Below are 72,089 nucleotides of genomic sequence, written 5' to 3'. Positions count from 1 at the left end.
CAAATTTTGGAGTAACTGAGGAAGAAGCAGAGGAAGATTACTGCGAGACTAAGCAATTCATTAACCCCCATGATGAAGTCATTGTGTGAAACTTGTGTTTTTAATTTCAGAAAGCTTGAAACTAACATTCTTTTATGTGTAGGCCTATGTCCAAATTCTGGAGTAACTAAGGAAGAATCAGAGGAAGATTACTGCGAGACTGAGCAATTCATTAACGTTCATGATAAAGGTGTTGTGTAAAAAACTGTTTTTAATTCAATAAACATAGAAAAAAAGCTTATTCATGTTAACGGAAAAATTATTAGTTATTTAACACATGTTCTTATCGGTGATATATCAAAATCAACCATATCCATTATAAACTGTCAAAAATATAATTATTTAGGGGAGCACGATTTTCTGAATCTTATTATTTTAGTAGATTTCCACGAACCCCAATCATCTGCTAAAGAAGAGCCACATACATCTTATATTAAAGTAACTGCACGTTTTTCTCATTTTTCTCGAAATATAGCAAAGTGGATGTGGTAGGTTTTGATACTAGACCCCTCATATAGCCTTTGTGGATTATGAAAAAGCTTTCGATTCGATAGAACATATTAGTGTTTTAAAAGCACTCAAGAATCAGGGTGTTCCAATCAAATATATTAGACTGTTTGGCGTGCTATACCAAAGAAACACAACAAAAGTGAAACTGGATACAGAAGGAACACCATTCAACATCCAGCGAGAGGTAAGACAAGGAGATCCCTTGTCACTGAAGATCTTCAATTGTGTATTGGAGGAAGTCTTTCGCAAGTTACCTTGAGGTCGTAAGCATGGCATATCTATCGACGGAAGAAAACTGACCAATCTACGCTTCGCTGATGATGTGGTTCTGTTTGCCAGATCCAGGAAACGATTGGAAGAGATGCTGAACGAATTGTGCGAAGAAAGCATGGCGGTAGGCCTAAAAATCAACACCAGCAAAACCAAAGTACTGACAAATGACGCAGAAGGGTAGATGATCGTCAACAATGCGAACATCGAATTTGTCACGCAATACATTTACCTTGGCCAGACCATATAATTTCAGAACAGCATGGATAAAAAAATTGATAGACGAATAGCATCGGCATGGAGAAAGTTTTGGAGTCTGTCCTTCATCCTAATGGACAAGAGCCAGAAACTGCAGAACAAGAGGCAGATCTTCAACAGCTGCATTGCACCTGTACTTCTGTATGGGGCGCAATCCTGGTCCCTCACAAAGAAACAGGCATTAAAATTAGGAAGATGCCAAACAAGAATGGAAAGGAAAATACTCGGAATAAGCCTGAAGGACAGAATCAGAAACGAAGAAGTACGGCGACGAAGCGGCATAGAGGACGTGGTCACACTCGCTAATAGGATGAAATGGCGCTGGGGAGGAGACGTGGTACGAATGCATCCTACCAGATGGGCACACACGGCGACACTGTGGGATCCAAGAATTGGCTGGAGAAACCGTGGACGACCGAGAACCAGATGGGGAGACGAGTTCAAGTTGCAGCTAGGAGGACTGTGGACCAGAATAGGACGCCAAAGAACACGGTGGAAGGACGCAGTCAATCAACTTTGAACGGCAGCAACAACCAGTGCTAGTGAAATTGTGGACAAAGAACTAGTTATACAGACCAACAGGTCGGCTCTTCTGATGGTCAAGACTCGAGCCACCCCTGCCCAAGCAGGAGGCCTTGCCCCACTGGGGTTTTATGTCTTTCATTATTATTATTATTATTATTATTATTATTATTATTATTATTATTATTATTATTATACTAGGAGAAAAAAGGGATACGTAGAGAACAGGGATATAATACAAGGAAAACAAGGGGAATACTTGGAGATTAGGGGAGGATAAGAGGAGAACAACGGAGATACATGGAGAACAAGGGGAATAACTAAAGAACAAGGCAATAGCTGCTGGACAAGTGTAATACCAGAAGAACAAGGGTAATATCCTGGAAAATAAGGGTAACACCTGGAGAACAAGGAGGATTACCTGGAAAAGATCGCGAATACCCGGAGAACAGTCGAAATATCTGGATAACAAAGGAAATGCAAAACCAAACAAAGGAAATATAAGGAAAAATGCAAGGAGAACAAAAGGAATACATGGAGAAGAATTGGAATACAAGGCAATCATTTTAATAAAGGTAAAACAGAGGGAGTATAAGGAAAATAAGGGTACTGCAAGGAGAACAAGGAGTATACAATTAAAACAAAGAGAATGGGACAAGAACAAGAGAAATTCAATGAAAACAAGGAAAATGCAAGGTAGACAACGGGAATGAAATGGAAACAATGAGAATGCAAGGAGGAATGCTGAAAAAGGGCAATATATTGAGAAAACGGGCTATACAAAGAGAACAAGGGGAATTCAAAGAAGGCATCCGACATTCAAAGAGAAAAAAATGGGATGGAAGAAGGGAAATAAAATGAGAAAAACGGAATATGTGAAGAATAAGGGGATTAGAATGAGATCAAAGGCAATGCAAGGAGAACATGAGAGTTGTAAGGAAAGATAGGTGAAAAAAGGAGAACAAGGGAACTACAAGGATAATACTGGGATTACAAGGAGAACAAGGGAAATAAAAGAACAACATGGGCAATGCAAGTAGAACCAGGGTAATAAAAGAAGAAGAGAAATACAAGGACAACAAGAGGAAAGCAAATAGAACCAGGGGAATAGAAGTGGAACAAGGAAAGTAAAAGGAGGACATAGGAAATACAAGGAGAGCATGGGGAATTCGAAGAGAACAAGAGGATTACGAGGCGAAGAAGGAGATAACGGGAAGCATAGGGCGAATTCGAGAAGAATATGGTAAATACGAGAGAATACGGGGGATACGAGGAGAACAAGGGAAATACTAGGAGAACATGTGGAATTTCAAGAGAAGGTGATTACGGGAAGAATAGAGGGAATGCGGGAATGCGAGGAAAATTGGAAAAATACAAGGAGAACAGGGGAGATATAAGGAGAATAGGAGGAAGCAAGGAGAACAAGACTAATACCAGGAGAAAGGGGAAACACAAGGAGAATTTGGGGAATTCGTTGCTCGAATTTACTGTAACGTTATCCATGATCGCGGCACTATGATGAAACTGCGTGCTCTTCAACCAAGGCTCAAAAGCAAACTAAAGCAGACAGAACCAGTGTTGCCAACTCGATTCTTAAAAACCCGCTAAGATACAGTACAGAAACCGATAAATTGCTTTACTATCAGTGTAAAAATAATATTATTTTACGGCTGTGAGTGTTAAAATAAACGCTAAATCCCTATATGAGCAATACAAATTTCATAAATTTTAACCGCTACGCTAACACTTAAAAACACTAGATCGAGCGGAAAAAACGTTGAATTGGCAATACACAAAAGAACGAAACGAAAATGGTTGCTCTGAAAGGATCGTGGTCAACTACGTTCCTTACCAACCTCCTCCCATATGGCTGCGCGATAGGAGATGCGAGTATCGTCATTTAAGGGGAGGCAGAGGTGAAATTTTCGAACAAAACTGAAGAAAAAATTAAAATTTGGTTTTTTCCGTTTTTATTATCTTTATTTTCATATTCCGATGTTAGTTTTTGATTTTGTGCCCTTAAAAGTATGAAATTAAAACCAAGTTAACTGTATTACTATATTATTCCCATAATAAACTAATACTTATCATTATTTATATACCTTCTCTGAACATATAAATAAAAAGGATATATTAAAAATTTCTTACAATATGGTGCATGGAGCATTTTATATCAAACGATATAAAGTTTTATAAAATTATTAATATTTACAGAACAATTGTACTTAGAAAGTTGAAACTTGGTATGTCCATTACTAATAACTAGACTTCGTTGAATTGCCACACGCAGCATGCAATCAGGTTGCCGATGTACGGTAGTATAGAGGAGGTGAGCGACCCCCCGGTCTCGTAGTATAAGCAGTTCATGTTAAGAGTTGTGACCGGTCCAAATAGATAGAGCAGCTACAGCTAATGTATACCTATGTAAGCACTTGTTTTTGCATTACTGTGGTTGGAATAGTTAAAGCTTAACATTTGTTCAGTGCAGACAAGAATTCAAACATACTACAATGAGAGTGTTGCTGTTCCAAATAATTGCCCCTGGAATACCCTTACCCTCGCAACCAGTCTTGACCCGTTGGGGAACGTGGTTGGATGCTGTTAATTATTATGCAGAACATTACGGCAAAATAATGGAGGTAATTGATGCACTGGATAGCACAGACAGTTTCGCTGTTACAGCTGTAAAATTATTACCTTCTGAACAGCTATTGGAAGATATTCTGTTCATTGATTCTAATTTTAAAATCGTGTCCAAAAGCATCATCCTGTTAGAATCGTCTAAACTACAACTCTCAGAAGCCCTTAATATAGTGAATAAAGTATCACAAACCGTTATCCAAAATAACAATTCACTAATTTCAGAAAAAGTGAAATGTAAGTTGAGTAACATTATTGCTAAAAATTCTGCCTATTCACAACTTCGTATTATAAATTATGTATCATCAGGTCACGACAAGACACCTGAAGTTGGTGTACTAAAAAGTAGTGACTTTCCGTTCTTCAAATATGTACGTATTACATCGTGTGATGTCGAACGTACATTTTCCCAAAATAAAAACTGTTTAAGTGACCATCGGGGGAGGTTACTTTGCAGTCGTTCGAAATGTACGTAACTCTTCACTGCAATGCACATATTCAAGGATGATGTGAGTATATTACATTACATTTTAAGAGTTAATATATCTCACTATAAAATAATTGTGTATTTACATGTTTAAACATTTCCTACTTCAATGATCATTAAATATATTTCTTGAATGCAGGATACAGGTTTTATTGTAAACGCAGTATACTGCTCAGTGTTTACATCAGAGGCATACTCCATCCTTTGCACGTCCCCTTCTCATACAATCTATACTGCGTGCGCAGTAAACTTCGCGATTCTCGTGGCAATTCCACGAAGTCTACTAATAACATACTTAGTATCCATGATCAATTTCAAACAAATCGGATAAATTTTGTGGATTTTGAAATATTCACCTCTGCCTTCCCTTAATTGCCACACCTCGTACACTTAAAAATCACTACTTCTACGTCTCAAACACAAACAACAACAAAATAGTTTAAAGAAAATACCACACTTTTTCTTCTTCTTCTTCTCCTCCTTCTTCTCCTCCTTCTCAACTCTGGTTTCCTCTTCTGCTTCATAGTCCACAGACTGTGTTTCTGCAAAGAGCAAAATGAACTTGATCGTGAAGCATGCATTCACTGGCTTTCACTGAATGTCATATTAATAGGGAGAGAATTCGTAAGCTAGTCATGCAAAAACATTTTATACATGTTTGAACGTCTGCAAATACGAATAAAAGTTACTCGTACATATGTTTGCACATTTCAGGCGTTTTTCTATATAAACTGGATTCCTATGCAATAGTTTCTTCAGTTTTAAAATCACGGCTTCATCCACGGTACTGATCCCGAGCCAGGTCGATGGCATTTAATTGTGCTTAAATGCGACAGGCTCATGTCAGTAGATTTACTGACTTCTGCAGTTGCGAGCTTCGTTAAATAAAACATAACCTTTCCATGATACTTGTTCATGTAGAAGCGGGTCAGTGACACCAATTGCAACTTTCAGTAGTAGCGACGAAGATTCCAAGTACTCAGTATATTTTGGAAGGTCAATGAAATGTGTCTTGAGGAAAGAAAGGGAGCCATAGACGTTGTCGCTGCTAAGTACAGATTTTGCCTTAGGGATTGAGACAGCCTCCTCCATGTCGAGGGTGTTCTCTCTCTCTCTCGCTCTCTCTCCCTCCCTCCCTCCCTCTCTCTCTCTCTCTCTCAATGTATTGATATTTCTCTCAAAATAAAAAAAATGAATATATAACGCAATAAATGCAAGATAATGCTTATCAACAATGATTTAGTTTTTTTTAGGTGCTAAGGTCCGATTGAGGTATTTTTTAGGTTCAATAGATTTCACATATACGACTCCTACGATCATGTTTCGGAAAAGTATTGAAGAAATTAGAAGTTCAGAAGTAAGGAAAAAACAAGGTAAAAACCTATAAATCCGTGCTCTATAAAGTGCTCAATAGTCCATTTTGTAGTTGGAAGCCCATTTATTATTTTTAATTATGTTTTTGAGTGACTTACTACGTTTCATTGTTGTGGATGCGGTATTATCATTGAAAGTATAGGGGTAGACGACAGCCAAAATAAGCACAAGTGTGTTTCAAGGCTACATGCATAACAGGCTATCATATTCCTGTCCTCACTGCCTCAACACTTGAATAGGAAATGTAATAATAAATATCATTCGTTTCGAGATGCATTTTGTCGTTTATTTTAGCATTATGTTTACTACCATATTAAAAGCTAGAGTATAATGTTTTAAATTAATGTTCTTCCTTTCTGTAAAGAACTTAATTCAAATATTTAACAGCAGGTTCTACGAACTGCGACAAATTTAACAAACAGTTTGGACCAACTGGCTAAGTGGCACTACTCGATAAATCTTCTCTTCGCAACCAGCAATCGAACTTGTGTGCTGCTGAAAGCGCCACCACTTCAGGATGTAAACAATAAAATTACTGTAGCCTACCTTCTTCACTGGTCAAAGTCATCGTGCTTGCTTTTCTCTCCAGATGGTGACCGCTGGACGTCGCGTTGACTTCGTACATCATCACCTTGTGAATCCGTTTGGACACATCTGAAATGCAACATAATTCTCATTTTAAATCGTCGTAATAAATTGATTGTTAGATAATGTAATGAACAGGATAAATAAGTAGCATATTAAGTAGACAGTATGTACGTTAACAACTATTAACATTAAGTAAATCATAAAAGTGAAGCTTGAAAAGGAATCAAAAGTTGAAGCGGGTATTAAAGTTACTCCTAACGCAAATCTAGCCTTAAAGAAAATAAATTGAATGAAATGAACTAAAAGTACGTGTAATCTTTTTTTAATTTCGTTTAAAGAATGAGAGTAATTTATCCATATTCTTTTATTTACAGTAAAAATCGAACTTGTTCGTAGATGATAGTGCCAACACTTCATGATGTGAACAATTACTGTACCTTCATAGCTACTGGTGTTGCTCCACGATGTGATTATGCTTCGTTTTCTCTAGTGCTTGTCGTCACAGCTTGGCATCTCGCTGTCTTCGTGTCCACCTAAAATGCAATATAATTCTGAGTTTAAATCGCCCTAATAAACTGATTGTTAGTTAATGTAAGTAGACAATATGTACGTCATCAAATTATTAACAATAAGTAAATTATAGAAGTAAAGTTTGAAAAGGAATCGAAAAGTAAGGGTGTAGAAAAGTTATTTCTAACGCACATCTAGCCTTAACTCACTACAATATACAATCATATTATTCCGAACATTCAGGTTCCCGAATAATAAACGAGTCATTACGAAGCTAACAGACCAGAGTGATCATTAAAAATGTTTTCCATTTTCATTTTACTTTTAAACAAACTTTAAAAATGCATGAGCCTAGCTTGCAGTAAGTCTGTTGCCATTCACACATTAATTTCAATGCACTCTAGTGCCAGATAGAGGGGAAGAGATTTCTCGGGACGGAAGTGTGGAAAAAATACGAACCAAGAAAAAATGTACCGGTACACTCCTTTCCTGTTCCACAGCCATAAAAATGATTAATTCATAATATTACAACTCCAAACTTTTCTAAGCGTGATGTGCCTATCGGGATACAAAAGAATTAAATGGAAAATGCAACCACACGCGCTTAATTATCGCCACATTGAGTGGAGCCAAGGAACGGAGCGTGAGATTCAGATAAATTTTAGCACATAAAGAAAAAGGCCGCCAAATAAAACGAAAGTTTTAATGGTTGGTAACATTAAGGAGAGCACATTATGTACTATTACTACAACGGAATTGCTTAAGTGGGGAAGGAAACACACAAACACGTGAGGGCGATCTATCTGAAACTGGCTCTTAGACTTACGATTTGTAAACACTTACGTTTAAAAAGACGACGAAACCTACGAAATACGTTTCTCAAACAGGGACAGCAGACACCCTTCGCACTTTCCTTATCTTCTTCTTTGACGAATGACAGTCCAAACATGGAATCTTCCTCGTTTTCTTGTTCTTCTTTTCCGAATGATGTTACTGGCGTGGGAGCCGGTATGGGACCCATGGACGCCGTCATGGAAGGGCGAAAGGCCGCTGGGTTGTAGGCTGCAAGAAGCAAAACAAATTTGATCGTTAAGCATGTGTCATTGCATTCACTGGCTTTCAGTGAATGGCATATTAATAGGGGAAGGATTCGTATGCAACTGTATATGTTTTGCTGTCCATTTGCAAGACATACAAAATCTTTTATTTATTTATTTATTTATTTTTTTTTGAACGACTGTAACGAAGAATAGTCAAAATTAATTGTATGTATTTTTGCATATTTCAGGCTTTCCTGTATATAATAGACTATTGAGCTTCCAAAGTAGCATATTTTCAGTGTTTGTGTCATAAAGCCCCAAATTAGCATATCGATGGCATTACATCTAGTATCACGTATCTGATATTTCCAAAATGTTCAGGAGAGACACAAAACTATTATTATGTATTCTGTATCTATTTGAACCACTGAAAATCACAATAATCAGTAAGAATAAATAATATGTACACCTGTAATTCAAAGCTGTGCTGTGAAAATTCCAATTAACATATGCTAATGTGAAACTTACGGCATATATAATACATGATTTAAATTTGGATTTAGTTCAGTGATCCTTTGAATCTTCACAGCTACATAAACCTTCAAAATGCAGGTTTCTCAAAACTTTAAATTTTGAGTTGTTTCACTTTGGAACTCGGCCGTCTATATTGTATTCCTGTTCTGACTGTCTGCACACTTGGATAAGAAACAACTATTTAATAATATGATATTATTATGTTTACTGTCATATTAAAATACTAGAGAATTTCGTGTTAAAATGTTAAATTAATGTTCTTCGCTTCTGTCAAGAACCTAAGTTGTTTAACTTCAAACGATTAAGAATAGATTCTACAAATTAAATATAAAACTATACTAAGTTATGAATAGATCAAATGTAAAACTGAAAAAAAAAAAATAACGCATTCTACATCAAGTCATAAGTGGCATTTGTGTCGGCAGTAGACCCATGTTCATATTATGATAGTAACTGTAAACTTTAATTGCTACTTATCAAAGTGCTTTCTAATGTTGGGCCAGTAAGTGTTCCTAACGTATGCATTATCTTTGTTCTGAGGTATCAGTTCCACAGCCTCACGCATTACAAATTCTGACAAGCAAACGTTCTGATGGAGGCAGATAAAAAAGTTAATTTTTTTTCTTCCACCATGTTAATAGTGCCAGAAGAAGTGCTTATACAAATTTTGGCCACTCGACCGCAATTACGAGACCGTCCAGAAAGTGATTTTCCCTGGGGCTGTTTAAGGAAAAAAGCACAATTGCATGGAAATATTTATTGAAACAGATACAGCAATTGTTGCGCTATTTGTCAACATATCCCCCACTGGAATTGAGACATTTGTCACACCATGGGATCAAATTTTGTGTCGTAGAAGTCAGCCGTCTCAGATCGTAACCAGTGTTTGACTGCGTTTGCACCGCTCTGTCGATCCCATGATATGAGAAATGTCTCAATTCCGATGGAAAATATGTTGAAAAATAGCTCAACAATTGCTGTGTCCGTTCCAACAAATTTGTTCAATGAAATCGTTTTTTTTTTCCTGTTAGCGGCTCCTGACGAACTTGTTTTTCACGCCCCTCGTAATTGCGGTCGAGTGGCCAAAATTTGTATACGCACTTCTTTTGACATTATTAACATGGTGGAAGAAAAAAATTTAAGTTTTTTATCTGCCCCCATCAGAACGTTTGCTTGTGAGTTGAAATCTTCGTAATGCATAGGATAAATAGGTACTGCTCCGCCGAATGGTTATGTCGCATCCCACTCTGTCCCACTGCCCTGTAAGGGCTAGTGCAGTGGTCGTCAGCACTGGCTGAAATGTGCAAAGGGTACGCGGTGCCATCCCGTGTGCACCGTCGTGCAGCGGGAAGAGGTAGAGAGCATACCCGCTAGCAGCTACGAGTGCATCATGGTGCACTGTGTTTTCCGCGGGTAGCTAAGAGACGCTAGCCCCAGGGTGCTCTGCGCTGAGAACCGCTGGACTAGTGAATGAACAGCTAGGCTCTTCTCTGCTAATATTTGCTGTACAGAATTGGAAGTTTGCATAGTATTATACAACTGTTTAAAATAATTTAAAGATAATGGTCGCGTTAAGTAAGTAACTGCCATGTAATTTCTCTGCAACATAACCACTTGGACGGACAGTAGCATGACAACATGTACGTCACCAAACTATTAACAATAACTGAATCGTAAAAGTAAAGTCTGAAAATCAATCAAAAGATGAAGCACGTAGTAACGGTTACTTCGAATATAGATACAACCCCAATCATTTGTCCTCTGTGGGTTGTATTTAGTTACTGCTTACCTACTTTGAAATATTACCGATGTAAACAATTGCTGTACCTTCAGATTCCAATGTTTGTGTGGATGCCTACAATAACTACAGGCTCCAGTACAAGTTCTGGCAGCTGGTCTGAGTGGCTGCTTCTGTCATTTTCTCTGCTGGTCTAGCTGAAGAGCCTCCATCTTCTTCATCTAAGCTGGTACCGATGCCAGTACTTACCGGCGGTAAGTTGCTGGTCGCTTTCTCTAGAGCCGTCCGGATGGTAATCAGGCTCTTGGTCTCCATCGAATCTGTTAAGTAAGGCAAAATCAACATAACATTGAACAACATAACTAAATTGGAAAATTTGAAGTTTACTTTCCTCAAATATTTTACTTTGTTCGCATTACTGTGTTCTAATTTAACATTGTAAAATCCAGGAGTACAAGGGGAACAAGTTCAAAGCAAAGGAAACTTGTTGAATACAAGGAGAACAGCGTGAATACAAACAGAAAAAGTGCAATACATGGAGAAAACGGGGTATACAAAGAGAACAAGGGGAATTCAAGAAAAACATAGGACATTGATACAGAAAAAGTGGACTGGAAGAATAGTATTATATATCATATATATCGTGTCATGTCATGTATCATATATGAATAGTACAGGGGAAGAACCTGATAAGTCACGTTTTACTGTTTTTACAGCACAGCAAGTTAAAAGTTTCAAGATCCATTATATTCTATTATCTTTGGGTGCGTGAGTGAGTTGTTGAAATTTATTAAGGAAAATAAACTCTGCAGTTGTCAAAGTTTGTGAACTTACACTAACAATTCTACCACCACTTCCTCCCTATTCTCAACAGGGAAAAGACATTTGTGAGAAACTCCATAGGTCAAGAGCGAATGTCAGAGTCGACAGTTTTGAAATCGAAAAATCCTTCATTAAGGAACTGTCACAATAATTTCGATTTTACAATGTCGTCATAGACGAGTTTGACAAACAAAACGGGAGAATCGTTCTGCAGTTTAAATGACAGATGGGTAGGTAATTTATTTTCTAAATATTTATTGTATTTAGTTACTGCTTCCCTACTTTGAAATAATGCTACAGCCATTGATGTAAACCATTACTGTACCTTCAGAAATGCTGGATTCTCCTGTCTGTGTGGCTGTGTGTGTCGTCTGGATCACTTCGGGAGCTTGTGTGGCTGCGTCCGTCGATCTTCTTTCTTCCTGTACGTTGGCTTGGGCGATGACATGTCCTTCCCCAGCATCCCCCTCCCGGACATCGAATGGGGGAATAGTTTACGTCCGGAATCTTTTACCGGGGAAAGACTCATCATGCCATTAATATGCAAATATTCTTGGGATATATAAATGCGGTAGCTTCCCATTGCTTTCCGCACACCACTCTCTCTTTCGCATCTTACAAGATCCCAGGGGGCACCAGCGTGGAGGTGAGGAGAGTGGATTTGACTAATTAGGCCCTCAGGACTTCACCGAAATTTACCGTAAGGGTTAAATATCAGTTCCATCAGGGTTTTTGACCCGATCAGAGACCGGGAAATCCCAATTAGCCTTTGCCCCCCTTTTTGAGTCTAAAGCATTATAAAGGTCATAAATGTGAAAAGACCAACTAAAATCCTTATCGAACATGACACCAAGAAATTTAGTCTTCCAGGATGACTTAAGCCATGTATTGTGGGTCCCTATCACCATGGCATGGCGCGTCCTCAGGTTGCGGATAGAGGAGACTGCCTTCAGATATGGAGGGTAGCTGTGAATATATGGAATAAGCAATGTCCACGACTGGTCGTGGACAGCCGGTAAGGGGTGTCCTCCAGATTGGGGTTAGACGAAGGGCTAACAAACCATCACCGTAAAGAAAAAAAACAGCTTCTTACGAATCCACACAATAAGCCTTGGAATGGGACTGATTCTCTGGCACGATCACAGCAAAGTCTTGCACAGGACAGAGACCGATGGCAGGCTTATGTGAGGGCGGCAATGAACCTGCGCGTTCCTTAAAAGCCATTTGTAAGTAAGAGAGTAAGGATGAATTAAAATTAAAGTCATGTCATTGAAAAACTCGATATGTAAAATTAACATTGTTACTAAAGAATAAACTCGATGTTCTGTCTACATTAATAATAAGATTGGCAGAACGACATCATATTTTAATTCATAAATACCATTAATCAATATTCAGTTTACGCAATATCTAGATGCGAAACAAGAACAAGACGAAATTAAACTTCTATAAAGATTAACCTAACTAACACTTCAATATTATTAATTTATGCAGTGATGAAAAATTTGTGAAACAATACAAATGAAAAATCGTGACCTGAACATAATTTATTAAAGTAATAATTATATGATTCATATAATTTTGAAAAAAAAAAGTTTTAACTTCAATTTTTATATTCATGTGGAGTGGGGGGCACACAGGTAGGCATGGGGTAATTTTGATTGTGCTATGAAAGCCCCTTGGGTCTTGGTGTCCCTCAGTGAAAATATGTCCAGCAGAGCTCACATTTGACGGAAACGCCATTTCGTGGCACTCCGTTTTCTTAACCATTAGGATAACATAGAGCAGCGGTCATCAGCAAAGTGCACCCTCGGTCTAGCGTCACTTACTCGCGGATAAGAGACTGCACTATGGTGCATCTGTGCCTGCTCGCAGGTATGCTCTCTTCCTCTTCCTGCTGCACGACGGGGCATATTACGATACACTGCATACCCGTTATCCATTTCAGCAAGTGCTGACGACCACTGACCCACAGTGTGCAGAAACGCAAATCTAGATGGACTAAACTAATAACTTTTATGCATTTTAACTGATTGTTATGAAACTTTGTACAGACCTTATCGGTAGCACATATTTTTTGTGTACAAACTCTGATTACGGATGTGTAAGAGGAACTACCCCTTTATAAGGGGTAATTTTAGACAAAATTAAGAACTTCTCTCCTACATAATAGATTTTTATGAGATTTGTACAGGAATAATTACAAATAACATACGTGTTTTGTGTACAAACTCTGGTTACATCTGTATGTTACATAGAGGCTAATATGTTATATAGAAGAGGAGTTATTAATTTTGTCTAAATGTACCATTCCTAAATGGGCAATTTTTCTCATAAAAACATAATCAAACTTTGTAGACAAAAATATATTCTACCTCTAACTTCCGTATATTTAATAAAAATATTATTTAATAACTAATACACGTAAATACAATAAAATATAGTATTTAATAGTTCTGTTGAGATAGGTGATGTCTCATGTTTTTACTGATTCGTATTTTCGTGAAATTGTACACATTTACAGTATTCTCTAAATTTAAAATACTATTTAAACACAATTTACGATTCACAGAATTCCGAACTAATATGCCTGTCCAATCGAGGCTTAATTATCAGCCCCCCAATATACACATTTAATCTTAGAATTACCATTGACACCACAAAACGTAAATGTTTTTATTCTCTACTTATTGTTGCAATTTTCAAGCATAATTCGTAATATAAATTAGAAAGCTTACCTCAGTGGGAAGAGGTTTATCCTAGTTGTCCTATGAGAATCGAACCGAGCTCCTCAATGCACGTTCTCTCCATAAGGCGCTATCTTTGCTTGCTTTAACTGAAATCGAAACTCATAATGGCGGTCCAATATGTAATTTGCATTGTTGAAGATGGCGTTGTTACGCGTTGAGAAATGAACGTGAATTCCATAGAGAATGGAAAAAATGGAACTAGCGTCAATGAGTAGAAGCTGTACATAAGAAAATTGATAATAATAATAATAATAATAATAATAATAATAATATTTATTTGTCAGAAACCAGTGTACAAGGCCTGGATATGACATCGTCAGGTTCGATAATACACACACACGCACACATACACTCACACATGCATAAACAAACTTAGCACAAATAAATATAGACAAATAATTATAAGCAAATAAACATACATAGTCAAATAAACAAACACTGAGAGATAAACAGAGTATGCTGTAGGTCAACACATTTATATAAGGACAAAAGGTATAATTAAAATACAAAGAGACAAATTAAAATATAAAGAAAGAGTTACATTTCTAAAATACAATATTTACATCACACTCCATGAATTCATTCACTGAATAAAAAGGTCTGTTCAGCAACCATCTATGTATGCAGGACTTAAACCTATTTATTGGTAACTTTTTCGCTTCCAATGGTAACTTATTAAATATATTTATGCTTTTAAAAAAGCAGGTATTTGAGCTTACACTCAATCTGCACCTTGTGTAATCTAATTTATCTTTATTTCTAGTGTTGAAGCAATGTATATCTGATCTAGTCTGATAAAGATCTATGTTGGATCTGAGGAATATCAAGGTTCTGTAAATGAATAGATTGTAAACTGTCATTACCTTTAACTCTGGAAATACTTGGGTTGAGAACTTTCGATCTGATTTTAAATGTAGTCAACCGGCGCTTGAGAATTTAAATATTGTCGTTTTCATTTGTTATATATATATATATATTTTAATGCCGTGATGTGACTATTTTTCATTAATTTTTTTAATAATGTTTTTTAAGTTTTCTGAAGAAATTTATGTAACGTACATTTTTATCAAAATATAAAAATCATAAATCTATACGTTTTTAGTGAATAGGCCTATTAATTTCAAAACTCTTTGGCTTAGAGATCTTCTTTTTCTTCTTCTTTTATTAATTTTGTAACTGAAACTTCATTCTATACTATGTTGGCTGCGTTTTCGTAATAGGAGATGAACCTCAATGTTGCGACTGTGCAGTTAACCCTGGAGCGGGCGCGTGATCTTTTATTAAACGAGCTGGCGTGCTGTGTATTTAGTACACATCTAGGAAAAATTGTGTTCCGTTAATAGAAATCTCTCTTTCTTGGAATATAGTTTTCAATTTATTTAACAGCTACTAAAACTAATTAAATAATCTTGCGTTACATGTCACATAGACTATTGTTACTACATTTAGTTGCAAAAAGCGTAGAATCACAGAAAAATAAGTGACTGTTTCTTCGAAGACATTACCCAGTTTAATTACTAAAATAAAGTCTAGAAACTTGTATGATACTATACATTACACTTTTTTTACTACATTTGATTACGCACACAATTATTATTGAACTGCAATGAAGCATGTTGTCCATTTGCTCATAACTTTCAACAGATCACAACATCTCTTCTGCATCTTCGAGAGGTAGTAAACACTTCTCATATGTGCGTATTATTTTCACATGATCCTTGCAAACGAAACAATGACAGGTGTCACATCTTATCGTGGTTGAGCTATTTTTAGCAGGACCACAGGTTGTACAAGTGCTCTCTTCTTTGTAACGGGCTCTGCAACGATCTCAGCTTGGGGTTCTTTGTATTTCCGAAGAAATGCTGTGAAATCGGCAGGCAGTGAACAGATTCCAGCTCTATCTACGAACTGATGCTTCATAAGACAAAATGCCAAATTTTTCAGGAATATTCTTCTCTTACATTTTTCATTGTTTTCATTTTCACAAAAGATTACTTGGGCATTGATACCTGCTACATCCATAAGGGGAAAAAAAAATATTACCAGTGTCACACGTGCAACAGAATACACACCACACATTTGATCGACTGTGTTGTGGCGTTGTAGTCCAAAATAATGTCTGGTTTTTTGGTATGTTCATTTATTGTACAAAATCGTGCACAGTCGATAAATGGATAACAGCTTTGGAATATATGACACCAAAGTCATATCCTTTTGAAATCCAAACACGAACGTATCAACACTTCGATTCTTATGTGGCAAAAATTCTGGTGGAATTTGTCGTTTTGTTCTTTCTCATAGTGCCAATGCAAATGAGTCCTTTTTTCAACAAAGAGGCTGCTAGGTCATAACTGGTGTACCAATTGTCCGTAGTAACATTTCTGTTGGTGCCTTCAATGTGTGTAACAAGCCTTTCGACATCACTCGGAGAATTGGAAACATGGTATGGCCCTGGGGGCTGTTTTCCACAATAAACTTCGATGTTGCTTGTGAAGAATGTTTAGCATTGGCTAAAACAAAAATTTTTATCTCGTATTTAGCTGGCTTGTTCGGGATATAGTATTGAACGAAAGAGTAACGTCCCCAGAAAGCTTGGAATTTTTCGTCCACTGTTAGAAATTCACTTACGCTGTAACTGTTCTTACAATTTACCACAAAACTCGTCTAAAATTGTAGGCTACGTTTGGGTGCAAGTTTATCACTCACCCTTCTTTCTTGTCTGGTGATTTTGTTACCGAAACGGATGCAGCGTAAAAGAAATAGAAACCTCTTCTAGCTCATGACAGCTCTCGTTATTTGTATTCCAGAAGCATCTGTTGCCCAATGTTCAGTCACATTTGTGTGGTTTGCTTTCTTGATTCCAATGAGATAGAGCAATCCCAGTAATGCCATTATCTCACATCGTGTTGTATGTTTTGCGTCCCTATCTCTGGAATACTCTATGCTGTCCTTCTTACAGTGAATGTATAGATTTGTACACCTTACAATTTCATCGATCATTTCAGTAATAATAATTTTAGTGGGAGCCTCAATTTCACTTGTAACATCTCTAGTAGAAGACTTCACTCCAGGAAACATTTTTACAATGTTTTTTCTTTTAGCTTTAGTTGTTCCTGTGCAACAAGTTTTATTCCATTTGCAATTTCTGTCTTTTCCGATAAAATAATCGCTATCAGTAGAAGATCCCCTGCAGTCATCACGTGTAAAAAAAAAAGTGGCCACGTTCAATTAGTAGGCTAGCGGTGTCAAAGAGGGCGGAAGCTTTGTAGTTTCAATAATTTTAATTATGTCGCGCTGTCCATTGTCGTCAAGTCTTTTGAAGGCCGCTCCAATACTCCATGTTATATTAATATATAGCAGCAACAAACAAGACGTGACAACGTCGCATTTTCATTTTATTATCGGTGCATGCAATAAAGACCTACAAATCTTAAAAGGAATGCCGCTGCCTAATAATTAAACGAGGCTACTATATCAGGCTCATATTCTTGTTCAGATTGTGAATCGTGATCACTTCCAATAATGACCTCATTTTCCTCTTCCGATTCATCATCATTTTTGTTGTCGGGCTCTTCCTCGAACTCTGGATCCTTGTTGAGTAGCCAGTAAATTTGACGTCTAATAGATGTACTGCCCTATAGTATACCATTCATTGGTATCAAATTCGAAGTCAAAACTAGGAATATGTTGGTACATTTCACTAAATCGCAATGCATGACAAATAACAAGAAAATTACATATTACTTACATGACCTGGCGCACTGTGTACTTTTTACGCGACAGTGACAATGCTGCAGTTCCATTTCAATATTCACTTCTTCGCTTGCAGACAGAATAACACAACTTCTCACTACGTAAGCTGAAGGAATACTGAAGGCATAGCTAGAAGATCGCAACAGTCAGAAGTAAAGGAAGGCAGTTAAACGACTTTAATTCAAAGTTCTACTTTTTAAACAGGGCGCCCGCTCAAGGGTTAAGAAAACGTAGTTCTTCCCACGTTCATGTGTGTATTTGGTTTTTAACTTGCATGTGTCTCCATTTTCTCTGCAATAAGTGAAAGTAGACAATTGAAATTTTACTGTTTCTTTAAAGTGCTTTAACTTACTACATTTTGTCAGTCATGTGGTAATGAACGTACAGTACTGATTGAAAATATAAATTAGAAACTTCTGTAGAAATCAGGACGTTTTCAAATATTAATGCAATACAAATAGATTAATTCGGTATTGGATAATTCGAATGGATGTTTATTACTACAACTGCAACTGCATTACTACAAAAATATAGATTTTCAGTTTGACTAAACTGTATATTTTTGCATAGGCCTATTTGACAGAAAGTAGTGGTTTTTGAACGCACAATATCTCTGTCTTTCTTTCTGTGTTCCTCTTTGTGAATAGGCAATTCTTACATGTTATTGAACGAATACCGTTACTCAGTAATCTACAGTTTATATACCAGGCCACCTTGAACAGTGCATTATACTATTTACAGATGAACACAGATTGAATTTTTTCGAATGCTGACCAAAATGTAAAACACGTCTTTTCGAAGGTTAGATCTGCCTTGCTTCCTGCGATGGCTGCGTAATATAGACCATCAGTCTGTCGTGCAGGCGGTCTTGGTTTGAGTCTCGGTAATTTGAGATTTTTCATTCAAAAATGCGTAGTGACACTTGAGGCGGGCAAGGTCGCAATTAGGGTTCTTCTCGATATTCTTCCGCTCCCCTGTGTTAGGCATTAATATTTTTCTGGCCGCCCTCTATTCCGTTATCATATTCATCACACTTCTCTGATCACTGACATATAGAGAAGGCCGGCTGGACTGCGGACGTGAAACCAGTATGTCTATATGCAGCTAACCTTAGCGTAGTCAGCTGGTGTTGGTAAAAATGCGCCTCGCCAGGGACTGGTGTAATAATTCACTATGACGTAGATTTAGGTATTCACCCTTCCCCTTCAAGGTGTTTGCAAGTGAATTATGTTAGGAGAAAAAGTAGAGTAGATACATGGATTTATTCAGCAATACAGGGTGATTCAAATGTCACGCGACATAGACAAACGCCGTTTTTAGTGCAGATAGTGAAAAATGAACAGAAGGGAAACTTGTTAGTCCAGTCTAATGTGCTTGAATTTTGAACGTAGAATACACTGTTCAGGCTGTGCACTAGTACGACACACCCAGCAGTCCAAATGTTGCGAAATTAGTGGATTTTCCGCTATTTTTACAGGGTTTTAGATACGTAGCGTATCGGGTAAATTACGAAATTATGACGATGATTGACAATATTACCAATACACGTTGAGGGAAAACCGCCAGGCAAAAATGAAATTTTTTCTGAATTCTTATCCTATCAATGTAAAGAAATCACAGTCTAGTATATACAGTCACGAAGTTTGAGGTGAAGAGAGTACTAGGAACAATATACTGTGCCTGTGCCTGTGCCGGTGCTATCGCCTCGCCTCATCGCAGACAATGCGATAGTAGCGATCCTAGTGATTAGCAACTATCTATGGATGCATATTCCCTTCGTATTGAGCTTTGTTACTGTATATACTAGACTGTGAAGATGTGATTCTTTGCACTGTGAGAAGTTAAATAACTGCTAAATTATGCATGTCAACTATTCTTCTCCGTTAAATAATACATGCAATATCTAAAATCGCGTAGAACTAGCCGAAAAGTGACTAATAATGCAGCATTGGAACTGGCAGGTGTGTCATACTAATGTACAGCCTCAACGGTGCATTCTGCGCTGAAAATTCAAGCATGTCAGATTCAAAAACTACTTCTTATTTCCAACAAGTTTCTCTAGGGAATCGTCTAGGACCATTTAAAAAAAACTACAAATAATGCCCATGGCTTGTTAGTATATTATTTCATTAATAATCTTCCTCATATGTAATCTTGAAAACTTAGTAAATAATTCAACAGTTCATAGCATAAATACACGTCAAAGAATTACTTTCATACTCCCTCGGCAAGTCTATCGTACTATCAAAGAGGAGTGTGTTATATGGCAGTAAAAATTTTTAATATTCTCCCTATGGATATAAAAAATGAAACTCAAAACATTAGATTATTTAGGGTCAAATTAAAGAAGTACCGGTATGCACCTAATTTCTCACTCCTTCTATTCTGTAGGTGAATTCATGACATTCAACAATGTATCATGAATATATTTTCTGTCTTGTATTAAGTATTGATACTAAAACTTTGTGTTGTACTAGTAGACTGTATTGTAAAACTCTTCTGTGTATATATATATATATATATATATATATATATATATATATATATATATATATATATATATATATATCAACTAGACTGTGACTGTAATTAAGACTACAGTATAGTAGGTACTATTAAGATTTTTTTTTTTTCGTTTGATATGTTCCATATTCTAGCTGTGAAGCAATGTACGAATACCATGGAATGTAAATAAATACAGTACAATTAGACTACACATAAATGACGTAACAAAGGTCTTCAATATTCTAAACACTACCTATATGCTGATGACTTACAACTTTACATTCACTCTGGAACTTGTACAATTAATGAGACTGTGACTAGAATTAATAAAGATCTAGCATCTGTAGCTGAATGGTTGGACTCGGGCTAAATTCCAGACAAAGTACAAGACACTGTAATGGAACACCAATGAGCATTAAATCTGTGGCCGGGAGGAAAGAGGTCTTAAGTAAAAATTTTATACTTTTCAGGAGAGCAGTAGAAAGATTGAAATTGGCGTCGGTTATAGAGTTCTTTTAATTAAGAGGTTTTTTCCTGGATATTATTTGTTTATATTTCTTCTAAAATAGTTACAGTAATGTTGCTCATGTAACAATTTTCTTAATTATTTCCAAAAATAGCCGCACTTAAGCCCTTTTAAGACCTTTTTCATGTCAAAATAAATGGGAAATGTAAATTGTTAGGAATGCAAAATAGGTTTTAAACAATATAGGACTGTTTACCTGATGCTTAAAGTTTTAAAAGGAAAAGGCATCACTATGTGATAAAATAGCTAAAATACAAGTTAGATCTTTTTAATAGGGAAGTATGGAAAGTAAACAAATGTGATGGTTTGTAAGGAATAAAGTATTAAATATTCTTAAGTCCTTTATTCTGTGTTTGCTCGATTCAAAAAGTAGGTACTTAAGCATTTGGTAACACTCTATAAATCCAGTCAGGAGTCTTATTTGACTTTAACCGTTTTACCAAATTGTAGAGAATTGTTTCCGCTTTCAGAATAGGCTATATAAAAATCTGGATAAGACAATCAGCAGAAAAAGTCAAATTCGAAGTACTACAAACCTGCGTCTACCCAACACTACTTTATGGATGCCAAACATGGTCGACAACAAACAGACAGATGAATGCGCTAGAAATATGCCAAAGGAAAATGGAACGAAAGATATTGGGAATAACTATGAGAGACAGAATTTCCAATGATTCGCTGTCCCAAATGGCATCAACAACAAACGTCACACAAAGAGCAAACAAATTGAAGTGGAAGTGGGGAAGCCACATCGCGCGGATGAAAGACGAAAGATGGACATACAGAGCCACCATGTGGGACCAGCGCACAGGAGACCGGCACAGAGGCAGACCAAGGAAGAGGTGGGCAGACTTCTACACAACACAAGCAGGCCAGCAATGGTCCAGAATAGCAAGAAGCAGGGGAACATGGAGAACAATTGGAAGTCGACTACAAACGAAGACAGTGCCAGCCACAAACAACATCCCAAGCTGACTCAGTGAAAGTGCATTCAATATAATAAAAGTGTTAGTGAAATCAAATTAATCAAAGTGACAGCGAAATCAACTCCAACCAGACAAAGAAACACTAGACACAACCTAACGCGGAGTAGCTCACCGCGTTAGTGAAACAGAGCTACCCTCTAGCAGGAGGCCTTTGCCCTTCAAGGGACACATTAGGCTACTATTATTATTATTATTATTATTATTATTATTATTATTATTATTATTATTATTATATAAAAATCTCATTTTCACAAAAAATTGACTTAAGACCTTTTTCCTCCCGGCCACAGAAATATAAAAAAAAGTCGGCACAGCATATCTTGAGGTACTAAGATGCAACTTCAACATTTTTCCCCCCATTACATGATCACCAGCTGAAATCTAGTGCTTTTCCAGCCCCCAGGTTCACTTCACTACTGGCAACACTTACTTCAACACCCACATGTTCTAGATATCGTGGTAGTTGGTCATTTTATAGTTCTTAGGTTGGTACACTTGGAATTATTACTCAGACCGGCCTGCTACTCGATTTAAAATTCACTAGTTTTATTCAAACGTAATATTGTGCGTGTACTTTATATCGTGATTATAATATATTCCGGGAATTGCGAGTTGTATGCGAAGTTACTATTTCCTTCACATCACATAATACAACTCTGTGGTGTAATTTATTATCAGAACTACCGGTATTGTATGTTTCTATGTAAGTATCTGTTAAGGTTGCTACAGGTTAACTGCAGAAGTGTAGTAAATAAAATAACTGAATTTTGGAATTTAGTTGATATCTATAATCCGGAGATAATTATAGGTATGGAGTCATGGCTTCACAGTAACATATATGATGCGGAAATATGCAGGAATGATTATAGGATTTATAGAAGAGATAGAGATGCCAGGTGGGGGAGGAGTATTTGTATTAAAACAGGTATAGACAGCAGCTTGCTATGGTCACATGCAGAAACAGAAATTATAGCAGTACAAATCAATAATAAATACAATGGTGAAAAGTGGGATATAATAGCATGCTATAGGCCTCCGAATGAAACAAACTTATTTACTTTGAGTAAGTTACAAGAAAAGATGTCCTCAATATCGTTAGAAAGGAAGGTCATATTAGCAGGGGATTTAAATCTACCCGCAGCGAACTGGAATGGTCAGGTAGTGACAAACACCCTTCACAAACCTTTGTTAATTACCTAGTATGGGAACAAGGATTTACACAAGTCACAAATAAACCTACAAGGAACAATAACCTTTTAGATGTCTTCTTGACATTTAGGCCTAGATAGTTTTCATTCTTCACAAGTATTATCTGGAATCAGTGATCATAATTTTGTTCAACTTGAGATAAACTGGCTTCAGGCAAATGTCCGAATAAATATCACTAGGAAAATATGGCAGTATAACAAAGCAGACATAAACGGTTTGCAAGGTTACCTTACAGATCAATATAACAAATTCTTAGACGAGGGCAAAAACATGGTTCAAGTATGGGAAAATTTTAAAAGAATAATAACCGAGGCCACCTCCAAATACGTGCCATACAAAATAGTAAAAAGTATTTCAGGCCCGGAATATTATACAAAATATGTCAGACAACTTAAGAAAAAGGCTAGGCGAGCATACAACAAAAGAAATGTGAGCTCCAAAAATTACCAGAAATTCAAGGACCTTACGAAAGAATTAGAAAGGGAAAAGAAAAAGGCATAAGAGAACTACCTGCAAAATTTATTGAAAGAGGGCGAAAATAACTGGGGTAGGCTAGGTTTTATAATTACATGCGCAGACAAAGGGGAAAACGGGAATCAATACCAGTTTTGAGAGACACTAATGACCAAATAATTACAGAGGACAAACAAAATGCAGATTTACGAAACACAAAATTTATTTCTATTTTCAATAAAAAGGAAAGAGAGATTACAATCGATGAAAGTGAATGCACAGAGATGTTCGAAATAACGGCTAAAGATGTTCGGAACAGAATAAAGAGACTACAAAACCGAAAATCGCGCGGTCCAGACGATATTCCCACAGAAATTATAAAGTTAGGAGATGAAGCCATGATCCCGTACTTAATGCGAATTTTTATATATCAATAAATAATTGTATCTCAGAAATCGGCTATCATAATCCCCATATATAAAGCAGGAGACAAATGCGATTACAGACTTGTCAGTCTCACATCAGTTATCTGCAAAATAATGGAACATCTAATAACACAATATATTCGCAACATTTTAGAAAATAACGAGTGGCTTAACAAAAATCAACACGGCTTCAGACCAGGATACTCTTGCGAAAGTCAAATCACATCCTTAATACAAGATTTATCCCCATGAAGTTGATAGGGGGGGAAGAATAGATGGAATTGTGACCGATTTCGCTAAAGCTTTCGATGTAGTGCCTCACGAAAAGCTTTTAGAGAAACTAAGCAGACTTCCAATAGATAATCGAGTAGTAAGATGGATAAATAAATTCTTAGAGAACAGGACCCAAAAGGTCAGACTAGGAAAAGAAATCTCGGAACTAGGAAATGTAACATCAGGTGTGCCTCAAGGGGTGGTTCTTGCACCTCTATTGTTTCTTATATATATATAAACGATATAAATAGAAATACTACGTCTCAGGTAAGGTTATTCGCGGATGACTGTATAATATATAGACAAATTAATGACGAATCCGATATCACCGCCTTAAAATACGATCTTAACGCTATTGAAACCTGGACGACAGAAAATAAAATGAAAATCAATGTCAGTAAAAGTAAGTCAATATCCTTCTGTAGAACGCATAAAGAAATTTGTCTTAGATATCAGCTGAATGGTACATCGGTGCCACAAGTGAACACTTGTAAATACCTAGGTATATATTTAAGTAACAAACTGGGTTGGAAGGAACAAGTCACTAATACCACAAGAAAAGCCTGGAAAGCACTACATTTCTCTATGCGTATTCTGAAGAAATCTAACCGAAAGTCAAAAGATTTAGCGTACAAAACCCTTGTTCACCCAATTATGGAATATGGAAAAATAGTTGGGATCCGTACAGAAAAAAACCAAATCGATTCAATAGGAAAGGTCCAACGCAAGGCAGCAAAATATGTCACAATGGGAAAGGGACATGGTGAAGAGATAGTAAAAGACTTAGGGTGGGAATCTCTCAAATCAACGACGAAAAACCAGACTCACCGCACTGTTTAAGGCACAAGTGGGACACAAAACATGGACCGACATCAATGCTAGATTAGCAACACCATCATACTTAGGCAGGGCATATCATTATTAGGAAGTTTAAATGTAGAAAACAAAGAACGGACGTGGCAAAATTTTCCTTTGTTAACCACACAATAGTAGACTGGAACAGGTTACCTGCAGCAGTCTTTCAGGGTGGTCCTCTGAAAATCAATACATTTAAGGAAAGGTTGAGAAGAATAGACTGAAAATGTAATTGTAGGTGCAGTGTAATTATTTAAGTTGTGTCATGTAGTTAATTAAGTTGAAATGTAATTAATTAAGATGATATTACGTAATTTAGTTGATACGCAAATAAATTAAGGTGATAGGCTATGTAATTAATTAAGATGATATTTAAGTTGATTTGTAATTAATTACTTATGTAATTACTTAAATTGGTAATAGTTGGGTGAAATAGAAGTACTTATAAGTTAGGCTTACTTTTGCTTATTGTAGGCATTATTATAGAATAGTTTTTATTTATAGTCCTAGGTTTATTGCATCTATTTATTTATAGTTAGAAATAAATTTAGGTTTATTTTGTTTTCTTTTATTGCTGTAATTATTGTAGAATTATATATGGTTTTATTGTATATTATATATCACTGCCACCAGGTGTATACCCAATTGTAGTGTTAATAAATACATACATACATACATACATACATACATACATACATACATACATACATACATACATACATACATACATACATACATACATACAAGTAGAAATTTTGGAGCATTACATTGCAATATTACAATAAATTAACATATTAGAATGTTGACACTCTAGCTCCATCTCACTTACTGAATACCTCCAGACGCGTAGCATCTGCTGCTGAATTAGCCATGAAAAATAAAGTCAATAAATATGCTCTTCTTTTAGATAATTATATCTTTGTCCCCTTTGCTGTGAAGTCCTTGGAGTCATGATGCTAAAGTTTTGGTATCTCAAATCGGCCAAATTTTGATCTCCATTACTGGTGATTGTCGTTGCACTACTTATTTGCGTCAACGCTTAAGTATTACAATTCAATGCGGAAATACAATGAGCGTTTTGGGTACTCTTCCCGAGTCCAGCCCTTTGGACGAACTCTTTCTCTTGTAAAATTTATTAAGTATTCCGTATGTAAATATTTGTATTTAGTTTTATATACCGTATTGTTCAAATTGTTTCAAATTTTCAGGAAATCTGTAGCCATTGAAACTGTAGAGACTTCAAAATGTTGTGTTGTATTAAAAAAAAAGTTATGTTTTATTTAACGACGCTCGCAACTGCAGAGGTTATATCAGCGTCGCCAGATGTGCCGGAATTTTGTTCTGCAGTTCTTTTACATACCAGTAAATCTACTGACATGAGCCTGTCGCATTTAAGCACACTTAAATGCCATCGATCTGGCCCGGGATCGAACACGCAACCTTGGGCATAGAAGGCCAGCACTATACCAACTCGCCAACCATGTCGACGTGTTGTATTATAATTCACTATAATTTAATATGTATTAAGATATATTACATAGGCATACTTATATTCTAGAATAGTGAAATTTATAATTAGGGCCTAGACCTACAGATGATTCTGGTGAGGTAAGAGCATTATTTGAATTTTAAAACATTATACATACAGTATTAAAATAAATTATATGATATAATAATTACATTTTTTTTATCATAGGCCCTAATATAAGATATTCTCCAGAGAATCTACATCAAAGAAGGCATGTTTCACTGGCTTATGAGAGATCTATATTGTGATAAACATGTGGTTTTAGTTTGCTGTAATAAATACTTCCAACAATCCATTATAATCTACAGGTATCAAACGACTTTTATGTTGAAAGAATTTATAGCTGCAAATTAAAACCATGTGTTTATCACTAAGTTATCATCTCTCAGGTCCACACCTGTGGAGTAACGGCTAGCACGTCTGGCCGCGAAACCAGGTGGCCCGGGTTCGATTCCCGGTCGGGGCAAGTTACCTGGATGAGGTTTTTTCCGGGGTTTTCCCTCAATCCAATATGAGCAAATGCTGGGTAACTTTCGGTGCTGGACCCCGGACTCATTTCACCGGCATTATCACCTTCATCTCATTCAGACGCTAAATAACCTGAGCTGTTGATAAAGCGTCGTAAAATAACCTACTAAAAAAAATCATCTCTCAGAAGTCAGTGGAACAAAAGAAAATTGTCTCTCCTATGGTGCAGTTATTTTGGAGAATTTACGTAATATAATTTTTACATAACCTTACAAATATTCAGTCTAAATGAAAGTGAATAAAATCAAGGTTGAAGTTAGGTTAATGTTGTAGTTCATATTTTAAAATGCAATAACCGTTTTATTTTAAGGTTATATCATGTCCAGAAGGAAAGAGTCTGAAGAACTATAGGCCTACATCAAGAAAGAAAAGGCTTTCGTTACAGAGCAGCTTACAATAAGCAGTGGTTAATATGTACAGACAATTAAAGACTGAAGCAGAATAGGAAGATATCTGTCAAACCAAAGCGGCTCTAATATGAAGACTTTTCGGTAACCTAATCTAATGCAACTTCATTATAAACTAATGCATGTGGTTGAGTTTACATGCAACTGAATTTTGAAAAATTTTAAGCTTACTTAGAAATACAAGTCCCAAATAAAGTAAAGTCCCATCACTGACAAACTTTGGTTTGTATAAAAATATTTTTGTTAGAAATTAAGTAAAAAAAATACGCAGAAGAATATATTTATTATTGTCCCAAGTACTTCAGTGTAAGCTTATTACCATAATCTTTAAGGCTATAGGGATAATTAAAAAGGAGCATATTATATGTTTACTTGTTCCAGATATTGTTACACCACAGGCATGTGTGTATAAGCAGCATTAAATTGGATTCTCACTTTGAGAGGGGAACATAGGTTAAGGGTGTTAGAGTATAAGGTTCTTAGGAAAATATTTGGGACTAAGAGGGATGAAGTTACAGGAAAATGGAGAAAATTACACAGCGCAGAACTGCAAGCATTGCATTCTTCACCTGACATAATTAAATCCAGACGTTTGATGTGAGCAGGCTATGTAGCACGAATGAATGAGTCCATAAATGCATGTAGAGTTAGTTGGAAGACCTTTGGAGAGGCCGAGACATAGATGGGAGGATAATATTTTGAGGGAGGTGGAATATGATGCTAGGGACTGGATTAATATTGCTCAGGATAGAGCTGAATGGCGGGCTTATATGAGGACAACAATGAACCTCGGGGTTCCTTAAAAGCCATTTGTAAGTAAATGAATATAATCTACATACTTTTATTAAAGCATTCATAGAATGCAGTAGAAATAATTATTACCAAATCTGAAAAGAGGCATGCGCTGTCTACACCAGGGAAAAATAAGAAATATCCACAACCTGTAACCGGCATCAGGTGATTTTACCAAGGGAGTCATTACAAGATTTGTATACGATAGACTGAATCGAGATGAAGAAAATTATGGCAGTGACATTTTGTTATTAATTTTTATAAGTCAAAAGACTGTAGACTTTACATTTATAAGTACTTCTTATTTATTGCTACCGGTACTATTTTCATTTCTGTTCAGGAAAAAAGAGTAACAGCCATGCTGGTGCTAGGCCATGTAACAGGAAACTACAATACATACTTCATTTGGAGGATCACGTTCGTTATTAAGGACAATTTTGAAGGAAATGTGGTTTAAATTAAAAAAAGAGGGCAATCTCAGAGAAAGTAAAAATGTTAATTTTAAGAGAATATGTGAGAAATATGAAAAGTGAGGGTCCAAAGTCTGGGTAAAATCTGGATTTTTATGAATGGCAGGCTTACTTACTTACTTACTGGCTTTTAAGCAACCCGGAGGTTCATTGCCGCCCTCACATAAGCCTGCCATTGGTCCCTATCCTGAGCTAGATTAATCCATTCTCTATCATCATATCCCACCTCCCTCAAATCCATTTTAATATTATCTTCCCATATACGTCTCGGCCTCCCTAAAGGTATTTTTCCCTCCGGCCTCCCAACTAACACTCTATATGCATTTCTGGATTCGCCCATACGTGCTACATGCCCTGCCCATCTCAAGCGTCTGGATTTAATGTTCCTAATTATGTCAGGTGAAGAATACAATGCGTGCAGTTCTGTGTTGTGCAACTTTCTCCATTCTCCTGTAACTTCATCCCTCTTAGGCCCAAATATTTTCCTTAGCACCTTATTCTTAAACACCCTTAACCTATGTTCCTCTCTCAAAGTGAGAGTCAGGCTTTATTACAATATTGTGACAGCGACGTGAGATTCGAACTCACGACCAGCGTCCCGCATGAAAGCAGATCGCACAGGCTGCACGGAACATTGAGTGACGTCGCGCGGTGGAGAGAAGAGAGAGGGTGTATTACGTCACGCGACGAGTTTGCGCGCGCATCTGGTGCTGGTAGAGAGGAGAGGGCTCTGGATTTCTCTGGAATGCCATCTCTAGAGACGGGTGGAACCTTCGAGGTTACGTCGCTGTGGTTATAAATTACGGTCGCGAAGGAACGACAGCAGTTTCTGAGTTTTCAGTTATTCAGTCAGTGAGAAAGCCAGAGCAAGGAAGCCAGTCTTGTGTGCCGGAGTTCGACTCGAGTGTGCGTCCGCATCTGCGTCAGCATCCGAAGGCCTGAGTTCGAGTGCAGTGGACCGCAGTTGGAGGGACCTGAGTTCGAGTGCAGTGGACCGCAGTTGGAGGGACCCGAGTTCGAGTACAGTGAACTGTCTCTGAAGGTCTGTGGTTCGAGATACTGTGAACTCGAGTGACTGAGATAGAAGAACTGTGAACTGAGAACTGGTAGTTCTGATTTGTAAATAGTGCTTTGTAAATATTAGTTAAGATTAACAGTTCATTGTTGTGCGTAATAGTCCAAGTAAATTATCATTGTCGTCGGTGGAGTGCTATAACGAATACTGTGTTGAGTGAGGATCCAATTGTTGACGAGAGCGTTTAAGGTGAATTGTAGAAAGGAATTACTGTTGTGACAAATAAATTACATTATTGTTACTAATAAAATTCACAATATTTTACGATAATAAAGGGAATGAATGTTATAACATTATTAATTCTATGTATATTTCATAGACTCTGCACACATTCATGGAGCAAACCAGTATTGTTGGTGATAAGGTTCAAGGAGTCATGCATGCATCGACCTGCTGTGGGTGGAAGACTGGTCATTGTGCAAGTTGGAACCTGGTATGTAACTACAATACTATACCTGTATAGTGTAGTAACTTTTATTATGTGTTCTCTCTAGAAAGTAAATATCTTGTCTCTCTTATAGATGCAGATTTAACTTTTTGCATCCAATTTGAAGACTGGCCAAGATTAGTATGGTGCCATGAATACATTCCAGAAGTGGGTGGAAAGGAGACGAGATCAGTTAATGGTAAATATAATTTCTATAGAATCCGAGTATGAACTGTGATGTTAAGTTACATTATTTATGTTTAAATGTGAACTTTGTGGACATGGCTGAGACAGAATGGAGTACCACTGCTAGACAATGCAAACAGGAATAAACGACACTTGAAAAGGTAGGCCTAATTCTCTAAATGTAAGTAATCCATAAGTAATTTTTTTTAATTGACTGTTTGTCATTCAGCCATATGAAGCGAGTTGTGTAGACCAATTTATCAACACAATCATTGCCCAAGGTGTGTCATAGGAGGCTGGTCTTCGAATACACCAACCTCTCCACCATCCATGCCATGAGGGTTACCATTTTGCACGACATAAAGCAGGACATGCATCAGAGGCCACCACTAATTTAAGAAAAGTGAAAATATACCTGATGATCAGACACTTCATATCAAAACCCACTGTTTTTTTAACAAAATATGATATGCCTACAGATAGATTGCTGTACATTCAAATACAAGGATGCTAGACGATCTCATCATTGATAATTTCCAAGTTGTGTTTTTTCTGTTGCATAGGACTTAATGACAGAGTATCACTTCCAGGGATTAGCTATCGTGGTGTTCCAAGAAGCCAGTGAGGCTTATTTCATTGGTCTCTTTGGATACACCAACCTCTGTGACATCCATGCCATGAGGGTTAACATTTTGAGCAACGACTTGCTGCTGAACAGGCACATCAGAGGCCACCACTTTTTAATTCAGAGGAAAGTGAAAGTGTCTGATAATGAGATGTCTTGTATCAGTACCATTATTTTATTTTTTTTTTTTTTCACAAAATATGATATAGTTAGATTTCTGTACCTTCAAAAGCAAAGAATTCTGTGCTTCAAAACTTGCCAGATCCTTGAGATAGATTGCACTGAAAGTTTGGCTTATTTTCAACATTTCTGTTTCAAAGCTTGAGGTCATATTTTTAGATACCGATACAATGTTATTTATGCAGTATTAATCTTCACTCTGTGTACAATGTAATATATTTTTTATTCTAATTTTAATCCCCCCCCCCCTTTTCTACTGATATTTACAAGATTATATCACTTTGTGTTTTTCAGAAAAATATAAGTGTGCTGTTACACAGAAAATAATACAGCTGATTGTTCACTGTGTATTTTTGTTGTTGCCTAACTGTGATTTATGTTAAATTTGTATCATAAAAAAATAAAATAAAGTTATTTGCAACCTGTCCTTTGTCGAAGTATTCCCTTAGTCCTGAGGCAAAAGTCGAAATATTAAAATTGTGTAATTTTGATTCAATACATCACCTTGTCAGCATTCCATAATGTTATACAAAATGTAATATATATATAATTACATCATGCTTCTCCATTAATCCTGAAATAATAAAAATACTTCACTTCTTTCATTTGGTTGAAACGAATCTTTACGATACAAAATTAAAGTTTAATTCTTTTTGTATAGAGATTGGTCGTGAAAAGTATGATTTTTAAATTTTCATTACCTGGTTAGTTAAAACTAAAATTTCACAATTCTCATTGTACTATTTAATTATATTTATACATACGTATCTATATCTATCAAAGAGGAATATGTGCAGCAAAAGAAATGGAAAATAATAATAGTGATGAATGTAATGTAGTTTTAAGAAGAATAAGTTGCGTTTTTTTAAGACATGACCATTTATATCGCTCCTCAAAATTGATTTAAGGCACATAATACCATCTTTCGTGGCATAAATTGTTTTCATTTTCCTCAGAGTTGTTTTATTTTGGTTAGCGACAATTTTTAAATGCTCTCCACTGACAATTTGTTCAATTTATTGAAAAGAATTAATATTAGTGCTTTATGTTCAAAGTTGGTAACACTGAAGTACAGCCATCTTGAATTTTTTAGTACCTCACCATATGTTGTGCCGACTCTGACCAATGTATCGAACACGTAAATTAAGTAATACCTCAATTACTTATAGCAAAACAGTGACAAATTTAGGAGTATATTTAAACTCAAATTTAACTTTTCAAAGGTAAATGACCTATTATGTAAGAAAACATGTTCTATAATTCATTCCCTCAAACACTTTTCCAATGTTCTGCTCTCAGCCTCAAAAAGAATCTCGTTCAAAAGTTAGTAATGTTCCATCACAGTCTACTATATACAGTCACGAAGCTTGGGATGATTTTTTGCAAATCTCGCGATAGTTGCTAGCCGCTTGGAGCGCTGTAAGTACTAGGAACAATAGACTGTGCCACAGCTATCGTGATCTGATACAGGCCGTAAGGCAGACCATGTAAATTGCTTAACCCGATCACGAAGGGCGGCGTTTCAACCATATAAATTAGTTGGAATGCATAAACAGTAAAATGTAGTGTAATTCCATTAATAAAATTTAAAACAATGATTATGAGACACTTCAGACATAATTTACTTGAGAGTTAAGATGTAATATTATTTATGGTGTGAAAATTACGTTGTTCGTATGTGTAATACCTGCCTTTATTTCGATTAAATATTGCGAAATTCTTGTACATTCATTTATGCACGATTCAATAATTATCAATTGCACAGCACGGATATTTAAATATGTTGAAATTATAGGTTGTGTTTACTGTACCAGTTGCCCCTTTCTGTCTAAATTTAGTGATCTCCAATACCTTGCCATTCATATGAAAATTATAGATTATGTTTACTATATTTAACACATTCCTAAATTCGCAATCATACATTATAATTAAGCATAATGTCATGTATGATACCCCGGACATTCAATTTGTCTGTATTTTAATACTAAAGTTGAGTACTGAATTACTGTATTTATCTACTACTTAAGAGATGAGGTAACACAATATTGTACGTACACTAATTTCATAGGAGTGGTATGGTAAATGTTTTGTCTAAAATTAAGGAAGGGAGATGTGCTAAATTGAAATTACAATATAAATTCTTTTTTATTAAACCTCAAAATAGTTTCCATTTTAAACTTGAAATGTTGACGCGAATAGATTATGTGGTAATTTCATAGAAGACGGGCACTTGGTTGAATGTAGTAAGTATTACCAACTTCTTTATTTCAGAGTTAAATGTTAGTGATCTTTTAGTGACTTTTACATGTTAGTTCTAGGTTTTTGTACTAGGTGTCGCCGTGATTTTCTTTTAATTTTATTGGTTATAGTTGTCATTTGTTCTAGAATTTTCGTTAATTTTGAATGGATAATGACGTTATCAGTTGTTCTAGGTTGTTTGACGTGAGTGGTGTTATGTTGTGTCTGATGGCTAAAGCTATTGAAAGTTTCTCAGTTTATGATTTTTGTGATTTTCTTTCGATTTGATTGGTTATAGTTATCATTTATTCTAGAATTTTCATTAATTTTTCATAGATAATGACGTTGACCTGTTGTTCTTGATTGTTTGACGTGAGTGGTGTTACATTGTAGATTTGTCTGCATTTGTCGAATGCGCATCATGCTTACGAAAAGCCACTTTTCAGTGCCAATAATTTATTTTGTGTGCACAAGGTTGGAATTTTGAAGTAAGAGGGAAAGGAAGGAAACCGTGTTCTGAAATTTATCTATTAAATTTTGTGTCGATTTTGGTTTAGTTCTTTCGCTGGTGAAGAAGGATTGTGTTGAATGTTGAGAAGAAAACTGTTTTTCTGTGGTTTAAAGGAATTATTTACTGAATTTTCTGTAGAAGTTATGATGTAATAAGTGTTCGAAGAGAATTTCATTTAGTGTAAACACGTGGTTTATTTATGCAAAGTTGACTGTACGACAAAGTGTTGGTTTAGTTCTTTGTTGCCTGCATGGTTTAAGTTTAGATTGCCTTAAAGCCTGTGTCATTTATACTGGAAGTGAAGAGGTTGTCGTTGAAGACGTCGATGAGAATTGAATTTTATTTGATAAGATGATAAATTATTATGTTTTGTTTTGTGTTTTAGTGATTTTTGGGGGTAAAGTGCGGACGAAAACTGCCAGAAAAGTACTACCAACTATGAAGTTCGAATGCCACGAAACGCCAAAAAAATCGAAGGCGAAAAATTAAATATATTTTCATTTTTTAGAGGGCTTGTTCTTCTTTAAGAATATGAATATATATTTGATTTTTCATCTTTGATTTTGCGATGTTTGGTGACATTTGGACTTCATAGTTGGCAGAACGTTTTTGGTAGTTTTCGTCAGCCATGTTGGATTTTGCCCGTCTTCTAGGAAATTACCGATTATGTTAACATGTAAAATTCTCTTCACATTAAAATAACACAGTTTTGTAATTATTTCTGCAACATATTATGCAACAAGAAGTAAACGGAACTTCTGTACACATTACACTAAATAAAGCTTAGCAATGATAAACTATAAAGTTATAATGTAATATTTCACTGAGCTCAATACACTGAAATAGAAAACCCGAACAAACATTACGGCCTGGTCTAGATCGAAAAAGCATTGACTGTGCTGTATTTCGCATTTTTGTGAAAAGCTATGTAAACTGTGAAATGTTCGTTATCGGTTGTAATAAATGTAAATGGCTAAAATACAATAATTTGAATAATAATATGGGACAAGGAGAAGTTTGTAGTACTATAAATTTGTAAGAAAAATAGGTTAGAGTTATCCTTCTTCCGAAAGATCCAGGAAGGTGAGTTTATAGAATATGATATATATTTTATGAAAATAATATATAAACCTTATGTATTTCATATTTCAATAGTGGAAGGAAAGTGTTAATTTTTTCAAAAAGAACACGATATCGAAAGTACAATACATTTTATGGTCTGCTAGGGAAAGAATCTGTGATGAGGCGATAGTAGCGATCCTGGTGGTGAGCAACTATCTATGGATGCATATTTCAACTGTTTATGTTTGCATATTTAGTAAGTATTAAGCTTCGTGACTGTATATACTAGACTGTGGTTCCATTTTGACTATTGCGATTCTCTATTCACAAACCTGAATACTGATCTTGTCTACAGACTACAGCGTGTTCACAATATCTGCGTTAGTTTCGTTTGTAACATTAGAAAATTCGATTATGTAACGCTGTCACTAAAATTGTTGTCTTAGGATCCTTTTAAAGAAAAAAGATTTTTCAATTCCCTCTTATTACTATTTAAAATTATCCACATCTCCACACTCACTTATCAAGCATCTCGTTTTGTTCACATTTCATTACCTCGAACTCAGAACCTTCTCTCTATTTCTTTGCACAGAACATCCTTCTACTTGTCATCTTTTAGTATATCACTTCCAAGGCTCTGGAATTCTGTCACTGACTTTGTATAATATCACAATAATTCAAATGTAAACACTGATTAACTTTACATTTTCTTCACTGTGTTAATACGAGGAAATTACCTTGCTGAGTAGTAGATGCTGACACCTGCAGGCTAAAATACAGACTTATTAAATTTTCTCCTCGAGATATAGCACGTAAATGATAGGCATCGGTGCACCTGACATCTGTAGGATAGATTCACTGTTCACTTAATGCTTTGTGCTCTTGACGAGTCATAAGCGGCCAGCAAAAGACAATTTTCTCCCGCGCATGCGTGAAATTTCTGTAACCTTCTTGAAAAGAGCACGGCTTGTATGTGAATGGATGTTGCCAAGTTTACATAAGAAGTTTATGCAAGATGCAGGAAGTTTAAAATACTCGATCCTGATATTATACATCCCCACTACACCAATACGGTATTAAATAATAAAACTAGTCGTGCATTAATGGAAACAAGGTGTTCACATGCTCTTGTGCTCTTATTGACGCACCGCCACTGTCAGTGACCCAACCAATTCCTTTTTGTCTTTGTGATAAGTTTCAGCATCATCCTTTCTTCATCCACTCTTTCCAACACAACTTCATTTCTTATTCTGCCAGTCCACTTCACAAGCTCCATTCTTCTCCGTATCCACATTTCAAATGCTTCTCCTCATTTCGTCGTAATGTCCATGTTTCTGCCCCATGCAATGCCACACTCCATACAAAGCACTTCACCAGTTCCTTCCTTAGGTCTTTTTCCAGAGGTCCGCAGAAGATGATCCTTTTCCTATTAAAAGCTTCCCTTGCCATTGCTGTTGCTGTTGAATATCACTTCGAAACTAGGCAGCCAAGTAATTTCCTAATGTTAACACAGTAAAGAAGATACAAAGTTAATCAGTGATTATATGTGATAAAAGTGTATGTAGAACAATGAAGAATGAAATGTAAATTAAAGAACCATATTCTTCTTCATGGAATTGCTTGCTGCGATGCTTAACTTAGGATTAAGCAATAATAATAAATATAATAACTGGCTGTCACATTATAAATTTTATCCTTAACGTGTAATGTATTATTATTATCATCACTGTTGTTTTTAGTCCCCTGCTGTGGAATAATGGTTAGCCTGTCTGACTGTGAAATGAGCAGGACAGGATTCAAATCCTTATTGGGACAAGTTACCTAGTTGGAATTTATTCCGAGGTTTTCCCTCAACCACTTGAAGCAAAATTGCTGGGTAACTTTCGACGTTGGGCCATGGACTCATTTCGCCTTCATTAGTATCATTTCATTTACAAGTTGACCAAGAGGACATGACGGACGTGGTTCCAGGATTCGCCTACAGGTGGCATCTGTCTGCAGGAGCTGCACATATCCCAGAAAAGCCACACGGGCAAACTGCAAACTGCGGGGAATGTTGCTCCCTCAGACAGATGGCCCCTTGGTGAGTCTTGGAATGGCTTCTGGTTAAGGATGCAGCAGATTCAGACACATGAATTGCGAATAGATGCCATCGATCTGAGGAGGCTGCAGAAAAAACATCTGTCAGAACTGGATGCTGTGGCTGAATCAAAATGATGGCTCCTTACGTGCTCCTTGTGATCCTACAAGAACTTCAGAAATTATCCCACAATATGTATGTTGCACAATAAGCCTAAACTGCAGTACTAGCCTCCTCTGGAAAAGGAAAAGCACTATTATTTCCTCTTTATTCTTATTTGTATTTGGGTATGTGCTCTTTAGTCTTCCCTTGTGATCCTCATGGAATTGAATGTAGTTTTCATTATTTACTATCACTGTTTGTTTTTGTATGTGATGTCTGCTGTGATGGAAGAAATGACCTTAACCATGTCAGATTAAATAAATAAATAATAAATACATAACAAATTAATAAATAACTAATAAATAAATAGCTAATAAGTTAAAAAATAAAGAAATAAATAAGTACTGGTAAATAAATAACACATCTTATTTTTTCATTATTCCTTATTTCGTATCTGACCAGTCACATGAGTTCATTATAGATTAAAAAAGAATAAAGTATGGAATAGAATTGAATGTAATAATGTATTGGGTGAAGAGATTGTAGTGAAACTGCAATGCGGCAATCCAGGTCTAAGATGAAATGTTAAGCAGGGAGTGTGCTATTGGTGATGCGCAGTGCTATACTTACTACAAATTATTAATATAAAATATTACTAAATATAAGCAGTTAAAACACCATTTACTGACTGAAGTTAAGAAAGGAAATGCTGAAACTGCCTGCAATCTTGTTCCAAATATTTGTCGAACCTGTTTAAAAAGTGGCGCATGTCTTGTTGTAGTTCTCGTTGAGAACTGGAAGCAGTATTATCCCAAATCAGTGTTGAATTCAGACCTTGCCCTTCTACTATAATGGGAGGAGATGAGTCTGACAGCAAGAGAAACAATAATTCAGGTCTTACGTAACAGCAGAGGTACCATCAACTGGGGTGACTTTGTCTCATTTTCAGCACCTTTTTCCCTTTAAAACATTTTTATTGTGTGAAAAGTATTTTTGTAAATTTCTCGAATATTATTTTCAACCTGTTTAGTGACTAATGAGTAATTTGAAGCCAATTTGCAAAGATATTGAAATTTTCCAAGTACACATATTTTTTCCAAAGAAATGGGACAATCTCACCTCGGCCTGGAGTGACTGTCTAGAATCTCGAAAACCATTCAATAAGCCTTTACAGGAAATAGTGAGACAATGTCACCCCTATATTATCATACAACAATAAATCTCAATAAACAATAATAACTTAAGTAGGTGAAGGATATAATACAATTTCATGAACATTTCCATCTGTTTTCATATTTTTAAAGTAATTTGAGGAGTACAAAAGCAGACACAAAAAACTGGAAAATAAACAATAATAGAGGAATTATTTGCAGTAGTAATCATTTAACTCTAGGACTGAAAAATAGCCTAGTTGTTCCTCTTCACCAATACAGGTCTCAGAGGGTCAGCTTTCCTCAAAATACTCTGCCATTCATATTGCTGAGATGCCAGCTCTTACTTTGTTAATATTTTACGCAAATTTCGCCATTAATTCAGGGTGATCACAGAGAAAACTTTTGATCCAATCAGAGGCCGGGGTATTATCCTTGAATTTAGGCACACTTACACCTTTGCCTGGCAGATAATATCGCACAGATATTTTAAAATCAGAGTCATCCACAAGAAACCCAAACTCTGATAACTTGATAAGATGGTGAACTAATGATTGCTCCTCTCTATTGTTGAAAATCTTTTGCCCCCGCCCCAGTGTCTTTGTGTTCCTGTTTTTTTTTTTTTTTTTTTTTTTTTTTTTTTTTTTTTTTTTTCAGTTTGTTCTTCAGAGTTGTAATAGGAATTCCATAATTTATGGCCGCTTTTCTTTGCCTTAATCGCTTCATTAAGACATCATCTACAGCTTTCTTCAGAGTTTCTTCATTGTAGTTTTTGTAGGGCAGGCTACCTACTGAGGACATACACGTGTGTGGTATGATGGATCAATACGTACCTAGGCGTACCTATATGAAAAAAAAAAAAAAAAAAAAAAGAAGCAAATACCAGTATTTGTTAGTATTCATGTATAGCTATAAATGCAAATCAAAAATACCTAAATTCATTTTCAATGCAAAACATGAGCAAACTTTGATGAGACAAAGTCATCCCAAATCGCTGTTAGAAATGTTACATTTCCCTATACTCAACACAGTAACCTAAAGTGTTGGCTCAATAATTGTAACTTTCAAGTAGACAGTCCACACCTGTGGAGTAATGGTCAGCGTGTCTGGCCGCGAAACCAGGTGGCCCGGGTTCGAATCCTGGTTGGGACAAGTTACCTGGTTGAGGTTTTTTCCGGAGTTTTCCCTCAACCCAATACAAACAAATGCTGGGTAACTTTTGGTGCTGGACCCCGGACTCATTTCACTGGCATTATCACCTTCATTTCATTCAGACACTGAATAACCTGATGTTGATACAGCATCGTAAAATAACCCAATAAAATAAAAAATCAAGTAGTCATAGTAAAGAATAAAAACAAATACTTACCAGCTTACTGAAGTAAGTTCAGACAGCTGTTGCAATAGAAAGTTTGCTGCACAAGAAATTCACTAGTAATAACTGGCCAATTAAATTAGACGAATGCATCTTACAGTAACGTTTCTAAAGTTTTGAAGAGTTTTGATATGAATACTCCCCTCCACGTTTTTTTAAGAACTTCAAAGTTCACACAGTTTGCAAAATGTACCACCCCGAGCACGATCGAAATGCAACAAATGATATTTATTTTTCCCATCATTTTTTATACTTTAATTTCACTCCAGCCATTTTATTCATTGACTTACCCAACAGCACTAGATGAAGGTAACACAGGTGAAATTACCAGTTCACAGATTTCACTTTTAATTAAAGTCAATTGAGAATAAACTTCATTAAATGCAACAGGTCCTCTTTCCATTGACTTCTCAGTACGGTACATCTTTTCATTTTAAGAAAAGTAAAGAATGTCTCTTATTTTGCCATCATACACTGAAATATGTATATTTACTTTATATGCTACACTATTTCAGTAGACAAAATTATTATATTTGCTAAACAAAACTAAGACTGAAAATTACGCTAATAAAAACACAGCACACTGACTTCTGAACTGTAATAAACAAGACTGAAAATTTTGAGTTTTTGACTGTCAACCAGTCAAGATCGGATGGCACCACCAACCTTTAAGGAAACAACTATCTGAGAATCTACATAACACAATAATTTGTTTCAGTTACTGTAAAGTCATATCAAATTGAAATATAAATTATATTTTTCTACTTTTAAAAATTCTGAAATCTCCAGTGGGAACATCGTGGAATCCAGGGGAGGATCTCCTTCCCCACCCACCTCTTGAAATCATCACTGATTCCGAATGCAATTTTTTTTAGTTTTTGAAGGGTATGTGGATTATTTTTTGATCAATACTAAACTGAGCCCTTATGAATTTGATCTCTAGAAAAGTCTAAATGTGGAAAAATAATCTGAAAGAGCTGAAAAACTGCATCTTGAAAAACACTGTCTCCATGAGAACTGCAGCAAATGATGTGTCACTTTTAAAGCAGATTCGACAAATACTTGGAACAAGAAAGCAGACAGTTTCAGCATCTTCTTTCTTAACTCGAGTGAGTGAACGGTAGTTTAAATGCTTATATTTAGTAATATTTTATATTACTACTTTGTGGCATTGGATTACCAATACTGGGCTGCGACTGTAGGGTTGCCACATGCCACAGATTTCACGGACAGTCCGTGATTTTATAGTGTAAGAAGAAAGTCCGGACCGAAAAGATTGAAGTCCGCGGTTTTGAATGCAGTCGGATAGAAATCTGGAAAATTACAAATTGCAGCAGCAAATCTTAGGAAGAAAATAATGTATGCAAAAAAAAAAAAAAACAGTGTTTTGAAACATTTTTCGATAGCATTGATTATAGACAGTGGAAAAGTACACAATTTCATTGCTTCATTAAATAATAAAAAGAAAAGCATAAAAAACAACCTATTATACACAAAGAGAAAATTTTAATAGATGATAAATACATAGCAGACGCTTTTAATAAATTTTTTGCTTCCTCCAAGTCAAGATCAAATAACAAGAAGTTCCTGAAGAGGAATGTTAGGGATAAATTCCAAAGTAAAATAAATGATACATTACATACCATATCTAATATGAATGAGCTTCAAAAAGCCACTGCTCAATTACAATCCAGGTCCAGATATCTGTAGAAATGATTAAATGATTAAACATTTTGGCACAGTCACTCTTAGGAAATGTTTAGACATCTTCAACTTAATATAGAATACATCCATAATACCAATAATGTGGAAAAAAGCTATTATTGTCCCTATCCTTAAAACAAATAAATCACCAAAATCAAATTGAAAACTTCCGACCTATATCACTTACCAGTACACTAGCTGAACTAATGGAAAGGATGGCTTGCAATCATTTCATCTGGTATTTGGAAACTCAAAGCATAATAGCCAAAGAACAGGCAGGATTTAGGAAATATCAGTCAACTTCACAACAAATTAGTAGGGTTAGCCAAGAAATTAAAGACTGTTTGGACAAGCAACAAACAATATTGACTGTTTATGTCGATTTCAAAAGTGCTTATGATTCTGTACCTCGACTCAAACTATTGGAAAAAAAATGTCTAATATTGGAATACTTAATAAAATGCTACACTGGTTTTTACAATTTTTGTAATCAAAGATTTTGTGCAACAAAATTCAATGAATACCTATCAAAATATAGACAAACCCACAAAGGCCTCCCACAAGGGGCAATATCTAACCCTACACTTTTTAATATTTTCATCAATGATTTACCATCTGAGTTAAACAAAACAAAAAATGTTAAATGTGCACTGTATGCCGATGTTCTCATAATGTGGACATCGGCACTACAAAAGAAACATATGCGTCTATCAACAGAAACGAACAAAGCCCTACTGAAATTACAAGATTGGTGCTTTGAGAATGAGATGGAAATCAACTTGTCTAAAACCAAATACTCTTTGTTACACTAGACCCAGAGTCTTACTCACATTTAATAATAAATCCATAGAAGAAACAGAAGTCTACACTTACCTCGGTGTGACAATGCACTCAAAACTTACATGGAAGAAGCATATTGAAAATGTTAAAGAAAGTGCAAAATACACTGACAGTGATGAAAAGACTAGCTGGAAGTAAATGGGGTTGTTCAGTACATACACTAAATACAACATATTATAAGACTTATGTCAAACCAGTTTTAATGTATGGCAGTGAAGTTGTTCTTATAGCTATGACACCAACTCAACCTAATGAAATAGAAATGGTCCAGAATCAAGCTATGAGGATAATTTCAGGTGGTGTTAAATCTACCCCCATCACAGCTATGCAAATAAGTACTAACAATATCCCTATTAAAAACGAAATTGAGAAACAAAGTCTTATTTTATTTGAGAAATTAAAACGAATTCCAAACAATGATTTTTGGAGGAACTATAAAAATTCTGAACGGAAACTCAAAACACAATCTGACTTCTTCCAGGATATTTATAAATTACAAAGTAAAAACAATGTACAAAAACTGATAACATAGAAAAGCTTCTACTCTCAGTACACCCACTTTATCAGCCTGAAATTAAATGTGAAAATGATTTGATACAATACATCACTGCAAAACATGACATCGATCAATCAGTATTAAAATCACTAGCTATTGAAACCATATGTACAAGATATCCAAAATCTGAATGGCTTCATATTTATACAGATGGATCTCTGCTTGAGAAACATAGTAATGCTGGAACACTGTCCACTCATTATGATGGTGAATTAGAAGCAATCAATACAGCTTTTCCATCACATACATAAATTTAACAAAGTGGTTATACTTAGTGATTGTAAATCCGGACTCCAAGCACTAAGAAAACAGACGAGTAAGATAAATTCTTTCTGCTCTTAAAATGCTACAAGGGCTTCGTAAAGAGGTCGTTTTCAATGGATACCCTCATACTGTGGAATAGTAGGTAATGAGAAAGCTGACTTCCTGGCCAAAAAAAGGAACAAACATCAGACAAACTCAAAATAATACAATCTCTTTTCATGCCTCCGAAGTCAGGATCAAACACATAGTCCAGTCTTTTTGTAAACAGGAATTTCTGAAGAAAAGCGAAGGCAAACCTTGGAACATTCTGCTAGACAGTAATAACATCCCAGATTTACCACCAAAAGATGCTGTCGCTATATTTCGCTTAAGAACCGAACGTGATTGTCTCGCCTTTCATTTACATCGAATTAATATCTACTACCATCCACAGTACACGCTCTGCAGAAATCAGAACTCCAGCATGGATAAAGAACATTTGGTACAATGCCAGCAATAAAGGAAATAGATGCTGATTTACCATCGCAGCTCACCAGATACTATTGGGATGCCCACAGGAGAATGGAAGAAATCCAAGATCCTTAGCATTGGTCATCAACAACAACAATAATTGTGGGATAATGTGGAAATTATACTCAATTATACATCTTGCGAACTGAATGAGAACCTTGTGTTTGACAGGGTTATCAATTGAAAAATCTTTCCTATCGGACAACAAAGAGGAAAGTTCTAAAGATACTCTTCCGCACAAATATGGGTAAATTTTTTTGTCACAGCTCTGTTTCTGTGGAGCAGTACTCAGAATTGCATAGTGCCAACGTTGAAAGAGTATTTCCTTTGATTAATGCTTGGTGGACAAAAGAAAGGAACAGATAATCACTTAAATCAGTATAATATGAAAAATGTAAATTGCAGTGAATTTAACATGATCATTCAGAAACAAAGTTACTTTCTTCTATTCATAGTTCTGAGAAGTATGAGTCTTACTGTGGTGTAATACACAAACTTGAATGATCTGCACTAAAATAAATGGTAATAATGTAATGCCCATGCCAAATAAGAAGGTGATAGATAAAATAAAGTGTATTACTGAAGTGTCCATATTAAGTAAATAAGTGATACTTATGTGTGTATAGTAAATAAATAATTTTTAATGTCCATATTTAATGCAATGTGCGTTTCTTAGAAATTCGTATGTTTCCTGTTGTCGATTCAATTTACGTGTCATTCATGTCCTGGTTTTGTCTTTCTTTATTATGGCAACCCTACCTGCAAGCAGCTTGGTCAATAGCAGAATTGCTGCAGTGCGGTTTCTCTATAATCTATTCACTCAGTATAACAAAGTAAAACGGGATACATGAGAACTGCCTGGAACAGAATTAAATGTATATATATCATTAATTAGAATGGAGAATAATTAAACAGAATGTAATAGACTGGAACAGAATAAAACAGATTTCAATGATAAGGAAGGGAAAAAAAAATTGAAATTATTTAATTATGGTAGAATCCTAGTAAAAATCATCAATAATAATGAATTTGGAGGAGAAATATGTGTAATCATTATATTTTATTATACTCAGTTGTATAGCTTATACAGTGGCAATTAACTCTAGAAACACGATTTGTCTTCTGTTCCAAGGACAAAATGAAATGTCAAAAATGACTTCAAAGATCTACATACCATTTTATTCGTCATTTTCACTATAAAATTATAGACTTCATTTGTTCTGAGGCATTCCCTAGTCCTGTCAGAAAATTTTCATCTAGAAATTAGAGTATTTTTCATATATTAATAGCTCCGCCAACACAAAATTGTGGACAGGTTCCTTTATTAGTATCCATATTTTATGTTTATAATTCTTTAGGTCGATTATATGTATTATATGTAATGTAGAAACAAAATTGTACAAATAATCAAAATGTTTAATTTATGGAAAGTCAAAACAACACTCATATTTGATAAATCTTTGCTCTTCCAGTAGCTAAATTCCAGCCTCTACAGCAACAACACTTCCTCCTACTGCTGTGGAAAGTGCAGATTCAAATTTGACAATGGATGGCACGACTCCTCGAAAAAATCCTGAAGGAGATGACCTTGCAACTGTGACATATACATTATGGGTTGGAACAAACGTGATGGAGAATTTCACCATCAGTGTGACAGCTGAGAAGAATTCGACTTTTTATCACATAATGCAAATAGCTGCAGAACAAGATTCCCACTATGTGTGAGTATCATTTGTTACTGCTAGTGAAACATAGATAGGTACCCACATTCTGATGCCTCCAGATGTGGTCTGTATAGTCCCTCCTGAATTCCGATATTCTCAAACACATTAATTATGATAATTATTCACTTCATTTAAATACCTAAGTGCCTAGAGGGGACCAGATTCACATAGATAAAAAAGAGGGCACAAAGGTTCGAAAAGGAGGACATTGTTTGAAAAAAGAGGACAGAAAATAATTGAAGGGTACACGGGAAAAACGATCAAGGTCCACCAAAAATCGAAATTGAGTTAATAATGCTATCTTATAGTGGAAAGGAAGTACTATCATGTGGTTTAGCTAGTAATAAGAAATAATCGTTCTTGACATTCCACTACGTCAATTTCTATTAAATGCACACATAACAAAGTATTAAGTGCTTAAACTTTAAAATTCGTTTTTCTCGAAACTTTCTAAAATGGACCTTGATCATTATTCCCGTGTACCCTTCAATGTATTTAGATTTAGGTTTATTATACTTTAAATTATGTCAGTATCTATTTTATTACAAAATATTTACAGTACAGATTTATACATATCATACTTAGAAGTATATTAATATCTAATTTCATTACAAAATAATTATGAAAAAACTTAATAATAATATTTTTACAGTTAGCTACATATGAAAATCAACGGAAATATAATTGAATAGCTTATTTCGGAAATGAAATATGTGACATTTTCGCATACCGGTATGTTACTTTTATTAACCAGAGTGCTCTAAGATACTTATGACAAAACTTCATAATATAAAATGATTTTACAGTTAACTACACATGAAAACAACGAGCATAACAAAATAGGAGCAAAGAGTGTTATGAGCATTGGCAAAGAGTATATTCTGTCGATGCTGCTGCCACCTACAGGCAAATTACTTAAGAAGGCGTCAAATCAGATAATTTCATAATATCAGGCATACAAGTTACGAAAAGGACATTTCTCGATTTTTTAAAAATCCGCCCGGACCCCGGACAAAGATCTAAATAGGAGGATATGTCCAGACAAAAGAGGGCATCTGGTCACCCTAGAAGTACCTACTTATTAAAACCTTTTTTATTAAAAAAGTTGTATTCCAAGTAGAATGTTGAGATACAGCACAGTTGCAATTATTCAAGCCAGCCCAATTCTTTCATTCTTTTTTTTTTTCTTAACTCATTTCCAGAATAAAAAAAACAATCACAGAGTGATGTACTAATTGAGTAATGAAAATCAGCTCTGAAGGTATGTATTAAAATGTTAATGTTTACAGTTGAATTTAAATTTTAATTTACTTTAGTGTTTGTCAGACTGTGATTAAGCACACACTAACGTGAATGTTGAAAGAAAACGAAAAAAAGATCGTCGATTTAATAGAAGATTAAGTTCAGAAATTGTGAGAATTAAATGATGAGATACTTACTAAAGATAAAAATTGACATTGAGCTCGAAATGGAAAGTATCATCATTAGTTCTTACTGTGGATTTGGTTGTTGTATCCAGTGCCATACATCGTATGGGAACCTACGATTTATTTAATTAATCGTATGGGGAAAAGAAAATTTTGTCTGTATGGAGCCGTATGGCATATGGGTGCCTAAGTTTTGTACACGGAGATCTGTACAGATCTTAGATCATCTCTTGCTGTTCCTAATGTATTTCGTTTGATGTTCATAAACAAAAATTGTCCACCTCTGCAGCACTGGAATCCAGAATTACCGGTATATAAAATAATGGTTGAAAAACAAGAAGTGCTGCAAATACACATTCCAAGATTCATTGAGACAAGTGTGCATCTACAGTGGGGCTACATGATGAATTCTTTAAATCAAGCTTGTTTTACAATTAAAATGTGAAGCAAAACAATTTCTTTACTTCTTCTTTAATATTAAAATCATTAAATGACAGTCAGCGAGATTGCGAGAGGAGAGTAAAATATATTTCAAGGGAAAAAAACAAGGATTAGAAAAATTACCATGACAGCACTGGTTGTATCTAAGCCTACATCCTTTCCTTGTCCAGTATTTGTAGTTTATTACTGCTCTTAGAAATTATACTTCTGTCAATTCAGTCTTTCATAATTGAGTCTTTTTCTAAATTCAGTTTTCGAAACCATAAAGCTCGAATGACCAATGAGGAAAATATAGACATTGTGTAGAGGACTGACCAACCCCTCACTTTAACCCTACAGTAGTTGCTGTAAGTTACTGTCACATAGTAGTCGCTATGGACTGGCACTGCGCAAACAAATAAAAGGGTTAAAATATATTTACAATCATAAAGAAGTTATGGACAAACATTTTTGTGGAAAATATATATCTTAAAAAAATTATGTGCGAAATCATTCAGTCATTAGAGTCTTAACTATGTGGATGATAAGAGACAAGACACTTCATATGATATTGCTTGCACCATGTACCCAAAACATTTTTACATGCTTCTTGAGTTTCGTCTTTGTCGCAGTAACACATGGGAGTCATAATATAAATACGTATATATTGTATTAGACTAGATTAGCTTAGATTAGATTAGATTTGATCTTTATTAGAATTATAAGCACACTACTTATACTGATTAGCGAGGACTAATTATTGTAACAATAGTAACCGCTGCAGTTTTAACTGACATTACAGGTCGCTGCGGACTCTTTACTTTATTTAGCTAGTAGTAGGCAAAGTGAGTACAAATCAAATTATAAAACAAAAATGTTTCTAGCCACTACCATAAGAGCCAGGTTCGTGTACGGTGTGGTCTTAGCCAAAAATAGAACATAAAATTTACAAAGACAATTTACTAAATACAGTAAGCCTAATTAACTTAATTCAAACCGATAAATAACACACAAGAGCAAAAACAAAAAAGAAGAAGAAGAAAGAGAAAAAGAGAGAAAAAACACATTTAATATAAATTGGCAATCAGACAGATGCTAGTGATATTCAATAAAAACATGAATATAGTCTACAGAAATATAAAGGTAAAAAATACACACATTTGTTAATATTAAATATCATGAGTAATTAATTTTATAAATTTCTTTTTTAAAAAGTCCAATTTTAAAATATTTCAAATTTGTAAAATGGTATGTAATTTTATTATAAAGTCTTGGGCCGAAACTAGCACCATGTTCAAGAGCTGCACTTGTATGACATTTAGGCTCAATTAATGGGAAAGTAGACTTTTGTCTTCGAGTACGATATTGATGTCGATTAGATTTATGTTTTATTTGATTTCTATGGTAGTAAGTTAGTAAACTATAGTTATAAATTTCTTCACTAGTTCATTTTCCTCAACTGTTAATAACTAATAAGCAAATGCGAGTTCAAAGCTTAAAATTTTTGTCAATAATGAGAAGTATTTTTTTGAAAGCTATGAAAATTGGTAAGAAACTGGGATGATAGATACGTGGGAAAACCATATTAATAGTTCTCAGTGGAGCGACAGTCCGTATGCACTGGAAGATTTAAAAGAAAAGGAAAACATGTTGAAGACCTTAAATAGAAGGTGACAAAAATTAAAGTTAACAATTCGGAAGCATAATTTCAACTTCGGTCCCTTTAGGTCGCATTGTTGGGGACCCTGCTGTAATTATGAATTGTATTTTATTTTAAGGGTTACAAGATGGATGACACACAGTTATGTCATTCAGCTTGTTTGCCTGAACCGCTTGTTAAAGTTGTCACAGCTCGTAGAACCAGTTGTTAATTTTTTAAGTGAAAATGTAAGTTTCTTTATAGAAAGGAAGAACATTAATTCAACAAGAAATTACCCAGCTTTTATATTACAGTAAACATATTGCAAAAATAAATGACAATACAGTTCGAAGTGATCATTTTATTATATTGTTACTTCTCGCCAAAGTATGCAGACAATCAGAACAGGAATATGGTAATTATGCCTGCAACCTGGAAACCCATCTGTGATTACGTCGACAGTCTTCTACCCCTTCCGCTTCAATGCTAATAGCACATGTAGAACATTGAAATGTAGTGTTCAAAAACATAATTTAGCGAAATTCGGAGGAAACAACTTTGCTTATGTATGCAGATGATATGGATCTTGTATCGCCACATAAACAAGATCTTTAAAGAGCCTTGAATGCTTTGACAGAATGGGCAGACAAAAATCATTTATGCATTAATGAAAGAAAGACAGTCCAGATGGTCTTTAGAAAAGGAGGCCGACTTGCAAAAGAGGACTCAATAATGCGCTAGTATCAACCACTTGAGATTGTCAACTCCTTCAAGTACATAGGGATCACTCTACAATCAACAACAACGTCATACTGCATTCATATACAGGATAGAAGTGCAGTAGCTATGTTCGAAATAAAGACCATTCACATGCCCACATTGGACACCACCACTGTACTTTTCTACTGCAAAATGAGCCCTATACTGATAATCAGTTACAGACTAGAATTAATTGGTGTAAACTAAGTCTCAAAGACCTAGTCACTATTGAGGAAATGAAACCTTGATATCTCGAAATGTAGGCTACACTTTCCTGGCTGCTTTACGAACTGACCAAGGAGACTTTTCTACTTGAAGACCTCAGAATGCGACTCTCACCGCCCTCTACCTCCAACTCATTAGACCATCTACTAGAAAGATGCCTGAAAAGAGAAGAGATATGGCCAGACTTCTACTGCACAGGTGATATGATGGATAGAGGATGGACACAACCAAATTAAGATCTATGACATACGCTTACAAGCTTGGCAGTTCATGGTTACCACCGCAAAATATGCAAGACAACCTGTTACCATATACCTGATGATGACTGTGTGTGTTCTTTATGTGAATCACATTGCGACAGATACCACATAACAAAATTCAGAAATTGGTTTATTTCTATAAAAGAATATAGCAAAGTGTAAACACTCAACGATATGCACGTTAGTGCACTCTTCCTCTTCTCAAAAACATAACTTAAAAAATATATAGACTTTCTACTACAAAATACAGAGTCTTTCATAAGTAACAAGTCTATTGAAAAATAGACTATTTTGGATAATTTTTTGAAATGATGTTCATCCTCACGAGAAAGAACCCTTCCCGGTGCCGTACAGTTAATTTGAAAACAAACATCCTCTCCCCCCGCCACCAGAGGAAGCTCCCTATCCATGTGTAATGTGCATTTGATGCCAACTTAAAATGGCCTTCTGTATGCCAAGGACTTAAATTGAGGACCGTTTTTGCAAAACTTGCTAACTGCAAAATTTGCAAAATTGAGATTTTGGTGGATTCGTTAACATAAAGCACGCCTCTACACGATGTTAAAGTTATCTTAACAAAATTGAATTATTTCTCTTCATTGTAGTATGTCAAAGTGTGATGGTTGCACCTATAACCCAATTGTCTCCATTCAGTTTTTTGTGTCTCCTGAAAAATTTAGTTTTTTCAGTTAGCAAGTTTTGCAAAAACGGTCCTCAATTGAGCTGGAGAGCATGGCCTTCTATATGCCAAGGATAATGGCACACAGCCATTTCTATATACATTGTTGTGATAGACTGGAATGATAGAATGCCACTCAGCCGCTTAACGTTACCGCAGATGAGAAAAATTGCTGCCTGGTTTGAACTTGGAAACAGTATCGCTCAAATTAAGCGTTTACTCTGTAGACGAAGTGTTTCCAGGCAGGTGGTTCAGCCAAACAAGCTCAATCTGTTGGCCTCCGCGATCACCTGATTTAACTGCCCTGGACTTCTTTTTTTGGGGATTCATCAAGGATCTATCTATGTGACTAAGCCAAGCACCATTCCTGAATTAATGGAATGAATTGAACACACGATACAAATGGTTACGCATGACATGTTCACCGGAGTCCATGAAGAGTTGATACGTCGCTTACATTTGTGCATTCAGCAAACGGAAGATGGTTTGAAAATTGTACACCATAATTTGTCAACAGTTGAAACTGGTTTTACATTTATGTGTTTTATTCAAAGTTTAAAACACTAACCATTTCGTCTAATAGCTCTGGCAGTGAGGGGAGGGGGTGTTTGTTTCCAAATCGACTGTACGGCACCAGGAAGGGTTTTCTTCTCGTGAGGATGAACATCATTTCAAAAAATTATCCAAAATAATTAATTTTTCGATAGACTCGTTACTTATGAAAGACCCTGTACACTATTAAGTACATAAATAAGATACCGTCATTTCCCATAACTATAGTCCTGGAACACAACTATGGTCCATTCAAATTTTGTACTTCATAACATAGTACCTCGTTTATCTATTTTTTTTCTATACTATAGTTTGAAGTCAACTCACTGCAGCTGTCTACAAACGGTCTATGTTATTTCTACAATGTTCTTTGAATAGTTGTATCATGTACCATAGTTGTGTTCCAGGATCATAGTTATGGAAAATGACGATACTTAATTTTCCTGTTTTTACACTTGTCCTACAATTTTTAATTTAATTTTTATGAAATAAATTACTTTTTTTCATTACGAGTATGGTATTGGAAATACTGAATCTTATGTTTGAATCTCTTTTCTCTTATTTGCAGAGAGCAGTCAGTATAGTGCTGTAGTGCAATTAAACATCAAAACATTTGATCAATTTTTTTTTTCAGTAGTGGCGGTAGCAATAACACTGAAAAAAGTAAAATAGATGATAGAGTGGTTGATGTTTGGGAAAGTGAAAAGTTAGAGGGTGTAAGTCAGAGTGCTGCATTGGAGTTAAATTGCTCGCTTGAACTCAGTCGAGTGTCGCACCCCGCACCCTCGAGTGAGATACGATCGGTCGTGATACACTCGTAGTAAATAGAAGCACAGTGCAAGGTCATCTCACCGACATGTCTTAGGCGACAGATAAGATACACAAATGTTTTGCTCACACAGTAAAAATAAGGCTTTATTTTCTGCGTTTATGACAAACGTTTAATGGAACAGTCAATGGAATGTACCAAAACAGGAACGTGAAGTTATAAATAAAATAGTATGAAAAACTTTGATATACAGTTATTATTGCTAATTAATAATTATTCAATATTTAATTTACCACATATATAATATGATAGGTCCATACATAGTATTCCGCCTATATACTGCGACAATGTAGAAACATTTTACAAAATATTATTGATATAGCAGTAGCCTAGATTAATAACAATATTAGTACAGAGATAACGTCACAGAAAATACAATAAAACGAATAATCATGCTGCACAACTGTTACAGACGCAAAGATTGATTCACTAATTATCAGAGATTATTATTATTATTATTATTATTATTATTATTATTATTATTACTACTAGAAAACTTGATATGGTTCGTGCATTATCGTGATTGTGTTCTCCGTTTATAATAATTACATTTACATCCAATAACATCTATCAGATGTGGTAAAACCAAAATCACTCCTGTGTGGAAAAAAAAAAAAACATTTACTTACAACATTTATATTACATTTTAAAGCAAGTTTTGTAGTTGTACTATGGAGAGGTTAGTTAAACACTGCAAAGTTTTGAAATGATAAACATCTATGATGTTATTACACAGTTCATCACTGTAACAAGAATGAATGTCTAATGCTCGGCTTATACCGTTTGAGGATTTATCGCTTGCGACAATTTTACCCATCATGCATGTGCGCTACCTATCGGATTATGCTATGAACTACTTGGCGCTCGAGCGAAAATGTCCGATGCAGACCTCTGTTGCATATATAGATACATTTTCAGATGTTTCAAACAATTTGTCAGTGTGGTCAGATATTCAAAGCTAATTGATGTTGAAAATATTCTATATTTCTCTTCTCTCAACATTTGTGAGTTTTTGAATAACTCTACACATAATTCTTCAATAGCATGTTGCTGTGCAGTTTCTCTTTATTTATAGCTGCTTATTATTACCTTACTTAACATATATCATATTAAAATTATGAAATTTGGGTCATTAGTGAAAGAACTGTTTGTTGCAAAATTAGAATGCCACCACTGATTACAAATAAAATAGCTTCCTGTACAATTCTTTTTGCAGTTTTGAGGCAACAGAGTGGCCCAATGGACATTATGTATATACTATAGCAGACTACAAGGTGGAGCCATCTTGTTATCATTGTTGGCTGCTGTATTAAGCCCTCACACTGCCTGAACCAGCCATAATTTTGTCACACCAGTCAGTAAGTTGAATTACTGTTAAACTGATGCTCAAATATAGCTCGCGCAAGGAACGATTACCGAAAAGCAGTGGTGGCATTGCTGTCTGTTTTGATGTGTGTATGTAAGCACGCCAAGGGGGCGAGAGGTGCGAGCCAATGGAAGTACTGTCTCTTGATGAACAGATGAGGAACGTGGCAAGAGAAAAATTCGAAGCTAATTAAACGTGCAACATATGTTTACGAATGAAATAATAATACCTTGCGATACAAGACACGTATTCACATGCAGTGGAACAAACTAAAGTCGTAATGTAACTATCACAACGCAAGACTGATTGATTCTATCGATGTCATTTCTCTTTCAACTGTACTCTTGGATATCATTCAGGCTATCTTGTGACCTTTCCTGTCACCTGCTATATCTTACTGCATTGTTTGATTTGCATTTCTTCCATCGGTATTCCCTGCTTGTGAGATCTATAGTACATATAACTATCGTGCACGTATTTAGGAATGGTAGCTGGAAGACCATATCGATTTCAGTTTTTAGGGTTTTTAGGTTATGGTTTTGAACATTTGAGAGAAAACGAACCTGTTTCATTCATTATACATGCTCTGAGACCTGGCATGAATAAACTCTGTTCTTATAACTCCATTCACATCATTTTTGGCATATTCTTTCATTCATAGTATTCTGCCCAAGGGCAGGTCTTTCACTGCAAACCCAGCATTCTCCAATCTTCCTATTTTCTGCCTTCCTCTTTGTCTCCTCATATGATTCATATATCTCAATGTCGTGTGTCATCTGATATCTTCTTCTGCTCTGAACTCCTCCCTTTCACCATTCCTTCCAGTACCAGTATATCCTTCAGTAGGCAGTTTCTTCTCAGCCAGTGACCCAGCCAATTTCTTTTCCTCTTTCTGATCAGTTTCAGAATCATTCTTTCTTCATTCACTCTTTCCAACACAACTTCGTTTCTTACTCTGTCCATTTCACATGCTCCATCCTTCTCCATATCCACATTTCAAATGCTTCTATTCACTTCTCTTCACTTCGTCATAATGTCAATGTTTCTGCCCCCATACATCTTTCAGCTACACTCCGCACAAAGCACTTCACTTCCAGAGATCCACAGAAGATGCTCCTTTTTCTATTAAAAGCTTCCTTTGCCATTGTTATTCTATTTTTGACTTTTAGCACATTTTACTTCTAAATATTTCTTCGCAATTAGGTCGTTACAACAGTTTCTCAACAGCAGTATCTTAAAGACAATATATTTCGTCTATTTTCATTCCATTATTTCCTACGGAATAATATTTTTTGGGGAAATTCAGCAGATAGTAAAAATATAGCCTTTTCTTATTACCAAAAAGAGCAATTAGAATAGGTAATAATATAATTGGAACAAAGGCTAGAGAATCATATAGACCATTTTTTTTCTCAATTAGAGATTTTGACCTTAACAAATCAGTTAAGGCGTTCAGAGCTAAAGTGAATCAAGTCACAAATTTTCATAAATTGAGTTTAATTCATTTTCTGATTATCTGAAGTTAGATCTTTTCCGAGGAGTAATGGATCAAGTCTTAATTCCAAGCATTCGCTGGTAGGTGACACCAATTACTTTTAGCTCGGATTATTTGTTCTCGATGTTCTGAGCCATAGTGGATCAAGTCAACAAAGCGTTGCATCAATTAACGTCAAAATTGTTTATGTTTTATAAATCTAGAATTTGAGAATGGAGCAATAAAATTATTGCTAGTCAAATTAGATAATCCACTAGAGCAAGTTAACTTTTTAAGTCCTATTATCTCAAAACTACGTGTCATGGACTTGATTCACTTTAGCCCTGAATGTCTTATATATAGTTTTTAATAAATTTCCTCTTATGTAAAAAAAGAAAATTTTCCAACTAATCCAGCCATATATGGTATAAATACTCGCAGAAAGAATGATTTTCATATGTCATCATCATATTTATAATGCTATGAAAGGGGAGTACTGGTATGTTACATGGCAGTAAAAATTTTCAATAGTCTTCCTGAAGACATTAAGAATCATAAGCAAAACCCTGCATCATTTAAGGTAAAACTAAAAAATTGCTTAATATCTCACACTTTCTATTCTGTAGATGAATTCTTGACATTTCACAGTACTGTGTAAATATTTAATATTATTAAATGGTAAACATATTGCATTGTATAATACGTTATTGTTATTAAGGTTTTAATTTTGTATATATTTCATATTAGGAAACATCCAGAAACCTAGTAACCTTACAGCCACTTCAGATTCAATGTTACTCCTAATGCTAAAACCCATATTTCCATAGAAGTGTGCTACTCATATCAAAATCACCATTAACAACTTTCAAAACGGTAGTGTCGTCTGCTAAGATAATAATTTTCCCTGGAATGTAACTGGTAAATCATTGACATCAACAATAGAAAGAAACGGACACAAAATTGAGCCTTGAGCAACTTCAACATTAAGAGTAGGCCTATACAGGGAAGGTATTTTCCCCTCAAATTCAACAACTTACTGCCTATTCGTAAGATAACAAACATTCTATTAAGGAAATCTCGTTCCCTTTATACCATAAAATTTAAGTTTCTTCACCAATATATCATGAAGCAAGCGATCAAATGCCGTACACAAATCTCATAAACAAGTCAGCGAATTCTGTTTTAATTCAAGGATACAAGTATTGGAAACCTATAACATTACCATTAAGGCAATTGATTTACCATGCCTAAATCTGCCTAAAACCACATTATTGCAAATTATTTTCTTCAAAATATGTAAAAACTGTCTATTCATGACATCCTCTAATACTTTAGATAATTGTTCAAATTATACTTAAGTAAATAAGGATATTATAATTAGTGGGTACCTGTATACTCAGATACAGTAGTAATATGATGACTTCAAAACTGATAAAATTCAATTCTGTTACAGTAAATTTGCCAGTACAGTAATTAAATGAAGTGTATATATTATTTTAATTGTCTAATAGAGTTTGAATTGAAATTCTAACCAAAATTATTTACAGAAAAACTGCTGCAAAATTCTTCATAAATGTGTTCGAAATAACATAAACACAAAGTTTTAATCAGTGAAAAGCTCAACGTTCAATGTAACAAATTGCCTACATTAGAAGAACTGAAGAAACATAAGAACATCCTGATTTCTTCAGAGCTCGTACGACAAGATTCTGTGAAAAGTACCTAGTACAGTTTGAAAATCAATATGGCTTTAACCCTGCAACAGGCTATTTAGCATCAGTATTACACTGTGGAAACATGCTTACGTATAGTTTATTTTGACAAATTAGATTTCATTATTAGAAAACTGACCATATTTGACAGATGAAAAATTGAAATTACTTCAGACTTCGTTAATAATAGTATTGCTTCCTCATCTCTCAATGTTTTGTTTTGATAATGTATTCTTCTTCTTTTTCTTCTTCTTCTTTTTCTTCTTCTTCTTCTTCTGCCTGATAAGTGTTAGGCCACAAGGCCTGTTACAGTCTCACATAAAATTTTCACGCCATCTCTTAGCAGGATGACCCACAGATCTTTGGCCTTTGGGAGTCTACTATTACTCATTCTTTCCAAATGGCGTGAAAATTTTATGTTTCCAGTGTAATCTAAAACTGGTTGAGTTTTTAGTTACTTTAAAATTTCACAATTTCTTTTCAGATCCCATTTAGTATAGCCCGCTGTTCTTCTCATGAATCCCATTTCACAAGCCGTTATACTGCTTTTATCTGCTTTCCTCAGTGTTCATGCTTTGCTGCCATAGCTGAGCATCGGTCGTGCCAATGTGTTATAGAGACGTATGCGGGTGTGTTTCTGAATCAAGGATGGTTTCATCACACTATTTATATTGCCCATAGCTCTTATGTATTTATTAATTTTCTGTGATATGTCCAATTCTTCAAAAATGGAAAGGTTGTAACCTAAATACGGGAAACTATTACATCTTTCTAATGTTTTATTATCGAGACAAATTTTACTTTGTATTGGGTATTTCCCACAGAATGCCATAATTTTTGTTTTATCTGTTGAAATTTCCATATTGTATGTGGCTGCTACTTGCTGCAAATTATATATTGACCTTTGGAGGTCGTCTTCTGAAAGTGCTAATAATACCAAATCATCTGCAAAGAGAATTGAATCCAATTTAAGGTGTCCGTTAATTTGTATATATCCATGGCGAGTTTGCTTCCACTGTTTAATTATTCGGTTGATACCGATATAAATAATAAAGAGAATGCGTTCTATCATTGTAAATGTAGAATAATTGAACATAAATACTGAGTGGGGCAGATAAAAGTAGCTCACCTTCCGTTTGAATGAGAATGTGATATTTTGACTGCTTGAAATTCCATTATTGTATTCTATCGTATCATAACGAAATGGGTAAACAGCTACAATAATAGACAATTTTATCCAATAATCGATTGTTGGCATTCTTCCTGGCAGTATTTCATCAATAGTTATTAGTCAAATTACAATGTCTGTTCGCATTCTGCAAAATGATTTACTCGATACAAGAAAGAGTGGAAATTGTGGAAACTTATGTGAGAACAGGTTTGATTAAGGAAACCTACGAAATTTTCAGGGACAAGTTTTCTGGATAGAGGACAACCAGCAAAGACAGCAATAGAAGGTTTGGTAAAAAAGTGGCTATAGGATCTGTTCAAAATGTGGAAAGAGAAAGTGTTACTTCAGTTCGCACACCAGAAGTTATTGAGGATTATTGCATAAATTGTCCATTGTTGTAGTTGTTTACTCATACTCATTTGTTTACTCGTGATACGATATGATAGAATACAATAATGGAATTTCAAGTAGTCAGAATATCGCATTCGCATTCAAACAAGAGGTGGGCTACTTTTATCTGCGCCACACTGTACATTTTGCTGTATAATTATCACACTTGAAAAGTCAGTTGCGAAATTTTTTTTCTTTCTCCTAGTCTTTATTAAAGCAATTTTTTTTTAAGTTCACTATAGTTGAAATGTATATATTTTTTAACTTCACATTATCACTTTTCTTTTAAAAGAAGCACGTTAATGTAGCTAGTTCAAGGTTTCATTTGAACACTTATTTCTCAAAAGTATGTATAGAGTCAGGAGTCCGAGGACACTCTTTAACTTAGAAGACAGAAGGGAAAATGTAAAATCCCTGAGTACCCCAGGAAGAATATGAAGATACTAACCTTTGCTAGTATTTTTGGATTGTGGCCGCCATTTTAGAGCAAGGTCACATATTTTAAATGGGAAGGAGGTCATGTGGCATATCAAATGAGACTAAAATGGAATTCATTGTTGTAATCAGATTTGACATATTAAGTTATGTTCTACGATTCAAAAGTTATTAACACAGAAATTTGAAATTACTGGTTACGGTATTGATGAAAGAGAAGAAGATAAGGTTGTCCTGGTATCTGGAGAACGCAGATACCGTATCACATCTGTAGACTTCAACAACCGATATCCAGAAAGACCACCAATTTCAAATTTAGAGCAACTGCAAATGTTCAAAAGAAGCCAAGTAGCAGTTGGTCAAAAACAGCAACTGACGAGAGAACCTCAACACTAGTCTTGGCCTCATTTGCCAATAATCCAAAATACAGCACATGAAATCTTTCGGCAGAAAGTGGTATCAATCAGTGTATGGATTGTATGAATTCTTCATAACAATAAATGGAACGTGTCCAAGGTCCAGATGCTGCAGAATGAATCTGATAGACATGTCGAATTCTGCAAGACCAATGTTGAGGTTCCCTCGTCAGTTTCCATTTTCAGCCGACTGCTATGTGGCTTGTCTTCAACATTCCCAGTTGTTCTAAATTTGGATATCAGGGATGTGGTAGTGTTGGAAATTGGTGGTCTTTCTGGACATTGAAATTTGCGGCTATGATACCGCAGCTGCTTTCCCCAAACATCAGAATCACCTCAATCCTCTCCTCTTTTGTCAATGTCATCTCCAGTTTACTGAAACTACTTACTACTGCTTATGGCTTTTAGAGAATCTGGATGTTCATTACTGCCCTCATATGCCATTGGTCCCTATCCTGAGCAAGATTAATCCAGTCCCTACCATCATATTCCACCTCCCTCAAATCTACTTTAATATTATCCTCCCATCTACGTCTCGCCCTCCCCAAAGGTCTTTTCCCCTCCAGCTTCCCAACTAACACTCTATATCCATTTCTGGATTGGCCCATACGTGCTACATGCCCTGCCCATCTCAAACTTCTGGATTTAATGTTCCTAATTATGTCAGATGAAGAATACAATGCGTGCAGTTGTGCATTGTGTAACTTTCTCCATTCTCCTGTAACTTCATTTCTCTTAGCCCAAATTATTTTCCGAAGCACCTTATTCTCAAACACCCTTATCTTCTACTCCTCTCTCAAAGTGAGAGTCCAAGTTTCACAACCATACAGAATAACCGGTATGGTAATATAACTTTTCTATAAATTCTAACTTTTCGCTTTTTTGAGAGCAGACTAGATGACAAAAACTTTTCAACCGAATAATAACAGGTATTTCCCATATTTATTCTATGTTTAATTTCCTCCCGAGTGTCATTTATATTTGTTACTGTTGCTCGAAAATATTTGAATTTTTCCACCTCTTCGAAGGATAAATTTCCTATTTTTATATTTCCATTTCATACAATGTTCTGAAACATCACCAGTAATTTGAAATTTCTGTGTTATTTACATTTGAACCACAACACATATGTCAAATCTGATTACGGCAATGAATTCCTGAGAAAATTTTGACCTTATTTGATATGCCACATGACAGCCTTCAAATTAAAAAAAATGTCACATTGCTCTAAGATGGTGGCCATGTTCCGGAAATACCCAGCAGAGGTTGGCTCTATCATCCATCCTTTCGCGAGCTGGTCAGATCTTTAATTTTTCCTTCCGTCTTCGAAATAGAATGGTGTCTTGGAACTTTTTACTTACCCAGTATAATCATATAGATGAAATTGTTTTAATCAAGTTATGAAAACTCTACCTTTGCTTTTCTCTTATAACTCAAAATTGTTTTACTAGTTATAGATAACAAAATTGGCATTTCCAAGTTAGAAAGGCCGTCTCTGTCCATAAGTACAAGAATAGTGGAGATGAATACTAATATGTAATCAGACGCACATGTAATTCTTAGTGATGTCACGTCACACAGGACTATATTAGAAGATCGAGTCGCAGCGATAATTTGCAGAACACTATGTGAATCATACTGTGAATGAAGTAAAAATGAATGAATGATTACCAGGGCGTGAAACTGAGAGAGGAGTTTCCGGTAGCAAGACTGTGCAGGCTGTTGTTTTGTTGCCGATCACCAGAAGTGCTAAACATAAATTTTCTGATTGGATGCTAATGGGAAACACCACTGTATACGAGATATATCTCGTAGGCAACAGAAAGCCACACAGAACAACAAAATAGCAGCTATATTTCTTTTGAGACGAGAGTCTGATGACTGTTTCATAAGTTGTTTGTATGTATATAAAGGAAATAACATTTAAATGGATACCTAGTCATTGTGGTATACCTGGAAACGAGAAAGTCGATAATATTGCAAAACAGGCAACATATTTGCAACCAAGACCTCTTCAAGTGATATCTGTATCCAGTGCTTTTGCTTCAGTAAAGTCTCATTTTACAAATCTATGGATCAACAATTGGCTCTCTTCTGACAAAGGAAAAATTTTACAATCTGTACAAAAGAAACCAAATGACCTGGAAATGTACAAAACCTTGCCCAGACATGTTCAAACATTTTTAACAAGAGCCAGAACAGGTCACATTGTCACACAATTGTACCTACACCGATTTCACATTTCTGATAATCCTACTTGTCTGTGGTGTAATAATCATGATGAAGATGTGGAACACTTTCTTCTACACTGTCCATCCATAAACCACAAAAGAAGTAAATTAAAATCATCAATACCAGTTGCAGAAGACACAGCCATGCAGTATATATTGACTACACCCCAACTCTGGCTACTAGCAAAAGGCATCTATAATGAACACTGATCAAAATACCCCTCATTTCTCGTGAAAAACAACAACTGAATAGACTACAGTGGACTTTATGTTGTCAGCAAACAGCTGGATACATTAAGAAGATTGATTTAACAGTCTTTATAATTTGATCAACAAAACAACCAATATCGCGTTCAAATTTTCAAATGTTAAGCTTCACAGCCAGACCAGGACACTATTTGTTCTCTGCTTCCTTGTCGTAACATTCGCCGTGCACTTCTATTATTTTATTGTTCTGTGATGATTACTATAGGCCTACTACGTCAGACATGGAATAGACTTGCTGCAGCGATAGCAACTGAAGGAGAATTCATTTGAGTTTTGCTGTTCAGAACCTCGACATGTATTGTTTTAAAATTCAGAATCAAATAATGCACACATGTAGTAATAACAAGTGAACAAAACGTTGACTATGAGATTACAAAATTAATTCACTCCTTAGAAAAATCACAACGAATTACGTTGTTGGGACATTATGGCTAATACTTTCAGGTTAGATGAAATTAAAGTCGACACTCTAACACATTTACTTTTTTAATTTTGTAACAGGAAAATGTAAAAACTGCAAAATATAAGAAATTTACTACATAAGAACAGAGTGAAAAGATTGATTTTTTTATAGTTTCCATTTGTTCTGGAAAACTTATGATTGTAGAAATTACATGCTGTAGGACTATCTGTGGGAGAGAATGAAGATTCTATTCTTAAAACAGAATTCGAAGATTACAACGAAGGTATTATAGTCTGAAGTGACCATTCATCCCAATTTTTCCAGAACAGTCCCAAATTAGATCCTATGTCCAAGATTTTTTTGATAATATATCGGGACTTCTATTTTTCCTGAATTTTGCCAAGATGTCATTATTTATCCCGGTTTAGATTTGTTTTTAAGAGATGTGAACTGTAAAGTAGGCAAACATTCAGTTGCCATTACCAGTATTGGTAGCGGGCCTATATCCACAGAACAACAAAATAATAGAAGTGCACGGCGCATGTTGTGACAGGGAAGCAGAGAACAAATGATGCGCTCCTGGTGATCTGCTGTGAAAATTTGAACGGGATATTGGTTGTTTTGTTGATCAAATTATAATGATTGTTAAAGATGAATGTTATTATTTTTGTGTGTTTATGTTATTTACTTAAGATAAGTAAAAATCAACGGAACAAGTATTAATAAATTATTAGTAGTTCTGATGAAATTTTGACATATTCTCTTAATTAAATAACATAAACATACAAACGACTCGTAAAATAGTTATCAGGCTCTCGTCTCAAAAGAAATATAGCTGCTCTTTTGTTGTTCTGTGTGGCTTTCTGTTGCCTACAAGATATATTTTTATTGGGTTATTTTACGATGCTGTATCAACATCTAGGTTATTTAGCGTCTGAATGATAAGAAGTTGATAATGCCAGTGAAATGAGTCCGGGATCCACCACCGAAAGTTACCCAGCATTTGCTCCTGTTGGGTTGAGGGAAAACCCCGGAAAAAACCTCAATCAGATAACTTGCCCCGACCGGGATTCGAACCCGGGCCACCTGGTTTCGCAGCCAGGCATGCGACTGTTACTCCACAGGTGTGGACTACGAGATATATCTTGTATACAACGGTGTTTCAAATCAAAAAATTCCATTGAAAAGTTTAGTGCTTCTGGTGATCAGGCAACAAAACAATGGCCTGCACAGTCTTGCTACCGGAAATTCACCCCCCTGCCTATATCTCATTTGTTTCAAAATTGAATTAAATGCGGGTGGTAGGTAATGAAAGGAGCTGACAGTGCCAGTATTCCAATGCACTGTGATTGGACTGGGAGAGAATAAATAAAAATAAATACTACGGTATAGTAAGCCTATACAGTTGCTAAAGACGCACATAAAAAACAAAAGGCTTTTAAGTTACTATGATATAGTAAGCCTTTACAGTTGCTGAAGACGCACATAAAAAATAAACATATGTTGTGCAACCGTCACTTAGGTCGCACTGATTGCTAGCCGGATGGCTACTGCGTTCGTCTTCTGCTCATTCTCGTCAGGATTTCTGACACCACCATTGTACACAACAATGGAAAACTACTTTTCGGGAATAACTGGAGCTCTCAGGATACTATAGGAAACTACATGGCTAATAAACTAAGTCTGAAAATGATTGCGTTATTGTACACTACTTGATTTATTCTATATTTACAAAAATATACAAAGTTACTTACAAGGTAATTCATCAGATGACGCCATGCCGCTCAGATTCACGCTGTCTGCCAGTCTTCACCAACTAAATGCCGCGTCTCCTTTCCAACACTTTTTATGTTTTGGTACCCGTTTCCCGCCCAGGGTATCGACCACGCCATCCACCAAGTGAGATGGTCTTAAAACACTTTTGACTTCACGTACTTACAAATATCGTCTTAATCAATCATTTCTTATACTTAATTTTAATTTAGTGCATTATAGTGACAAGTCACTATAATGAGATTATGCGCAAGAAAAGAGTCCGAACAATGCGTGATATAATTTGACCAATTAAAATGCATGCTTAATCCTACTGGACCAATGGGATTGGGCCAGCAACGATCTGAAGCGTAAGAATACTGTCATTGTAGGCAGTGATTTTACCACACACCCGACAAGGCTGTCTATATCGCTGGCTAAGCAGCTCGACCGTGTATTCCGCTGACACTGTTCCACGTTTCAAATTTAATACTCCACAGAGAAACGGAAATCATGCTACAGGGCGTTCTTTAGCCCTGGGGCATAACACATATAACAAAGCAATCTATATGACTTGTAATATTATTCAGTTCAAAGTTGTGGTATTTAATTAGGCCTATGGTTTTACTTGTAAACTTTAAAAAGACTTTGTTTCATTTAATCTATTGAGCTTATTAATAATTGTTATTCGCTTTCATTCTGCAGGAGTCGATGGACTAATTGTTGAAGATGGGGATCATTACCTATTCTGGTACAAGAAGCTCTGAGTGCCACAAGAAGCCACCTACACATCTATGCACTGATGAAAAGAAGTTTTCACTTTTATTTCTACCATTGTCTACTCCAGGTTTACACAATATCAAAGATAAAATCATTACAGTAACCTACCAATACTGAACTGCCTGTGACATTTCATTGCAAATAAATGCAAAGATCAAAATTGGACCTACAACCAGACTGAGAATTTATATGCATCTCTATTACCCTGATTCTCAAAATTGTTATGATGGCGTTTGGCAGCTGGACTGAAGAAATTTTCGCACAAATAAAAATATATTAATTACACTTATAGTCAAGATAAGTCATACTTATATATAAGTCGAACTTAAATCTCGTCTCAATTGCAGATTTCGGTCCAAATAAGTCGTGCTTATTATAAGTCGTCCTAGGATCCTGTCAGCATGGAGAACTCCTGAGAAATTCACGCCATCATAACATCCGAAAACTAATAGCACAAGCCCTTAGAAACAAATCCTTCGAGGTCCATGAAGAGGTGCACTGCGTTGCGTCTGAAGGCGGCGGAATTAGAAGAGCGGACATCGTGGCTCTAGACAAGACTAATAGTAAAGGCTTTATACTGGACCCAACTGTTAGATTTGAGATGAGCCAGACCCAACCATCCGAGGTCAACAAAGAAAAACAACAAATTTATGAGCCTACTATTCCGTATTTTCGAGAAAAATATCAGATGGAAGGCACCTGGGAAGTACATGGTTTAATGATCGGAGCGAGGGGCACCATCCCACGATCAACTGTAAACACTATCAAAACATTTGGAATCCATGACATCATTCCAAAAATAATTACTTCAACCATTAAAGGGTCTGTGGCAATTCTGAAAAATCATTTATACGGAATGTCATAATACCCCCCCCCCCTTTTCTATTCGTTAGTGTGTGATTGTTACAAATATATGTACAAATTTATTATTTCTTAAACTTAAGCTCCTAGTTCACATTTAAATTTGGCTCATCTATCTTACTGTAATCATTACTATTCTTATATGTATGTTATTCTGTGTTTTTGGCAACCCAGGATGCCTGGGCAGACTATTTCTTGAAATAAATGATATAAGCTTTACTTTATAAAGTCTGACTTCATGAAGTTGAACTTATTGCAATTCATAGTGACTCAAGTGCGACTTATGTTATGAAATAAGTTAAACTTTATCAAGTCAAGGGAACCCCTGACTTATGTCAGTTTTAACCTAAAAATTAATAACGTTTAATAAAGAACTGGCTAACGAAGTTACTGAAATGTAGGAAATTTGCGCCCAAGCGCTACTTGCGAAACATCATGGGTCACTTTGAATTTTATAATGATTGAATTCAAAAGGAGGTTTCGTTTTCCCAAATGATTTTGGAATCAGTACTTCCGAAAGTGGAAAGAACTCTTACAAAATCGAGACAGCGAGGTTTACCAGTTCTTCTAGATTACTACTTATTGTTCGCTTGAGATTTTATGCCACGAAAAACTTTGAAATAACTTTAATGTTCTTAAAATATAGCCATAACTGTATTCTATAATATAAATGAGGTACTGTAGCCTATTCAATATATTGGTGATGTTAGGTTTCTTTAATATGCATAAAATTTGAGTATTAGTAAGATTAAATTCCCTTATCCAGTCAATTTAAATTAAATTATTATGTATTAATAAAATGAATGGAAAACAAAGCTTTCTTGCTGTCATACTTACAAATGAGAGAACCCGAAGTTCATTGCTGCCCTCACATAAGTCCGCCATCGGCCCCTATCCTCAGCAGGATTAATGCAGTCCCTAGCATCATATCCCAACTCCCTCAAATCCATTTTAACATTATCCTCCTATCTACGTCTCGGTCTCCCCAAAGGTCTTTTTCCCCTCAGGTCTTCCAACTAACAATGCATAGGCATTTCTGGATTCACCCATACGCGTTAGATGCCCTGCCCATCTTTTTTTATGAATAAAGGATCCTGTTCCAAATTGGTGATAGGCCATTCTCATCTAACCTAACTCCCTGTACTCCCACAAAGTCTATTCTATATCTAGCTAGTTCTTTTGCTACTAATGATACCCCTCCTGATCTATAAAGACTCGTAACATTCCAAGTACCAAATGTCATAATCTTATTCCTTTGCTGTAATCCCATTTCGAGGCTTATGTTGGGGTTTCGTAACAAGCTCTTTTTTACTGTGATGGATTGTTAGCACTTTGCCCAACCCCCAACCTAGAGGACTACCCCCTATCAGCTGTTTGCGACTGCTTATTCAATATATTCGCAGCTATGCTTCCCACTGGTTCAGGGCTTCAAAGAGCGTAGACCTCACCGAACACGCAACCACAGTAACCAATTAAGTTTTCTGACTGTCATAATGAAAGTAAATAAATTGTCAAATGTAAGGAGTTTTGGAAATATCGGTTTGGGTCAATGTAGAATATCCACCGCCCACTGAACGAATATTGGTTAAACGAGCGTTGAGCGACTTCCGCTGATTTTGGAATAGACACCGACGCACTTAGGTTACGTTAGGTTAGTTTAGGTTGTTATTATCCCATCAAGATGTTTAGGATTAGTGTAAAACTGGCCTGTCTCCTATAGTGGATGGGACATAAGTAACATTCACCTCGGTTTGACACTTTAAATATTATAGGTACAATAGAGCCGAAAAAAAGGACGAGAATTAATGTAGTGGAGAGAATGCTTGAAGTATAGAAGGTGAGATTTCCTTATCTCCCGGTTGGTTTAAAAAACAAACTCGAGAATGTCCCAAATATAATTTATTGTTACCTGTGCAGTGCTTCACAATTCGAAGTCGGAGAGAAATGACAATTTACCAGATGATGATCCAGATGTAACGACTTATCAACAAGAACCTGTGCCTGTTGCATCACCTGCACAGCAGGCTTTCAGGGAGAACTGATTAACAGAGTATTTAGGAGGCATGATGATAAAATGTAAATAAATGTTACCATTAGTTTTCATGTATTTCACTGAAGTAAAATATTTATTCATTTATGTGATTTACCAAAACATTTAAAATTAGACAATTTGTAATGTCAACAACGAATACTATGAAGTTTTAAACAATAACCGATTGAAGTATTTGATAACTATAGTAGTCCCTTTTTCATTATGGACAAGCAGCATTTGTTTGTGGGCTTCCGATCTCAGTTGCATTATTGACTTGTAAAAAGTAATAATAATTACTCTAACCACCAGATGCACTTTAAACATGTGCAGAATTGCCACGTCTAGTTTTTCTCCGTGGTATCTAAACCTAGAAAAAATATTTAATATTTTAATTGTTGCTACCATTAACTAAGATCCGGCAACAACGTGGCACTCTCAGTGAAGTGACAAAGAGCTAAATGGCAGTTAATTAAAGTGCGTGCCATTTTGATTCAAAGACTTGAACAACAATATTGACGCGATAACGAAAATCTTTTACATGCACTTTGTCTGTAATGAAATATAGTAGTCTCTACCTAGTTATGTCAACAAATGTCCAACCTTTGACCTTTTATGTTTTTTGCTAGCTCAATATCAATAAGTTGTTCACGCAACACAATTTCCGTAACTTTTGCCTTCATTCTTTGTAACTGAAATAATGAATCACTATGTTCCTTCATAACTACATTCCTGCGCTTTCTTGTGTAATCCACTGATGCTGCTGTAGTTACTGTCGCTGTTGTTTCAGCTGCAACTGAGTTGGATGATCCAGCAGTAGAGGGGGATACGTCCTTGGAAGGATTTAGTGCAAGACGTGCTCCCTCTACTTCTGCGAACACAACTGCAATGTAAACAATATGTAGGCTATCTTAACTGGCTAATTATGTTGTGTAGGCTTTATTCTTCCTCATTCTATCACTTGTTAAGTCTAGTTACCTATTACCTCGCTTCATGTACATATGATTTGATAATTTTCTTTAGTAACAAAATAATAGCTAATAGACTGAGAAACAAATTAAAAGTTCAAGAAAGAATATTGAATGTAACACTGCTTACCTTCTACTTCACTCGCAATCATATTGGAGTCAACCGCTCCTGGAACTTGGACCATTGTGCGAGGGATTATTTGTGCTACAATTGGATCAATGTCCTTCCCATTTTTACTGGAAGATCACCTCGTGTAGCCATCACTGTTTGACATTCTTTGGTCAAAACATTCCGTTGATGGCATTTGATGTTCGTCCATAGTAGCCTATACGTACTGTACTTGTTTTCCAGTTCTCTGTAATCAATTACAATAAAATTGCCAATTTCGCGTAAAATTTCTTTACGTTATAATATACACTTTTCAAAGAAAACATTGTATTAGGGTTACTTACATGTTCTACAATATGTATCGACGAATTGAATTCTTCTGCAATCTTTTGTCTTCAAAAAAACTGCGTCAGTCTTCTTATTCTCTACAATCTTTGAATATTTTAGAATAATCTCCTTCAATACAATCATCTTTTTCTACATAACTTAAATATTTTCTTTTCTTCTTTCCGCACATTACATCAATCATTTTATTGTATCCTAGAAAAGCTATGCATACAATTTAGAGATAAAAGAAAATTGACTGTCTGATTTACATTGTCGTGACAATGGCCGTGCTATTTCTCATACCAATAAGTTCGACTTATTTGTATTTATTGAATGAAACTTAACAAAGTACGACTTATTAACCGACTATGAATACCGTAATCATATAAGTTGAGATTTTCCAATAAGTATAACTTAACAAAGTCATACTTATTGAACAAATAAGTCACCGACTATGAATACCGGCCTTAAATGTAACTTATGTATATACAAATAAGTCCAACTTATTGGTATGAGAAATTGCAAGGCCATTGTCACGACCTCCAAAAACTGTTAAAACCAAAAGATATATGAAGCTAAAAATAGAAGAATTGAATAATTTAGATAAAAGAGAAGAATTTAAAATGAAAATAGAAGATAAATTAATAGAAAATGATGATCAGAATTTTGTAAATCTAGAGAGCAGATGGCAAAAATTTAAAGAAATAATGGTTAGCACTACGGAAGAAGTATGTGGAAAGAAAACTGTTAGCTCAAGGATTAAACATACGAAATGATAGAACGAAGAAGTTAAACAGAAAGTAAAACAAAAGAAAATGGCATGGAAGAGATATTGTGAAACAAAGACAAGAGAGGATTGGCAGAGTTATGTAACAGCAAGAAATGAAGCCAAAATAGAAGTTCGAAAGGCCAAAGAACAAATGTGGGAAGGGTTTGTGAATGAAATAGAAAATAATTTTAAAGATAATAAAAGAAAATTTCGGACAATAATTAAGGGACTACGTGGAAAGACAGGAAAAAGTATAAGAAACATACAGAATAAACAGAACAAACTAATTACAGTACCGATACACCTAAAATTCTTTATACATGGAGGGAGTACTAATGAACATATTTTTAAAGAGGAAGAAACGAATGAAGTGGAAGAAGAAGATGACGTAGAGAATAATTTTAATGAAAATGAAAACAACAATGTAAATGAAATAGATGTTGAAATAGCTATAGATAACATGAAACTAGGAAAAGCAGCTGAACCAGAGAGTATAACACCAGAAATGATAAAATATGGAGGAAGATGGGTTATAGTATTGCTAAGAAAGATCTTCCAACAAGTATGGAATGAAGAAAGAATACCAAGTGATTGGGAATATAATTATATAATACCCATTTTTAAAAACGGATGTAGTACAAAATGTGAGAACTACAGAGCTATATGCCTTTCCTCTGTTGTCTTTAAATTATATACTAGAATAGTGGAAAGCAGACTTAAAAGAGAAGTAGAAGGAAAGTTAGAAGAAGAACAAAGAGCATTCCGACCATTAAGACAAACCCGGGATCATATTTGTACATTGAGAACAATGATAGAAAAAGCTAAAAGTATAGGAAAAGATGTGTATTTAGCTTTTCTAGACCTAAAATCAGCATTTGATAGAGTACCGAAAAAAGAAATATGAAAATCACTACATAATTTAGAAGTAAATAAGAAATTAATAAATGTAATTATAAGAATGTGCAAGGATTAGTAAGAATAAATGGACAACAAAGTGGAAATTTTAGAATGGAAAAAGGAATGAAACAAGGAGACAGTCTAAGCCCATTATTATTTATAAAATTCATGGATCAAATTATAAAACAATGCAGAAGACGAACAAGAAGATATAATCCATTTTGAATCTTATGTACACTACTTTTAACACTTGAATATAAGTAATTGATTAACTAGCGGACTTACTCGTTTTAATTATGTAACACATAAACAAATTACACCCAAAACTTCAATACACACTGGAACTTGAAAACAACAACTCCTTAAATTTCCTAGACATCACCATAACAAAAATCGACAACAAACACACCTTCAAAATATACAGAAAACCAACCACCACCACCACACACATACACAACACATCTAACCACCCCATACAACACAAGAATGCTGCATTCAGGACAATGGTACACAGATTACTCAACATACCCATGAGCCAACAACACTACAATGAAGAAGTGAACACAATCAAATACATAGCACAAGAAAACGGTTACAATCCAAACATAATAGACAACATCATAAGAAAGACAAAACAAAAACTTAACAAACACAACACAAACACAAGAACACATGAAATACATCGCACTAAAATATGAAAACAAAAGCACACATAAGATCGCATCTTCATTCAGAAAGCAGAAATACAACATAGCATACAGAACAGAAAACACACTACAACCACATCTCAACACACAAAAAACACAAACTCACATGTAATAGTTGCGACAAGTTCTACATTGGACAAACAGGCAGATCATTCCAAACACGCTACAAAGAACACATTAAAGCAATAACCAGAGGACACAATACATCTACATACGCCGATCACATAACCAATGCTAACCATACATACAATAACATAAATGCGGACATGGAAATCCTACACATACAACCCAAGAACCAAAAACTCAACACACTAGAACAATACGAAATATACAAACACACTAAAACACACCCCGATCAAATTCTCAACACACAGATCAATTTCAGTACACACACACTATTTGACTCCACTTTTCAACACTTTTCAACAATCAAACGCACCCACACAACAGGCAGAGGAGTTCGAGATGACGCCGAGTTCTAGTAGGCTCTGAGGATGGTGTGATGAAGCACCGAAACAGCTGTAAGCCGCACAGACTTACATAATTAACATGAGTAAGTCCGCTAGTTAATCAATTACTTAAGAAGATATAAAATTGGAAATTGGATACTTAGACCTATATACCTGTAATCACTGATACATGCAGACGATATTGTTTTGATTAATAATAATGTTGCAGACCTTCAAAATGCTGTTATAGAATGGGCAAGTACTTTAGAAGAATGAGGTTTCGCTGTGAATATTAGTAAAAGCAAAATAATGAAGATTGGAGGGGAAAAGGTAAATTTCGAAATAAAATGGAAAGATCAAACATTAGAACAAGTAAATAGTTAT

At 35.4% G+C, this 72,089-nt stretch overlaps 2 long non-coding RNA genes across 2 annotated transcripts; one reads left to right on the top strand and one right to left on the bottom strand.

The window, feature by feature from the left end:
- Positions 1-8,045: 8,045 nt before the first annotated feature.
- Positions 8,046-12,001, bottom strand: LOC138700542 (uncharacterized). The gene is made up of 3 exons (XR_011332382.1): positions 11,658-12,001; positions 10,600-10,830; positions 8,046-8,260 (listed from the first exon to the last, which is right to left on the bottom strand). It is a non-coding gene; the product is annotated as an uncharacterized lncRNA (long non-coding RNA).
- Positions 12,002-32,350: 20,349 nt separating this feature from the next.
- On the top strand, positions 32,351-64,872 carry LOC138700193 (uncharacterized). Its single transcript, XR_011332296.1, has 3 exons — positions 32,351-32,508; positions 45,151-45,399; positions 64,515-64,872. It is a non-coding gene; the product is annotated as an uncharacterized lncRNA (long non-coding RNA).
- The last annotated feature ends 7,217 nt before the right edge of the window (positions 64,873-72,089 follow it).

The sequence above is a fragment of the Periplaneta americana genome, chromosome 5 (genome assembly GCF_040183065.1).
Source record: "Periplaneta americana isolate PAMFEO1 chromosome 5, P.americana_PAMFEO1_priV1, whole genome shotgun sequence".
NCBI lineage: Eukaryota > Metazoa > Arthropoda > Insecta > Blattodea > Blattidae > Periplaneta > Periplaneta americana.
This window is presented reverse-complemented; position numbering and strand designations above follow the sequence as displayed.